The following is a 72089-nucleotide window of genomic DNA, read 5'->3' as shown; positions in this document are numbered from 1 at the left end:
TATGAAATCAAGGATGATTTATAATAATTCACTAAAAAATGGTTGCAGGGCTTGTTAACTTTCTAAGTAATCAGTTTATGCACACATACGTTTGATTACATAAGCTGTTTGCATGTTTATATATAGAGAAAGAAAAAATAATTGGTGTTATGTGGTTTTCAGAGACAAAAGAGAGGACGTGTAAACATTTGCAGTGAACAGACAGAGCCTAAATTCAAGATCTCAGTACAAGGCACCCTGGAATAAATGGGAGAAAATATTTCCTGTGTTTTGAGTTTCCCTTCCTATTGCATGTCACTTGGAAAGCCTAGCAACCAATTTATAAGCCCTCACAAATCAATCACTGCTAGGCAGTAGCCCACATTGTGTTCTAATTCTAAGCATTTCTTCTTGTCTCAGAAATGAACACCAATGTAGATTAACCATGTCTATATAGTGGACATGGTTAATTCTTTCAGGTACCATATGAGAACAATGATGACTAATTGGAAACATTTTTAAGATCACAAGAGAACTGTATATTAACAAGCAAAAAAAATGTAATCATCTCAAAATAACAGGCATTAACAAACCCGCATACTGCAGAGATGCATTGTTCCTGCATGCAAAGAAACTGATGACATGATCCCCACTGCTATGCTCAGAGAAAAATTAAGTGACAAGTCCCTTTTATTTGAGAGTATGCTGGTTTTTTCCCCTGATGATGGACTTAAGATGTTATATAAAGGGTTATACAGTGAAGTCATGCTACATCAAATTACTGCTTACACAGGATGCTTCTAAACCATTTAACCTGATACTACAGAATAAAACATGTGTAATCAACAAGCACTAAAAAGGAATGAATACGTAACAAGAATGACCCTTCACTTACCTGAAGAACGTGCATGAATTCTATTCAATGACAGTTTTAGTCAATTGTATCTTTTTGATTTTGGCATCCAGATCAACTCCCTCCTGATTAATTAGGGGACCCATTATACTTGGAAATGAATGACTTAAATACCCATAAATATGAGAAACATGGCATAATGTCAGAATTGAAACATTGCTCAGACCCATGACCTAGCCAGTGGCTCCAATTAACAATATTAAACCAGTGATTCTCAAACTTTAGGAAGCATCAGAATCACCTGGATGGTTCATTAAAACACACATTGCTGGACGCCAGTCACAAGTTTCCGATTCAGTAGATCTGAGGTACAGTCTGAGAATTTGCATTTCTAACAACTTCCCAGGTATTGCTGATGCTGTTGGCGCAGGGGCCACACTTTGAGAATGAATGCTTTAAATTAATAATCAAACAGCTGATTGAGGAACCACCATATGCCTGGAAATACAGAATAACTGAATTTTCCCATTAAAGGGTTGGAGATGTTACCCAAACCACGCATTTTTATAATGATAGCTATCATATCAACTTTTATTTAAAATCTTAAGCCCCCTCTCCCCCACTGATAGAGCAAAATGAACAAAATAAACGATTCAACCCCCCTTCCCCTTACCTTGCATCAGAGTCTTCTTGGAAGCTCTACCAAAATAACTCTACATCTTCAGAATCTTTTTTCAGCCTCATTACATTTAGGGAAAAGAATGCAGGTTCCTCTTTGGCACTGTGTCCTCAGCTAGTCTGTGGGAAGCTCAGCAACTTGCCACTTGTTCCCAGTTTAAGTAACAGGAATGAGATCATCAACATTTTCTATTGGGTCTCCTCAATCTCCTCCTGATTCTGGTTTAATACCGATATGCAATGGACATGTTGAAGCCCAATGGCTAACAAACTCTAAAACTTTTGGCTATGTGCTGGAAGGACCCCGAGAGAAAGTCTATCCTGGGTTAAATTCAGCCGCAGATCTGTTTCATTTGGCTGGTACTGTGTTTCAGGAAGAACTGCGCTTGAATGCCTTCAGGAGGCACATGCTCTCAGTGGCTTGTACTTCCTCCTGATTTGCCGCTGACTTCACGTATTTAAATTACCTGCCTGACCCTCCAGGTCATGGCAATTGAAGTACCTGAAAAACCCTCTGCTTTAACAAATGAGGAAACTAAGCTTTGAAGAAGTAACTCTCACAGAGTCACGCTGATAGCTAGTGACAGAACAGGACTACAACTAATAGCTCAAGATCTCGCTCTGTCTCTCTTTTTTCTTTTTTTCTTTTTCTTTTTTTTTTTTTTTTTTTTTGCTGCTTTCTTAACCTCTGGTGTCTCTAATGGTGTCAACACAGACTTTAGACAAGAACTTGATCAGCATTGCCTGCCTCACTCTGTATTACCTTAAGAGTATACCTATCACGGTCACCCACCTCAGTCTATCAGATGTGCTCCATATCTTTCTCAACACGGTACCTTCCTGTGGAGTGCTTTGAAACATGTTGAGACACGCCTTCACATTTTTTGGTTTGTAGTGGAGGAAAATATGTGAATAAGTCCGAGGTCAAAGAAATAACTTGAGCTCTGGCCTTGGAGTCACTGACAGAAATAGTATAGATTTTCACAAAGGCATCCTTTAAAAACGAAGCCAACAAAAACCAAACAAAATTAGACTTCAAATAAAAGGCCCATGCCACAATCTGGGTTTGAAACATAGTGAAGTCAAGACAGATCAAGTTTCCCCTTGGTCCTCCTTAATTTGGCTGCCTGTGCTATTCTCCAAATTCCTTTTATCATCATTAGATGGAGAACATTCATTCACCTGTTCCAATTTGACCCTCTTGTTTTAATGGTCAAGCAAAGCACAGGGCGGGAGAACTAAAAGCAGTGGTTCTCAAAATGAAGCATACATAGCCATCACCTAGGAACTTGATGATGCAGCGTCTTTGAACCCAGCTGCAGAGATTTCTGGTAGGCCTGAAATCTATATCGTTAGCTAGCACTCACAAGTGTTTTCCATGCTAGTGATGCCTAGAACACACTTGGAGAAATGCCTTGTGCTTTTCAAACTTCAGGGTATTTACAAATCTCTGTCGAAATGCAGCCTCGTTAAGTAGGTCTGGGGTGGGGTCTGAGGTTGGGCATTTCTCAAAAATTCCTGTAAAGTGCTGGTCCAGAAACTGCTCTTTGAGTAGCAAGGGTTTAGAACTCTGATGTGGCAGGGGGTTATATTTCCTAGGTTTAAAATTCAGCTCTCCACTTTTCTAGTTGTCAGTCTGGAAAAGCAGCTTAACCTCTCTGTGCCTCAATTCTCTCATTCTCAAATGGGACACACTTACATGGCAATAGAAATAGGAGAGAGAGAATACCAAGTTTTGTTTGCTTTTTGAAATGGAACTTTGCTCTTGTTGCCCAGGCTGGAGTGCAATGGTGCAATCTTGGCTCATTACAACCTCCACCTCCGGAGTTCAAGGGATTCTCATGCCTCAGCCTCCCAAGTAGCTGGATTACAGGCATGCACCATTACACCTGGCTAATTTTGTATTTTTAGGTGAGACAGGGCTTCACCATGTTGGCCAGGTTGGTCTCGAACTCCTGGCCTCAGGTGGTCCACCTGCCTCGGTCTCCCAAAGTGCTGGGATTAGAGGCATGAGCCACCGTTGCTGACCAATACCAAGTTCTTGAACTACATCTCATGCTAAGAGATTGTGAATTCCTTAAGGAGGTACCATATCTTCCTTGAAAAATAAAACTTTGGAATTTTCCATTTTAAACACCTGCAAGAACGGACTCCTAATCGACTTCCCCTTTGCCACGACCAAGAAGATTTTCCCTCAGAAATCAATAAAATCGCCTCAGTTCTAGGTTTGGCCAGCCAAGAGAAATCTAACCAGCAGATCATCAGCCACCACAGAGAAAGGTCATAAACTGGTGGGCAGAGGTTAGGATGTCTCCCTTCTTGGCTCTACTTACTATTGTAACATTCAGACAATGCACCTGCCTCCTTCTGCCTCAATCTGTAGGAGAGTGGCTGTGACAGCTAAGTCACTGCCGAGTTACATCTTATCACCTCATTTTAATCAATAATTCCCAAATCTTAGTCTACTGAAGACTCTTTTGCAAAAAATTTTAAACTCATAGACACCCAGAGTACATTTCACAAGATGCAAATTTGGCAGGTCTGCTATGAGCACTCAACATCTCAATTTTTAAAAAACCTGGCCCTCATTCTGAAACAGGTGCTCCATTCTCTGACAAATAAAGCTGTCTAAAAAGTTTGGGCCAGGTGCAGTGGCTCATACCTGTAATTCCAGCACTTTGGGAGGCTGAGATGAGTGGATCACTTAAGGTCAGGAGTTTGAGACCAGCCTGGTCAACATGGCGAATCACCGTCTCTACTGAAAACACAGAAATTAGCCAGGCGTGGTGGTACACGTCTGTAATCCCAGCTACTTGGGAGGTTGAGGCAGGAGTACTGCTTGAACTTGGAAGGTAGAGGACTGTGCCACTGCACTCCAGCCTGGGCGACAGAGTGAGACTCCATCTCAAAAAAAAAAAAAGTTTGAAAGGAAGGATGCTCAGACACCATGCGAGTTCAACAACAGCTTCCCTGGTACATTTTACAGATTTCTATCCTTTGTGTGGAGCAATTAAATCATGTTCTTTTGAATGACCCCAGTGAAGGCTACCATTTGCTGAGTGAGCCTTTACCACTCACTAAGCCCTCATGTTTTTTTTTCCTTACAAAGCCTGCTATTACCATTATGATCCCCACAGAGTAGAACGAAGTGGTGGCTCAGAGAGCACCTTGTCTGGAGTTGTGCCGTGAGTTAGTGTCAAAGGTGGGACCCCAAACCCCTGTCTGTCTGACTCCTAGTCTAACAGACTTCTCCTGTGCTCTAAAGCAGAGCTTCTTGGCCTGCAGCGTCCACCAGAATTCCTGGAGGGCTTGTTAAAACTGCTTCGTCCGTCCCATCTTCAACGTTTCTGGTGAGTAGGTCTGGGGCAAGGCCTGAGAATTTGCATTTCTAACACACTCCCGCGAGTGCTAATGCAGTATGAGCACCACACCATAAGAGTTAGCTGTTGGGTCCATTCCTCTGGGGAGTTGGATGCCTCTCATTAGCAGTCCTCACTACTTACATGGGGCAATTTTGAAAAGCTTTCCTTTTCCTTCAAGTGTTGCTTAGACAATAAATACATGACAAATGGCCAATGAAGCTGCCGTTAAGTCAGCTCTTAAATGTCTTCAGTTGTTACTTCTGTGGGGTTTGAAGTTGTCATATGTCATCCTCCTCAAGCAGAAAGAACAATTCTCCCTTTGTGGTGGCTCTTTCATAGAACTTATTTTGTTTTGTCTTTTCTTTCTCCACTTTAAAAATGTTGAACTGTTTTACTCTGCCTCTATTCCAACTAAGCAATGGTTAGCAAAATATCATCCAATAGGTTCCATCCGACCAGGTGCTACAGAAATATAATAATGTACCCTCTATATCTTCTTCCTCAGTTTAGTGAAAGGACTCCAGCTGGGGTCTGGATTGGTCTTCCCCTTATGTCAATGACCCTGTGGTTGTCTCCTGGGACTTCAAGGGTTTACCTTCAACAGGGGCATCTGCATCTACACTAGGCACAAGCATAGACTACTTGGTAGGAAGGGTCTATTTCAGCTTGCAGCTCTTTTTGTTCTCCTCAAGGAATTGCATGTGTGGTGGGCCAAGCTATTCCCACAGCATGTGGAAAGAACACCAGTCAGAGTTAAGCAGGCAGAATGACCCTGTGAAGTTTTCAAAGGGTAGGATATATTTCCGTTGGGATAGCTAAGTGGGAAACCTCAGAGTCAAAAGTCTCCAGTGACTTTGTTCTCTCCTGGTACATTCTATAGACTTCTATCCCCAGCAGTAAAACTATGTCTCCGAGGCCCCCTTTTTTTTATTTTGCAAAATTCAAACTGCAATTTGATGTGATGGATCTCATAATAACAATTCAAATGACCTCTGGATGAGTCTTCTTCAACTCAGGGTTCACAAACCAGGAGCTTAAAAAAAAAAATCCTTGGCTTCTTGGAAAGCGTTTTACTGTTCCTTTGAGTCAGGGAAATGGAATCAGGGCATACAAAACCTTGACACAAAACCCACTGCACCATTTACCCAAAGCAGTGTGACTTGACCACTCTGAAGTCAGTGTTCCCAATTGTCAAACAAACAGATATATTTACATCGTTGCGCTGGATGAAATGGAATGAGAGAATGGAATGGAATATCACAGATGAAAGTGCTTGAAACGTTTAGAACTTCAGAAAATAGCAGTAGAATCTGATCCCCATTAAACACCTAACTTCATTTCTCTAATCGTTTTCTCTGGGGAAAAGCAACATTTGAACTGGTAACAAAATCAGACTCAGAATTCAGCAAAGTTCAAAGTGCACATCAGTGGGAAACAATGGAGCATGAAGGCTGGTAATTTTGACATGAGTGCTTGTCCTTGCTCTGCCACTCACTAGTGGTGTGACCTTTGTGAGGCTTCTTAAAATCCCCAGGTAGTTCAGAGTAGTTTAAAAAAGTTTTTTTGTGTTTTTTTAAAATAGAGTTGCTGTGAGCATGAAATAATTATGTATGAAGTTCTTCGCATAGTAATACATAGTGAACACTCAGTAAATGTGGTTATTTTCACTGATAACCCTCTGTAAACTTAATGAAGGTTAAGCATCCTTCTCCCACAAATGTGCGTACGTATATGTACACACAGCCATGCATTGCTTAACAATGGAAATACATTCTGAGAAATGTCTTATTAGGCAATTGAATCATCATGTAATCATCACAGAGTGTATTAACACAAACCTAGATGGTGTAGCCCACTGCACACCTAGGCTGTATGGTATAGCCTATTGTTCCTAGGCTACAAATCTGTACAGCATGTTATTATATTGAATACTGTAGGTAATGGTGACACAATGGTAAGTATTTGTGTATCTAAACATAGAAAAGCTACAATAAAGATAGTGTAAAAGATAATGGTACACCAGGATAGGGCAGTTACCATGAATAGAGCTGATAGGACTGGAAGTTGCTCTGGGTGAGTCAGTGAGTGAATGTGAAGGCCTAGGACATTACTGTGCTCTACTGTAGACTTTATGAACACTTAGGCTACACTAAATTAAAAAAATTGTTCTTCAATAATGAATTAACTTTAGCTTACTGTAACTTTTTTACTTGACAAAGTTTTTCCTTTTTAAAACTCTTTGACTCTTTTATAATAACACAGCTTAAAAAAATACCTTGTACAGCTGTACAAAAATATTTCTTTATCCTCCTATAAACATTTTCTATTTTTAAAATTTACTTTTTTTTTTTTTTTTTTGAGATGGAGTCTCGCTCTGTCGCCCAGGCTGGAGTGCAGTGGCCGGATCTCAGCTCACTGCAAGCTCCGCCTCCCGGGTTTATGCCATTCTCCTGCCTCAGCCTCCGGAGTAGCTGGGGCTACAGGCGCCCGCCACCTCGCCCGGCTAGTTTTTTGTATTTTTTAGTAGAGACGGGGTTTCACCAGGTTAGCCAGGATGGTCTCGATCTCCTGACCTCGTGATCTGCCCGTCTCGGCCTCCCAAAGCATTTTTTTACTTTTTAAACTTCTTTTTTGTTGTTGTTAAAAACGAAGACAGAAACACACACAGTAGCCTAGACCTACACAGGGTCAGGATCATCAGTGTTGCTGTCTTCCACCTCTACATCTTGTCCGACTGGAAGGTCTTCAGGGGCAATAACATTCATGGAACTGTCGTCTCCTATGATAATAATGCCTTCTTTTGGAATGCCTCCTGAAGGATCTGCCTGAGGCTGTTTCATAGTTAAGTTTATTTTTAATAAGTAGAAGTAGTACACTCTAAAATAATGATAATAAGTATACTATATCAAATGCACTAACCAGTACCACAGCCATTTATTATCACCAAATATCATGCACTGTACATAATTGTACGTGCTATACTTTTGTATGGATGGCAGTGCAGTAGGTTTGTTTACACCAGCATCACCATGAACATGTGTGTAATGCATTGTGCTCTGATGTTGGTAGGTGAAAGGAATTTTTCAGCTCCATTGTAATCTTATGCGGACTGTTGACCAAACATCATTATGCAGAGCTTCACTGTATATTTTCACAACATTTTGCATATAGTTTTAGGGAATTCATGGATTTCCTTGTTGCCTATCTATGGCCACTTGGGCCCCTGGGCCTCATGGATATTATTGATCCATCATCATCAGGTGAGTTGGGTTTTGTAGTGTATTAATGATTTTTTTCTTTTATCCTCAGCTGTTGAGTTTATGGACTTTCAAATGTGCTGTTACAACTAATTGAATGTGAAAACTCAATGCAGCCTAGAAGCTTCATGACCCTTGTAAGTCTGTCCAAACCCAGCCCGGATCACAGTTACATGGCTTGTGATGTGCAAAGCTTTTTCTAGGAGTCCCTGTGGCCTTGCCCTCATCTTCCTCTGTGGTTCTTCTGTGGTCTCTGTGGGCCCTTTGCCTACAGTTTCTATTGTGCTATGTGACACCCTGTACACAGAACTCAGCTCCTTTACTGGTTTTCATGAGACACCTAATTGAACGTTTGGTGCCTTTGGTGAAGAGTCACATTGTGGAGTGAAGTGTTTCGCCATCTTGATCCCTCCATCCCGCCTTTCTTCTTCCACTCTGGTACATCAAAACAATTTCTCTCTTCATATTGAGTCCTCAGACCTATCTAGGCCCAGCAGGATTTCACTTTCTGTCCCATCCATTCATCAGGAGTATTTTCCCCCCAGTTTTTCCTCTTTCTTTCCTATGAGAAATTAAATGGAAATTTTTTCTCCCTCTTATTCCTTATGAATTAATATTATTTGGGACTATGGATGTCATTCTGTTTTCCTAGTGTCTGGGGCAGTATCTATCATATAACAGATGTTTACCAATTGGATAAAAGAAGAAGAAAGGAAGAGAGAGAGGAAGGTAAGAAAATAAGAAAAGAGAAAGGAAGGAAAGAAATCCTTCGTTTTGTCCTGGATCCAGATTGTGATTGCATTAACAGCTCAGAGATTGTTAAAGTAGCTCTCCTCCTACTTCTTACTGTTGAGGAGGGTTTTTTTTAAAATCCCTTTTTCTTTCATTCCCAGTATATCAGCAATTTCCCCAAGCCAGTTTCTAGCTCTTAAAATAGATTCACACTGTGGTTCTTCCTTGTGTGTGTGTGTGTGTGTGTGTGTGTGTGTGTATGAAGTAAGAGAAATTCACAACTCACTTCATAATCCCCTCCCAGGTAATTAATTAACTCAGGGGGCAGCCTCAAGAAGCCAGAAGCATGTTGGCTTTAATTTCCCTTTCTGAGATTCTCTTCCCTCTATTAACTTTACCTTTCCTCAGTTAGGGCAAAAATTAATTGTGTCCCTCCCATCTTTGGAGGCAAGTGCTTCCTTCGACAGCTTTTTCTTAGAAAGGTCATTTCCTCACTTCCTGTAAACTGTAATCCTCCTTGTGTGGCTTTTCCCTTTTTAGAGAAAACTCACTGGAATTTGGGGATGAACTTGCTTTGTTTTAAGATAGAAATATAAGTGTGGGCCTCTTTATTTCTTTGGGACATCTCTTCATGGCATTCTGAGAGAGATCGGAGTTGATCCTTAAAGACTGGATCTCCCTATGTGGGACTGGGGTGGCTCAGATTGAGGAAGCTTGGTGAATTAAACAGAGAAAAAGGAAGGAGAAGGTTAGAAGCAGCCACGGGCAACTTCCTGTTTTTTAGGCGAATGGAGCCTGATTTTCAGCTTCATACAATTATATTCTCTGCATTAGCTTCAGGGTAGTACAAGAAAACGAAGGAAGGGGTCTGTCCCTTGTAAAATTGAATTAATGTATTCAGACAGGTAAAACTGAATCAAGTGACTAGACTGTTAAGCCTGTAATTTAATCACACGTACAATATTTACATCTGCACACAGTTTGTGTGCTGTGTGAGTAGGAGGGGCGGTACCTTCATTTCTGTATCTCAGTACTTAGCCTGATGCCTATCACATGGTTAGAAGTCAAAACTCTTTGAGTTGGTTGAAACTGGTTAACTGGTTGCTTGAAAATATATAGAGCTGAGGGTACCACAGTGGCAGACTACTTTAAAGAAGTAAAAAGAAAAGGCGTCCTCTCAAAGTTGAAATATTTGAAAGACAATTCTCAAAAACTCTTGGAAGGTGTTGGTGGGAAGATGTCTGGTTTAATTTCTATTTATTTCAAGCTCTACACTAAATGATAAAGGTTAAGTGAAAAGAAGACTCAGTCCTTGACTCTAAGGACACCATAGTCTGGAAGGGCAGAAAGAGAAGTAGTTAGACAATTTAAAATATATGTGGCTGGGCAGTTTAGCCGCAGTTCAGCATTTCAGCTACACAGTTCCATTTTCAGAAAGAATATATTAGGACTTGGGAATAAGCCTGCATTGGTTCACAATAGAAGTGTAAATGTGGCGTTCTTTATCTTTTTGGGAGACTCTCATGGGATTCTGAGAGAGACCAGGATTGATCCTTACAGACTGGATGACTGTGGTGTCCACTAAAAGAGTCACCCAAGTGGCTCTGCATGTGCAACAGTATGAAGACATTAAATCTTGCTGGGACTCCTCTGGGGATCAGCAGTCCACTGTGCATAGTTGGATGGATATTCTAATGAGACACTTGGGGACGGAGAGGGTCAGACTTCCAAAGGGCATGTGCAGTCACATTAGGTGATCACCGAACGGCCTGCTAAAAAACACAGTGCCATTTCTCTGTGGAACCTCATTTTTGCTGTAAGAAAAGGGCAAGTTCATGGGCAGTTAAATCACTTAGAACACTAATGGAGAGGCGGAGGGCTGCCCCCAAGGCCTCTTTTCCCTTCCCAGTTTCCATGCAGTTTCCTGTCTCTCTGTTGAATCAATGTTGAACAAATATTTAGAGAATCTTTATTTAACTGCATCCTGGTTACCAGTTCTGTGGCGTCCACATGTGTCCTGATCCCACGATTAACCTGGATGTGATGTAGAGCCCTCTCTGGGTGCCATCTACGTGCCACGGTTCCACATACATCAACGGAATCACTCTCATTAATTCGTCCCCATGGAGGGAGGTCAATCAGGGAAAAGTCAAGAGTTAGAAAATAGTTTTAAGAAATCAGGCTTAATTACTTTCAAGTTTCTACTGACAGGAACTCATTGTGGGGTTAGAGGGGAAGAGGAGACACTTGTCTTAGAGAACCCTGTGAATGTCTTAATAAATAGATAAGAATCCTGTTTACTTAGCATTTTCAGTGTTAGAAGGCAAGTACGACCAAAGTGAGACTTGAGAACTGTGTGTTCTTCACTGCAGAGATCCTACAAACAGATGTATGCTTAGACTTCATGAATGGTTCAGGAAAGCATTGAGATGTGTTGCAAAGAGTTTCGGAAGAGACTATGAATGATTAAACTGGAAAACATCAAAGGAGAATGGATTTCTCCTTAAATGCCCTCTACAATATTATTTGTCTTCAAAATGTTCGAGTGATTTTAATAGTATCCTAGTGTTTCCCTTATACATTCCTCCTCATCCTTTAGAACACACTTAGGTACCAGTATCACTGATCAAGAAAATGATCCCTAATCTCTCCTGCCTCCTAGAATTCATCTGCCCTTTCCACAAGCTGATGTCACTACACTGACCATACTGAATTGTCAATGGGCTTATTTGCAGGTGTGTCTACCATACTGGACAGAGAGGTCTTTGAATCTAGGTACTGGCTTCATTTATCTTTGGGTCCTTATTTCAACCTAGCATTTGGCACACTGCAATTACTTGGTATGTATCTGCTTAATAAAGAAACGCACTTATCATAAGTACAATATTTATTCTGCAACTTTTGGTGGCCATGAATAAACATGCTGGTTTTCTTTCTGGCTTCAGGTCATAGTTTATTCTAACCTAATTAAACTATCTCATGGATGAGACCACTGAGTTTAAGTCATTCTCCCAAGTCTATAGAACTTGTTACATGGCCCATCCAGGACTAGGACACAGGCATCCAAGGACACTGGATTCCAAGCCTGGTGCTCTTTCTTTCCCCTTTTGATTTCTGACTTCAAAAAATAGCACATGTTCAGAATAGAATGTTAAAGAACAGAGAAAATTCATCCTAAATTCAACTACCTAGAGACAACCAACATCAGCATTTTGGCAAATATTCCTTCTAATGTGTGTGTGTGTGTGTGTGTGTGTGTGTGCATGTATACAATTTTACACATGTAACTAGCTATTAAATGGGGTTCTTCGAGTTGTTTCAGAGTGTTAGCTGAGGCCCCAAATCTCAGGACAATGGAAGACAAGTACCCACACATTCTAGAGAGAGGGGCTGGAGCATTCTTACTGAAAGATGTCCAACTGGCTTTCCACTGTCAACGTCCAGCACCCACTCCAGCCCTTATGTAATGAATGGCTAGAGACACTTCTGGGGAAATATCATTTAACATAAGGAAACACACAGGAGGAGGCAATACTGTAGCGTGTCTCCTCCTCTTAAGGCAGGTGTAGGATCCAGAGATAGGGTGAGGCCCCTGCCAGCAGAGGAAAATGGTACCTTACTGCCACAAGTGAAGCTTGCTGCATTGTAAGACAGACCTGCAATGAAAATTGCAAAAACTGCAATTACTTTTGCACCAACCTAATAGAAGAAAACACAGAGGCTTTTCCTGGTCTGCTCCCTGATTAAAACACAGGAGAGTCTCACGAGAGCTGCACATGGCCCAGAGTCTAAAGACACAGACACATAGATAGTGTGTATCCCTCCCTGGGAGAATCCCAAAGTCTCCTTCAAGGGAGAGAAATAATTGCACCAGGAGTGATCCCCTTCACAGACCAGGGGTGGTGGAATTTCTTTTGAGTCATGTGCATGCCAGGCATCCTGTAAGGAACCCACCCTTGGCTGCCTATGGAGGTAGAGTGGAGCTGCAAGAAAAGCAAAAAAGTAGGTTCATAGATGACTTAGGTTAATAGATTACTGATCTCCCTTGCCTCCAGCTAGGCTCTGAGCCTCACCTGATAGTGTGGGGAAGGGCAAAAACCTAAGATGTGAGATTTAGGTTTAAAATATGTTTTCAACCTGAACACAATGAAAAAACAGTGAGATATAACCAAGATATTGTTGTGGCGGACACATGAAATGCCATGCAAATCCCCCTTCAAGTGGAACTTCTTGTCCCAGCCATTTGGAGTGCTGTCAGGAGAAAACCTGGCCTCAGCCTCCTGTGGGGATGGCCTCAGCTGGAGACAGCCACTTGCTCAAGTCCATCACACCCCTCCCAGGGTAGCCCAGATCCCACGACTAAGGAGGAGGATATAGAGGCTTTGCCACTTCAGTCCATTATGGGACCATTTTGGCTCCAGAGCTCCCTAAAGTTGGCCAAGGTGTCATTGGGCTGGCAGGCACCAGAGCTCACCTTCTCCCTGTCCAATCTGCTCCCTTTCCCTCTTTAACAGGTGTTCCCAAGGGCTGTCTGTGATAAACATCTTACAACTAGACTCTGTCTCAGAGTTAAGTTCCTGGAGAATCTTACCTGAGACAATTGTACAGAGAAGCAAAATCAAATCAAATATGTTTGAAGGGAGAAAAAAAATAGATATTTCCTACTCATGCCCTACTGATTGCAGTATTCCTATGAACACAAAAGTAAAATCAACTAGACATTATCTTTTATAAAATGCTTTTCAAAATTCCTTTTTATTGAGTATTCAGATATGTCATTCCTTTTTAATGGCTGCATTATATTCCTTTCTAAGAAATGTAACATATTTAACCAACCCTCCCTGTTTAGGCTTACAGGCTATTTCCAAATTTTCACTATTATACTATTGCTGCAGGAACCCATGCATACCTTTTTGTATGCTTGTTTAATTATACTTTTATGATATATTCATAGGAGTGGGATTACTGGGCTAAAGGTATTTTCTTTTTAGATAGTGCAATCCACATTTTATTATAGAAGCTTTATATTAGTTTTTACTTCAACCAAGTGTAGATAAATGTGATGCATCTCCATATTCTTGCCAACTCTGGGCATTATTAATCTTGTTCATCTTTTATAATGTAGTAGGTGGCATTGTTTTATTTATTATCTCTTTATTTCCTTATGTTTTCTGAAGAGGTTGAAAATATTTTTATATATTCATTGGCCAGCCTAACCTCTTGGCTTGGGATCTGGCTATCCTCTCTTGACACCCTATTTTTTACTAGAATCTTTGTATTTTTCTTGCTTGCTTAGAGGTGCTCCTTTTTTATGTATTAAGAATGTTTCAGCACTTGACTGGCAAATAATTATCTGGTTTTCTGTGTGTCTCTTGAATTGGAAAACATTGAATATGGAATATTTTGGCTTTAGGCTCCCAAATCTATAGGTCTTTTCTTTATGGATTTCGTAGTTGGTGTTCCTTCCAATAAGATAACAACTGTCTTGCTTATACCACTAATTTTCCTAAAACATTATTTTCTTTGGGAAAAAATTAAATATTTGCCTAGTTATGAATTATAAGAATTCGAATTTATAATTTTTTGAAGTTATATTATCCATACTAGTATTATTCAAACACACACGACCTGACCATACCTATATATCACTGTCTTAAGTGCACATTATTATTAATCCAGCCTTATTCCTTTTTCTTATTCAAATTAATAGAGAGATTATTTTGAATAAAAAGTAGCACATGGGAAAATTGGCTAGCCGTAACTAGAAAGCTGAAACTGCATCTGTTCCTTACTCCTTATGCAAAAATTAATTCAAGATGGATTAGAGACTTAAATGTTAGACCTAAAACCATAAAAACCCTAGAAGAAAACCTAGGCAATACCATTCAGGACGTAGGCAGGGGCAAGGACTTCATATCTAAAACACCAAAAGCAACAACAACAAAAGCCAACATTGACAAATGGGATCTAATTAAACTAAAGAGCTTCTGTACAGTAAAAGAAACTACCATCAGAGTGAACAGGCAACCCACAGAATGGGAGAAAATTTTTGCAATCTATTCATCTGACAAAGGGCTAATATCCATAATAACCTACAAAGAACTCAAATTTACAAGAAAAAAACAACCCCATCAGAACAGACACTTCTCAAAAGAAGACATTTATGCAGCCAACAGACACATGAAAAAATGCTCATCATCACTCGCTATCAGAGAAATGCAAATCAAAACCACAATGAGATACCATCTCACACCAGTTAGAATGGCAATCATTAAAAAGTCAGGAAACAACGGGTGCTGGAGAGGATGTGGAGAAATAGGAACACTTTTATACTGCTGGTGGGACTTAAACTAGTTGTGGAAAACAGTGTGGCGATTCCTCAAGGGTCTAGAACTAGAAATACCATTTGACCCAGCCATCCATTACTGGGTATATACCCAAAGGATTATAAATCATGCTCCTATAAAGACACATGCACATGTATGTTTATTGCGGCACTATTCACAATAGCAAAGACTTGGAATCAACCCAAATGTCCATCAGTAACAGACTGGATTAAGAAAATGTGGCATATATACATCATGGAATACTATGCAGCCATAAAAAAGGATGAGTTCGTGTCCTTTGTAGGGACATGGATGCAGCTGGAAACCATCATTCTCAGCAAACTATCACAAGAACAGGAAACCAAACACTGCATGTTCTCAATCATAGGCGGGAACTGAAAAATGAGATCATGTGGACACAGAAAGGGAACATCACACATTGGGGCCTATTGTGGGGAGGGAGGAGGGGGGAAGGATAGCATGAGGAGATATACCTAATGTAAATGACGAGTTAATGGGTGCAGCACACCAACACGGTAGATGTATACATATGTAACAAACCTGCACATTGTGCACATGTACCCTAGAACTTAAAGTATTAAAAAAAAAAAAAAAAAGTAGCACAAACTTTCTTGGTGACTATCCCAGGTTATACTACTTGTGAGTCAGCATCTCCAAGGCAGCATTTTGAAAGGCTTTCTTATGACCGCCAAAGTTTTAGCTTCTTTTTCCAAAAAGTGAGGATAATCAGACCTACCTTATGGGATTGTAGTAAAGAATGAATAACATAGATGTAGGGCACGAGAAGAAGCTAATCAATGATATTATTATTATTTTAATTATCATTTTACTCTTCTTCCTTCTTCTTTAAAGAGTTTATAGTTGGATAATGTGGATGAATGTCACATACCTCATAGACTTGTATCCACAATTCAAAACCCTCAAACTTTTGTAAGTTTGTGAAAAACTCATTTGGTGATAAAAACTGACCTGCACTGACATGAGGTATTTATAGTTTTTATGATCCCATTTACTGGGAATAGTCATATACTCATATATAGTACTGTAGATCTTAATGGATTTGATTATTGGGTACCTCCCCTTTTATAAATATAAAAATTTCCAGATTCAGTGGTACATCTTGTCCCAAGGACTTTGTAGAAGGAACTGTGGAATTGTACAGTCTGATTTCCACAAAAGTCCCCGTATCCCACAGTAAGTGTCCACTATGAACAATTTAACAATACTGCTGACCATATTAAATTGGAGTTAGTCATTTGAATTGTATTGTTTTTGTTGTTTTGTTTGTATTTAATTAGAAATGTATTTTGGATATAAATTTGTTCAAAATTATGTATATTTAGTATTAATTTCTAATTTTGTGTTTATAATATTGAGGTACTATCATAATAAAAGCAATGTAAGTATATAAAAAATTAAAAAGATAAAGGGAAAAGAAAAACATTTTATAGTTAAAATTAACTTGAAAAACACTTTAAATGAGCCCACAGGAGACAAGATAGTTTCACCTATGATTTTAACAATATATGCGTATATATGTGTGTATATATATATGCATATGTGTGTGTAGCATTATATGCATATATAAGTATGTAACATATGCTCCAATAAAGATTCAAAAGCTTAGCCTTCCTCCCAAAAACTCTGCTTATTTTTCTCTTTTGCTAAGAGCGTACGGAGCCCACCCAAGTTGAATGGGCTAATGAGGCATTCAGTATGTTTATTAGGAAACCCTACCTATACCCATAGTCACAGAAATGACTGATTTCATCACTTGACTAGTCTTTTAACTAATTCCATCCTAACCCCTTTAGTGACCACATGTGCAAGAGGTTGGAAGAAACTAATGAAATGGATCAGTTGGTGCAGAATAATACAGATAGAGCTTCAATCAGAACATTCACATATTCACAGAGAAAAGCAGCAAGAAAAGTTTAAATGTAACACTTGCGGGACAATTTAGGACAGTAGTTGCATGCAGAGCCGGACAGATAAGGTAAATATATCAGATAAACAGGGCATTAGAAAGAAAACAATGCAGGCTGATGAGGGATAGCAATTGAAAGTTTTTCCAGCATCAGAATATAGATAGGCAGTGGTGGGGCCATGGTGATTTGCACTTTAACTGCAACCCAGAGTCACCGTATCTTCTGTTTTCATATTTTGAGGAAAAAAAAAGAGAAAGCTGGGGTTTTATGTGAATTCTTGTGACTTCCTGTATTGGCAATTAATTCAATAAAAAAAATAGTGTGGGTCAAATAAAATACATGTGTGGGCCAGATCTCATCTTCAGACTATCGGTTTGCATACAGAGTCTCAGAATCTGGATGACAGTCATTAGCATCCTGAATAAACTTGGCCCCCTATTTCTAACACTGGTTGAAGTAATAGAGTGAAAGAAGACAGGAACTCTTGTGGTAAATCATATTATTTTCATCTGAGGTGATAGCTTTGGCTGTGGCTCAAGTGTTCACTTCTGGAAGCCAGAAATCTCTCCCTGTCCTTGTTAATATTTTTGGCTAATCTTTGTAGAAATTAAACTGGATTAGAACAAATTGGAATGGATACTCAAGGACCAATTGGAGGGCTTTACAAACCCTTCCTTTCAAAGTGAATCCCAAACTGAAATTTATTCTCTTTCCATTTCCTTTATCTAGACTTCTTAGAGTAGTATAGGGTACTGAATGTTTAACAATGAGTATTTCTTTTGGTCAATCTTTGAGATCGATCTGTTTCATCAACAAATGACAATCATTTAATGATGGACTGTTTTCTCTCATTTCCATGGAAACACGATTATTTGGCAACAGGTTTGCAAAGTTGTTAAAGAAGACAGCTTTTACCTTTCAACCCTGGCTTGTGATACATTTCTTCATGCAGCAAAATGCATTCGGGGCCTGTAATGTACTAGATGCTATTTTAGCTGCTGGGAATAGAGTGGAGACTCAGACAAATTTCCTAGATTCCTGTTAGTAAAAGTTAAATCTACAATAATACATTTGATGCCACTTCTAATATATACATTCAAAGTGGAAATATAAAAATATATATTGCACAAAGCCAAATATAAAACCCTAGACTACCCTATCCTTAGAGGATAGAGGAAAAGACTGTAGTCATCTACAGTCTTCCCTGTAGACAAGGAAAAGAAGCACAGAGAGGGAAAGACAGACAATGAAGTAAGATAGTAGTGAAAATGGTGAAATTAAAACTCCTACCAATGCAGGTGAGCACAGACAACTCTCTACATCAGGTAGTAAGAGACTCCTTCATTTACGCATCTCCAGTTGTCAGCTCTGTATTTCACAAATTAGAAATTGATAAACAGAAATGGCTACTTTAGTGGAAGTTGAGCTTACCATTCACTGTACTTGCATTAGTAACTGGATTTCCCAGGCAAGGTTGGAAGAAAATCCCAACTGGAATGAATAAGCCAGTAAAAACGTGCAAGTAATAATCACAGCTTAGTTTTAAGAGACAAAAAGACTAAAAACAAGACTGTGACAATATAAACAAAGATTAAAGATGATGTCTGCTTATGTAAATGTCTCCAGTAAAAGAAACTACAGACCTGGGTTCTAATGTGGTTAAATAACTGCTGCTCTTCTTGACTTCATCTTTTGTATCATGCTTTTGCTGAATAAAACTCTTGACAAATCAATAGGTTGGTGAGATCATCAAAGCAAAATTATTTTACAAGTCAAGCTTCCCTATCAGCTGGCTCTCCCAAGGCAGATTACAGCATTTGTCTCAATGAACATCAAATTAAACAGTTCCTGTGTATTTCTGGAGGCAAATTCTGAAAGTGCAAAAGCCAACATGCTAAGAAACTTTTTTTTAAGGATTGAGAAACATTTCCCCCAGGTTACAAAGACACAGTTTTGACTGTAGCTTTTTTTTTTTTTTTGCTCCCCTAAAACTCTGTCTGCTAAAGGGAAGAGGGAGACTAGCTTAGCTGAGCCTAAGCCAGGAATTTCAGTGTGTCTCAAGGTATGTGCCTCCCCAGGCACCTATTTCATGGGGGAAAAAAGAGTTTGAGGGAAAGTTTTAGTGCAGGCGATGATATCGATAGATCCTGGGGATGAAGGGCAGGAAATCTGGTACATCTTCTTCAAAAAGGCCTCACAGTGTGAATTTCAGTCCTGGACGGGCTATTTTCTTCACATCTGGGTGGAGCCCAGTTCAGGGTTTGGGAGCATTGGGAACCAAAGGGAAGGTGGCCCATTTGGCAGTGCCTTGAGGGCTGCAGTATTAGGTGCTCCTGAATGTTGCTTTGTAGGAAGAGAAACCACATCACAGAGGAAGAGTTGAGGCATCATTCTGAAGGCAGGTGAACTTTCCAGAAGGCCAGAGTGAAGGATCATGGATGGGCTTGCCTATGCGGCACTCCCCAGGGACGCCCCAGGCCGCCCTGCAGAATTGGGGAAGGGCTGAGAGTGGTGTGGTTTCAGGTCTGAGAAATTTGAATATCTGTGTTACTAGGCTCTTTTTCATCTCCAGAGCCACTGTCCCGTCTCCCTTTTGGCTTTTTATCTCCTCCTTCTTCATAATTCTTCCTTCTAGGAGAAGTAGCCTAACCTTGCCAAAGTACAATTTTTTTTTTTTCTAATAAATACACTTACGGATTTCTTAAAAATCAAGGCTGCCCTGCTGTGCCCTCTTGGCACTAAGGAAATAAATAACCAGAGGGGGCACAGCTAGGGAAAGAGGAAAAAAATCAGATCTCAAGACAGATTCTTTGAACTACCCTTTCTCCATCCCCAACTTCCACCCCGCTATGGCTCTTAGGACATAGCACCTGAGCAGGCACCTCAGTCTGGGTAGAGTATGACCGGCACCAGGGCATGTCTGCCCTACCCAAGAAGGGAGACAGTCCCTGAGGTCACTTGTTTCCAGCCCTTGATGACCCCAAGACCTATTCCCCACACTGTACATAGTTTTTCGCTTTTGGATGTCCTGGTGGGAGATGAACTTGAGATAACCAAAGCCCAAAGAACTCTCATCCAGGAAGCCCCCCCAGGTGCCCGGCTTCTGGAAGTTCTTCCAGTTTGGGCCTGGGTGGAAGGTGTCAGTGACATGCTGTGGTTTAGCCAGCCCAGGGTCGCTCTGATCCAGCAGGCAGAAGGTGACACAGCGGGCAAAGGACCACTCAAGGAGATTGTCAAAGGCACCAGGCAGCAAGTCAACGTATAGTGAGAGGCGTGTGCCCTCACCACTGCCTTTGTCATTGAGGAATGCAGACACCTGCAGCTTGTAACCACACTTATGTGTGTAGAAGGCTGGGCTGAAGCACTCAAGGTTGGGCTTGGCCTTGGCCTCCTGTAGCCACTGACCACAGCTGCCAGTCTTCCAGATAAGCATACCATCACTGCCCGCTGATAGCTCCTCCAGCTCTTGCTGAAGGTCCTGCAGCTCCTGCCATTGCTAGATCAACAGAGCACACATCATGAACAGATGTGGCTTCACACTCTCCTCCACATGCCATGCCATTGCCCACTTAGGGCACCTGTGCTTGCAGCTGGAGTCTTTGAATGAGCATAGCACCAGGGCGGTGCTACAGCTGTCCTTCAGATGGCCTGGCAGGTCCTCCTGAGCCACAGTGCCCACACTACAGTACAAATTTTAATCCGTAAAATTGAGAGAATGATAACATCTACTGTAAGATGATGCATGTATGCGCTTAAGTACGTGGCATACTGTCAGAGTTCAATAATGACTGGATCTATTATTATTCTACTTGGAAACACTCCTAATCGATTTGAAAGCAATTAGCTAAAAGCTGGTTATTGTTGGCTTCTAAAAGATAAGGGGCATTGGTGAGGCACAGGATTAAATTGACAGAGAAGTCTGTTGGTGGGTATATCCAGGATTATTCTGTCCTTGTGCCAATCTGCTTAGATGTCTTTGAGAAAACGAGCAGGAGAGGCAGAGCACATTAGACAGTCAGAAGATATTTAGCGAACGCCTCCTACGTGCTAGCACTGGAAATAGAGCGATGGATGAAACTACCTACATCTTCTCATAGAGCTTACAAGGAAACAGGAAAGGCAAATATTAAAGAAATGTCAACTCAAATACTCATTAATTGCAGGTTGTGCGGGGTATTGCAAAATGCCCACTGCCTACTGACCCATTTGGGCAACATTTTGTATCATCCCAGCAGATCGCCAGCCCAGAAATCAGATTCAGTTTTTCTTAAACAAACCCAATTTTCCCTGGATTCAGATCCAGGTCACTTACTACTAAGATCAAATTTAGTTTCTGAGTCTTGGTTACCTTATTTGTAAATTGGGGGATGTTATAATCATTCCAATCTCAAAGGATTATTGGAGGGTTCATTAATTGAAGCCTAGGTGAAATCTCCCTCAATGCCTGGCTCACAGTGAGTCCCAGTAAATGCTGTTTCATTCCTTTTTCTAGTGTAGAAACACATTAAACTTATGAGTGGGCTGCTCTGAGTATCAAACTTGAAGACAAAGATAAGATGAACACACATACTCCTCACATGTGAGGTTTGAGCTCTTAATTCAGAGAAATGAGTGTATTAACAGAAGAATTTTTTTGGCAACGTTACTGAGTCCTGCCTCTCTGGATTGTTCAGTGTCAATTGTATTTTAAACAAGCTATGAATGGGAACCAAATCAAAACCATTTTGGTTTAGCAGCAGCAGGTTAAAAGTTGTCTTACTACGTTGTCTGAACTACATCATCCAATAAAAGTCTAAGGCCAGGCACAGTGGCTCACGCCTCTAATCCTAGCTACTTGGGAGGTTGAGGCAGGAGAATTGCTTGAACCTGGGAGGCGGAAGTTTCAGTGAGCCGAGATAGCACCACTGCACTCTAGCCTGGGTGACAGAGCAAGACACTATCTCAAAAAAAAAAAAAAAAAAGGCTAACCCCCAGCAAGTAGGGAGGGTTCATGGTGTACCTGTGGGCCTGGGTGTGTGTGACAGGTCGTGAGGGGTTGGAAGGTGGTGAAGGGATACATCCATGTGGGAATTTGATTTAATGTAAGGGCCAGACTAAATCTTTGTGAAAGGGAAACTAGTGATCATCAAATTATGAAATTGGCAAGTTCAATTCAAACTGTTTTCATAACAAGTGGTTCAGGGAGCCAACAACTTATTGGGAATTATTGGGAAATAATAATTTGCTTATCTAACTGTGCCATGTTTCTAGTTGACAATTTCAGAACAAATTGGCAATTTGGTCAATGATGGCACGATATTAAATAATGATGATAGATCAGGCTTAGAAGGCTAGTGAGTGATCATTTCTTCCAGCCCTTGTTAATATTGGCATTCTTCACTTTGTAAACATATATCCTCACATACAATATTTTAATGTACTTTGTTATACTTTAAACAAAGGTCATTTTAATAATGTGAATGATTTCGGGGATCTAACTTTTGATATTTTAAAACGCTATTGTCATTAGTTGCTATGGGCAAGAGCAAAAGAAAAGAAAATCTTTTATTTGCCTTCAGCAATATCATAGCTTTCATCTTTAATTGGTTAAAATTGGCAAAGGATTCTTTCGAAATGTGTATTTGTTTATCAATGAGTGTGCCTGATATTCTAAAGTAGGTATTATAGGGAAGTTTGCAGACAATGCACTGCTGTGATTAAGCAGGGCTTTATAATTTACAATAGGCTGGTGTTTAAGATGGTTGGTAGAAACAGAAGGACTCGCAAACACGATCGTTCTTTTTGTCTGGGAAAACTGTGTAAGATTATTTTAGTAATTGGGCTCATTACTTTAATATAGCTGAATATCAAAACATTCAGTTGTGAAACCAAATAATGTGTGGATGTTATGCTTCTGCAGACTTTAGGGATATGGATCACAGATGTTGTTTAGAACCAGCTGAAACTCAAAGGAGTGTTTTTAAATAGCCAATAAACTCTAAATATTAGCTAAGGTACTTGAAAATTTCTACCATAATATTTAACCAAATTCTCATTTCTTTTTATTACTTAAAAAAAAGTATTATGTAGGCTAACATCAATTTTGCCAGCTGGCTGGATCTCCGATGTCTATACATTTTCATATACAGATTTTCAATTTTTAATATGCAGATTTTCAATATTTAGTTGAAGACCATTACTTCATCACTTGGCATTTGGAGGGATAGTCATCAAAATTGTAATTTAGGCCAGACACCATGGCTCATGCCTATAATCCCAGCACTTTAGGAGGTCAAGGCGGGTGGATCACCTGAGGTCAGGAGTTTGAGACCAGCCTGGCCAGCATGGTGAAACCCTGTCTCTACTAAAAATACAAAAATTAGCCAGGAATGGTGATAGTCCCGCTGCTCAGGAGGCTGAGGCTGGAAAATAGGTTGAACCCAGGAGGTAAATGTTGCAGTGAGCCAAGATTGCACCACTGGACTCCAGCCTGGGCAACAGAGTGAGACTCTGTCTCAAAAAAAAAAAAAAAAAAAAAAAAAAAATTCGTTTTATTATTTTGTGTGTGTCCTGCTTTATATTTATGGAGAAACTAAGGACTAGATAATTGAGAAAGATTAGTTAAGATTTTCAGTTTGCTTGGGTATGGACGAATTTTGGATATTTTATTACAGTCTAAAGTTTTGTAAGTTTATTAAGTCATATATTTCTACAGGGAAAAGTTCTCATTGTAAGGCAAACAGAAAAATTCATACCTTCATGACCATTCAACTCATTTTTTTTAAAGATTCATAGTTTAATGGTCAATAAAACATGATCCATTTGTGATGCAAAACAAAACAAAACAAAAAGTGAATTTCTTGCATTGAAATATGACCAAAAAGTCCATAACAACAGACTTGAGAGATGCTAGCTTTTTTTGCCTAGAAGTTGAATTTGGAAATTCAAACAGCTTGACACCAACTTGAACTTTGAAACATTCTCAGGGTCTCTTAACAAACAGCTGTGAAAAATATGTGAGCAGCTGAGTGCCTGAGCATTTATTAATCCCAAACAAATGGGCACACTAGGAAAGGAAATGTAAAGTAACTTCCCAAGTGTGTAAATTTGAAAGTTTGTGAAATTTTTTGAACTAATTATTTTTCTGTTGCCAATACACATTTTGGTGCACTTGAAACTACAAAAATTTCACTGAATAGCAGGACAAATTAATTGATTCTCTAGGTCATTCTGGTGCTTTGAATATAAAGAGTTTAAATTTTCAACTATATAACTTACCATTGTGGTAATAGTTAAGCCATCCAATTTAGAGAAAAATTGTTATACTTTTCTCAAGAGGAAATGCTGCACCCTAACTAGATGAAGCCTTGGGATAATCTCTAATTGAAAGGGTTTCTGCTAATGTCACTATAGTTTGGATGACTGTCTGCTATTACTTCCCAGGAGCTAGGGTTTATCTTGCCATGAAAGCAATGCCCTTGGGTCCCCTGTATGGCCATATAAAAGTGGACCAACTACTTTTTTTTTTTTTTTGAGACAGAGTCACTCTGTTGCCCAGGCTGGAATGTAATGGCGCGATCTCGGCTCACTGCTGCAAGATCCGCCTCTTGGGTTCACGCCATTCTCCTGCCTCAGCCTCCCGAGTAGCTGGGATTACAGGCACCTGCCACCACGCCCAGCTAATTTTTTATTTTATTTTTTTAGTAGAAACAGGATTTCACCATGTTCTCCAGGCTAATCTCAAACTCCTGACCTCAAGTGATCCGCCTGCTTGGGTCTCCCAAAGTGCTGGATTACAGGCGTGAGCCACCGTGCACAGCCTACTGTTTTAAAGTATGAGGACGTCTTAGGGCAAAATTATATTTGAATTAGGAAATTATATGTCCTCGATTTAGTATCAGTTGGAGTTTTTAGTTCAAACCAGAGGTCTCTTGTACCTTTGTGTTCATAGTGAAGACTTTTTTCTCTGGGATTTAGGTCCACCCTTCTTGGGTTGACACCAGTTTCAGAAAACTTACTTGGATCTTGCATACAGAGTAACTTGCATGAAATTCTCCTTTCCTGGGCACATAATCATACTGTTTAGATGCCAAGGCCTACATCTGTTTTGAAAACCATTTCAATTGGCTGCTCCAAATAGCTCTAGGACTTAACTTCTCTTTCATGAGTCATTCTGTCTTTTCAAATCCTCCAGATTGGTTTCTTCAAGTTTCAAACTTCAACTCAACAAATATTTACTGTGGTCCTTCCATAATAGTGACAACATTAGAAATAAAAGCTAGATAGAACCTTGGTCTCTGCTCTTATTCTGATCTTTCTGTCTGAGGGGAACTGCCATGAAATCGAGTAACTACTACACCATGGTTAAGTGCTATGAGAGCTGGTTGAAAGGAACAAAGAGAAGAACCAGTAACCACATTGAATATTAGGCTCTATCACTTACTTACTAGCCTTCTGCCTTGCATAGGCTGTGGAATTTCCCTGAACCTCAGTTATTTCTTCTGTAAAACTAGAATATGCATGTGACATGCCACATAGGTTATTGTGAGGACTAAATGAGATGGCCAAAGTACACCTCTTATCATGGTGCTTAGAGTATAGGCATTTGCCATTAATGCTCAACTACTGTTATTATAATCATATAATTCTTGTGATTTACCAAAGTGTATTTATGTATTAGAAAATTTTAAAGCTAGAGGGACTACAGAAATAATGTAGTTCAATAATAGACACTTACATCAGTCAGGGTCCAGTGAGACAGAAAACTCTCCAGTTGTTTGAACAACAAATAATTTAATACAAAGAAATGTTAACTAGATCTAAAGTTGTCAATTATGTAACCAAAAAGAAAAAACTTAGAGGTAGCAATTATAGGAAGGAGCTATCACTCTTAGGGCTGAAGGCCCAAAAGTAAGACATTGAAATGACGACAATTTAGAAGCGTGGAGGAGGGGTCTCAGAGCTGTAGCTCAGAAGAAGCACTTTATGGAGCTAGTTTTAGATTTCTGAGGAGGAGGCATTGGCCGGCCAGTGCTTGGGCTGATGTACTTACGGGGGTGCAATGAAGCTGGTGCTACATATGTTGAAAAACTGCATATTGGATTCAGCTGCTGCTATTGGGAGGCCTGTGGCTGCCAAGGCAAAGATCCCAGTGCTGAGCAACCTACACAGGGGCAGGAGAGAAAGAACGCTACCTAGCTTCCTGTGTCCAGTTCTTGCAAGAACTGGCTGTATCTTGACCTAAAGTTCAAGTCAAACCCCTGTCTTTAAAATAAATTCTCCGTTCTTATTTAAGCCAACGAGAATCTCTATTACTTGGGGAAGAAAGTTTTAACTAATACACATTTTGTGAATCAAAGTAACAAACACCTTTCTGGAATGCAATGTACCTTTTACCACAACACCGACCTCAATGTGACCATATCTTTTAAAAGTCCACACTAAGAGTTGCAGGTAGCTCAGAGAACGTGGGTTAAAGTTTTGCTTACATAAATTCATCTACGACTCCAGATATTCCCTGTGCATTTTACTGGGATCCGTTGATACAGCTCCATGCTTTTGGAATTTTTTCACTGCTTCTGAGTGCACTATGTGCGTAAATCTGTGCAGAATGGCCAAAGCAATTTGGAAAGAATGACTGTTGACAACTTTTAGTTCCACCTCATACTCATAGGCCTGGTCAAAGGAAATCTCTAATTTCTTAAAGTGAATTGCAGCTCTCCTGAAGTGAGTGAGCTAACGAAATACGTTCATTTTGCGTGTCAAGTTTGGTGGTGTGGTTCATTTCAACGGACACTTCAGTGCATCTAACAGTTTCAGTATCATGATTATGAGCTCTCTCTGGTGCCAAAAATGCCTGGAAAAGTCTGTTGTATATGAGTAGTGCAAGTCATGAGTGTTCATCTGGAAATTGTTTTGAGTAGAAAAATGATGTTTCCCCATCCCATCTAGAACAATTATTTTGGATAGTGTAAAGGCAGAATTTGCTGTTCGACACAATATGTTTGGCACTGCAGGAGATAATTGGAAGAGAAACTAGCAAACAATGAATGGGGAAAAATAAGCAAAATAGCAGGATAGGGTCATACCTAAGCTTTTATTTTTGGGGGGTGTCTTAATGATTTTCTGATCCAGATTTGTCTAAGTTTCAGGGTAGGCATGGTTGAATGATGAGGAAAACAGAGAAAAGAGGGCTTAAGCTCAATTAAAATCAAACACTTGGCACAGCACCAGCATACACTTGAATGAACGTTTTCCCCTTATTTATTGTCATGTGTGTGTGTGTGTGTAATTTTGTGGCTACAGCCACACACACCAACTGTCAGTTCAGAATATTTTATAGGCACTTTTGGTTCATGTGTTAGGAGGTGCACAGTTTACCATCATGTTATTTGTGTGGTGCTGACTCATATCACATGGGTAGGCTATTCTGAGTTTTAATCTTGCCTGGATATATCCTTTAAAAATACATCTTCATTCATTTGTATGAGCCAAAGTATTTGCAACTAATTTCTTTTCCTTCTGTGCCCTATTACATTTGACTGCATGACAAGCATTTTTTAAGCATTTAGAGGAAAATGCAATGATGACATAAAAAAGCCTTTAATTGGATCTGGATGGAAGTCTCTTGCTATATTAGAAGACTTAGTTGTATAATACTAAAAATTGTACAAATTGTACAAGTCTGGAGGCAAAGAATTTGTGGTGTTAGTGTAGGTTTGTTCCTGAGCTAGTGTGATGCAAGAGTTTTGTAAGGACTTCCTAGGTGTCCTTCTGCTTCTAACACCCTAAAACCCCTCAATCCCAGGTGTCAACTTTGTGTGTCACCCAAAGTCATGTTCCAAGACGGTGACTTCTTACAGCTTTGGGTTAATGAAACAGGACTCCCAATTATATCATACAGAGATGGAGCTAGGACTTAAGAGTGATGGGTTAGGTACATTGACTTAGAATCCAAAAATGGACCAGGCAGAGAAACTCAAAATGGAGTAGCTAATTTCTACTGAGCACAATCAATATGCCAGGCACTATTCTAGATGCCTCACATGTATGAGTTCATTTAGTCCATCCAAAAAGGATTATTATGGCCACTTTCAGATGAGAAAACTGAGTCAGAGGTAAGAAAGTTGCCAGAAGTCATGCAATTACTAAGAGCCAGAGATGATTCAAATCCAAGCAGTTGAATCTAGAGCTCACCTTTCTAACCACTGGATTCTACCACTGCCCGAAGGGCTCTTCAAAGCCCTGGACCATCACATGGGGACTCCTAGAAGTCTTAGTGCTTAGAAGTCTTCTCAACTCTGCCAAAGCAGATTAGTTAATGTTATCATGGCTCAATTGTCTCCTACTTTATAGATCTTATCATAATGGTAATGAGATAATTATGTAAGTAATTACTCATTTAATGTGTGTTTCCCTGCCAGACTGTAATTAGCCTAAGAGCAGACACCAGATTTGTAAGCTTAGTCCTGCATTCCCAGGCCCTAAGTTCTAATCCAACACATCAAATGCATTCAATAAATTCTTGTTGAAATAATAAAAATGACTGATTATTATATTAATGATCTATTACTGAATAACAAATTATCCCAAAATACAATGGCTTTAAACAACAAACACTTATTATGTCACAGTGCCTGTGGGCTGGGAGTTCAGGAGTGGCTTAGCTAGATGCTTCTGGCTTGGGGTCCCTCATAAAGTTGCAGCCAAAGTGTCATCTGGGGATGCTGTCATCTGAGCCCTTGGTGGGGCTGTAAGATGGCTCACTCACATGGCAGGATGCCTCAGTTCCTTGCCACATGGTCCTGTCCATAGAATTTCTTCATACAGTATTCTCATGACATGGCAGATAGCTTCCTGGGGAAAGCAGGAAGGCAGCCACAATGCTTTTTATGACCTTAAAGTTACACAGTGTCACTTCTACCATATTCTATTTATTCAAATCAAGTCTTAGTCTAACCTACACTCAAGAGGAAGGGAATTACACTCCCCTCCCTCTTTTGAAGAGAAACACATTAAATAATGGGTGGCCATATTTTAATATCACCATACCTTCTTACTTTATTTTACATAGGTGATATTTCAGCATGCCGGAGTGAGGCTCCTACAAGGAGAATTTTCTACTTAAAGAACAAATATAGATTAAGGACATGGAGGTAGGGAAGCAAGATTTGTTGGAGAACAACAAGGATCCTAGATTAGAAGGTAGAGGAAGGGTATAGGAATAGGGAAGAGAAGGAAAATAAAATGGGAAAAGCGAGGGGAATGTGAATAATTTTTAGTTGCCATGGTGAACAAAGGAAAGCAGTGAAATGACATGATTAGAAGGGACATTCCTTTAGGAATATTTATCTGAGAATGTGGAAACAAGCATTGGAGACTGAAATCCGAAATCATTAGGAGGCCACTGTCTTTGCAGCAGATCTCCAGGACCTTAGCTTGAACAGTGGGAGTAGAAAGCAGACAACAGATCCTACAATACTTGGTTGGCTAATTAAATAAGGAATGAGCCCAGAAGGAGCTGCCAAAGGTGACATAACATTTTGGATCTGGGTGGTGGTATGCAATCAAAAAGGAAATAAGGAGGACCAGGGGACAGTGGTATGACTTTTGCAAGCAGACCCCGTATGATGAGAAAGAATCCCAGGATATTGACTGTATGCTTTCCTAGATAGATAACCGTGACATTGGATTTCATCTGTTAACCCTGGGTTGTGGTAGGATGTCCAAGGACATCCAAGGGTTAGAAGCCTAGAAATGTGGCAATAAGAAATGTGGGCTTGGAGGTCATGAGAGAGGTCAGACTTAAAGACCAGCCCTACTGTCCATAAAAGTGAACACATAGGCAAAACCTCCTGGAGTCAAACATGTTACTGGGCAGTGTCAGGATTTCTGCTACTTACTTGTAATATGAGTTCTGCAGCTACAAGCACATCTTGTTAATGCTATGACTTGCCTTTTAAAACTCATTTTTCTTTAAAGAATTATTCGGTAGAAAAAGTGCTCAGGCAGCTATTTCAGTTCTGGTTAGTGTCACTGTATTAGATTTTTATTGCTGCTATAACAAATTACCACAAATTTAGTGGCTTAAAATGAAACCAGTTTATCTCTAACTTCCCAAGTTCTGGAGGTTAGAAGTCCAAAATCAGTTTCACCATGCTAAAGTCAAGGTGTCTGCTGGCTGGCTTCTTCAGGAGTCTTTGAGGGGAGAATCTTCCTTACCTTTTTCACCTTCTAGTTGCCACCTATATTCTTTGGTCTGTAATCCCCCCTTCCTCTACCTTCAGTGAGCATTGTTCCAATCTCTGCTTCCATTAGTACATGGCCTTCTCCTCTGACACTGATGCCTCCTGCATCCCTCTTTGAAGAACTGCTGTGTTTGCATGCATCCACTTGGATAATCCAGGATAATCTTCCCATCTCAAGGTCCTTCACTTAATCACACATGCTAAGTTCCTCTTTCTGTATTAGGTAACATTCACTGATTCTGGCAATTAGGATATGGACCTATCTGAGAGGCCACTATTCAGCCAAAATTCAGTTGGGTCCGAATATACTCTATGTGCTTCCAAATTCCCAATAACCACTTGAACACACACAACTTATGTGAAGTTTCTAAATATCCCTTCTTCCACCCTCGCAGCTTCAAGAGGTTTTATGGATTTCATCATCATCATCATCATCATCATCATCATCATGACGATTCTAGAAAGGCCTTCAGTATCATCAAAGAGCTACATGGTCTAAAGAGATCTCAAATTTCAGCCAGTCCAGCACCAGTTGAGTATTTATATCTGTTGGTCTTCAGATCTGAAGATGGAAAATGAAGCCCTTGAATTTACTTCTAAATTTCTCCATCAATTTGTCTTCCTTATGTGCCATTGATTCCTTGGCAACCCACTCTACTCTCCATGATTTCTCTTTCTTTAGCAAAGAGTATGCCTAGCAAATTTCTAACATAATGTATTAGAAGAGTTCAACATCCTGATCAGAACAACAGACATAAATTTCCTACAATGATTAGCCAAAGTTTGAAGTCTCTTTAGACCCTCAGCTTCTATGATTCTGTTAAAGGTTTTCTTAAAATGATATTGATGTGAATGCCAATATGATATAAATGTATCATATTTCACTAGAAATGATTTCATCTTTAAAATGAAATGTATTTTATTTTAAAATAAAACCTGCTGAAGTGTAAATCACTGTATTATTGCTCACTGTTGAACCGAGGTTGCAATCCTTGATCATATAGTTTGTGAATAATTTTCAGTGATCAATATTTTCAGGTGTCAGGAGTATGAAAGAAAGATCTGGGATTTACAGTTGAACAAATCTGGTTTCAAATTTTAGCAATGCAGCCAAGTTATAGGCAAGTAAGTTAAATTCTCTGAGTCTTTGCTTCTTTATTGGAGAATTGGGAATAGTAATACCCACAACTACAAGAACTAGGGGATTAGAAGCGATAATGATGTAAAGTACCTAGTACTGCTTGGCACATAGTAGACACTCAATAAATGCTAATCCCAGTCACTCAACTAGCGCTTATCTTCTATGTGTCAGGAACTGGACTTGGTGACTTGGCGCTAATTCTTTACTCCTTCCTCTTCATACTTATCACCACGTATACAACAGAAGAAAAATGTCCTTAACTTGACATTCCAGATCCCTGACAAACTGTGTTTATGTCCGTAATAAAAAAATAATAATTAGAAAATATGTTAATGATGAGCAGAATTATAATTATAATGTGAAGGATGATTATTCATTAGCTTAGTAAGTCTCCATGTTTACTGATAGCTGTTATTATATAAAATTATAAACTGTAAGGAAGAAGAGGCTAAAATGGTTATGTATGACTGGTTCATTCAGGTAGGCAATGAGAATTATTATAATCCATGAATTCATAGGTCAAAGATGTGCTCATTGTTGAAACAGAAAAACATGATTAAAATCCAGTCTTCATTGTATAGTTATTGTAAATAAATTTGTTACAATTTTCAGCTACACTATTACCAAGTGTGCCTTATTTTGTTATTTGTGACTGAAACAAATTAACCAAGAATAAATTTAAAACATTTGTTTTCTTCACTTATTTAAACTTTCTGAAATATTTTATGCTCCATACAGGGTGTATTAGTCCATTCTCCCATTGCTAAAAGGACATAACCAAGACTGGGTAATTTATAAAGGAAAGAGCTTTAATTGACTTGTGTTTCCACAGTACTGGGGAGATCTCAGGAAACTTACAATCATGGCAGAAGGGGAAGCAAACACATCATTCTTCACATGGCGGCAGGAAGAAGAATGAGTGCTGAGCAAAGGTGAAACCCCTTATAAAACCATCAGATCTCCTGAGAACTCACTCACTATCACAAGAAAGGTATGGGGGAAACCACTCCCATGATTCAATTATCCCCACCCAGTCCTGCCCTTGACACATGGGGATTACTACAATTCACGTGGGGATTATTACAATTCACCTGGGGATTATTACAATTAAAGGTGAGATCTGGGTGGGGACAGAGAGCCAAACCATATCACAGGGATGGAAAGTAGATTGTTGGTCTCAACATTGTGTTCCTCCATCTTGGGTCTGGACAGCAAATGCACAACATCATCATGTCCCTCAATACAAGAAATGTACAGGGAGTATACGGTTTTGAAATTTCTTAAGTTTAACTGTGTGTCCAAACTGCCAATGTAAGTTATAAACTCAGTAGTGATACAAAAGTTACCTCTCCATCTGTCTTTTCCTTTGGATTTTAAAAATATTCTCTCTAAAATTGCTTTCCCCTTATACCAAAGATACAGCTATTTTAGAAACATAAGGTATTTTGGATTCTGAATAATCAATTTTTATTTCACCTTGCTTAGTTGGAAGACAGTCTGAAGTTCAGTCACTGATTAGAAAAAAATGAAAGAAGAGAACAAGGGCACAGCCAGACCCCTTTTGTGTAGCAAAATACATGTAGTTTTGTGGACATGAAGCCAAGGATGTGGAGATTGAATCTTTCATTATGCTAGGGTGTGTTAGTTAAAGCATTTAACTAGAGTGTTTATTTTTTACCCCTCTGGAATTATATGACCCTTAAAGCTTTAATGAAATTTTAGCCCATGACACTAATGGGATAGTTTTATTAATAAAGAAATTCTGGATAAATAGAATTCAAAATCAAGAGTGTGATAGGTTAATGGCAGATGGAATATAAATTCATTGAACTATTAGTGCAAGCCAAGTAAATCTGTATGCCTTAAATCTCAATTCAGAAATGAATACCAGGGATATTTTGCTACCTACATTGTGTTTACTTGTCAATATCAAAAGATTTTTCTTAATGCAAGTGATAGCTTGTTAGTACTTCCTGTGGATTGTATCTAGCATGGCTGTATTAATTTGTTGCATATCTTCTCATGGAGATGTTAAACCACTATTAAGTGTGACAATGCTCTCAGTAATGAGGCTTGGGATTAAGCAGTGATAAGGGTGGAGAGGAAGCATCATTTATCTTGACATTTTTCCTTCCAGTAACTTGAATCACATATATATTGATTTAAATTTTCCGAGTTGTTGTTCTTAAGTTTAAAAAGTGTAGTTATTAACATTATGAATGAAACTTGATGTATTATGTTCCCTCATAAAAATGCGGAAATTCACTCATTTGTCTACACCCCCCTAATATCCTTCGTCTTTTATTCTCTGTGTATTCTTGGAGTTGTGACAGAGTACAAAATAGTAATAATTATTTACTAATTTACTACTGTAAAATATTTTTTAGTATCACATATTTTCATTTTCAAGAATTATTACATTTTCATCCTGTTTTGTAATAATATTCAAAAATAATTATATAATGAAAATGGAAAAATATATGAGCAATTCTATATTGAAATGACATTAATCTTCCATATTAACCTTTTATTAAATAAATTACTCATTCTTGGGCTTTTTATTTTGATTTATCTTTTTTGGTCCTGAAGACCTTTGTCTTCAGAAACCTGAGGGTTTTGTTTTATTATTTTAATTTATCATTTTATCTTTGAACATTTTTGTCTTATTATTTGACTTTTAGTGTTGTATAGAAGACCTTTAAGGCCAAGCCGAAATTTTTTCCTTTATAAAGCAATCCTCCTCCTGTAAAACCCAACTCTCTCTGCTTGACTCTTGTGGAAAATCATCTTTACTTTTTGTAATTCTGTTTGAACAGGATATGTCTAAGTGCTGATCTCATTTTAACAAATTATCTTGCTACATGATGAATATATTTGATCTGCAAATTCAGATCTTCATCTCAGAAAATATTTTTATTTTGTGTCTAACTTTTCTTTTGATTTCATGTGCTTCTCTCTCATTTTCACCAGTCTTCTAAATCGAGGAGAGTGTTTCAATCTTTTTATTTACATAACTAATTCTGTTTTTACCGTACTCTACAGTTTATTGATTATAATACAGTTTAAAGTTTAGTTTTAGTAATATTAGTTTCTTCATTTTTTCACTATCTACCAAGTTTCCTTTATTTTTCAGTATAAGACTATCATATAATCTTTCTTCTTTATCTCAGAGCCTGTTTTATTGGATTTTATTATGAGCACAAAACAGGTGCTATCTGAACTTTATTTCTGTTTTAATGTAGTGTTTTCATTTCAGGTGGATGCTGTTTATTTCTAGTTTACAATGTTATATATCTTTATTTTGTTTTTATAGATTCTGTATTGTTTATCCACCCTTGAACATGAACATGAGAATGATTTAGGTCTGGCATTGAGTCTAAAACTGTTGGGCAGATGCTGCGTGGATCTCCTGATATGTGTACACCATATGAAGATATTTTCTAAATGTTGAAGTTGGAGTCTGAGCTGGTAGAAGTTTCCGTGGTTAGTTCAGTGATACCCTCCGCTAGTTGTGAAAGGAGAAAGATTTAGGACTGCCAACAGGTTTAGAAGAACCACTTTATCTCTGGGTCATTTCTTCCCTGCTTTTGGAGAGGAAGTGGGACCAGGAGGCCCCTTTCCATGTCTGTATTAAGGTTTTGCTTAGCTTTCACTCTCTGTACTCCATGGGTCTGCGTCTGCTCTCTCTGCTGCTGCGCATGTTCTTGGAAGAACTTCACCACATTAAGGTGATGCCAGTCAATCTGGGTATTTCCCTTAATGGGGTCACACTTATTTTTAACTCCTCACCCAAGACAGCTGCTTGGAAAGCTTGTCATGCATGATGGCAAAGTGGTTTCTAACGGCAAATTCTCTATTTCTTCTCTTTCCGACCGTTGGGAAGAAGAAATCGAATCCAAACCCCTCTTCCTCTATTTAGAGCAAGCTTGTCCAATCCACAGCCCGTGAGCTGCATGCAGCCCAGGATGGCTTTGCATGAGGCCCAACACAATTTTGTGAACTTTCTTAAAACATCATGAGTTTTTTGTTTTTTCGTTTGTTTGTTTTTGCTCATTGGTTATTGTGTTAGTATATTTGTGGCCTAAGACAATTCTTCTTCTTCTTCCTGTGTGGCCCAGGGATGCCAAAAGATTGGACACCCCTGATTTAGAGGATGTGGATGGATTCTGCCTCTTTACTTAATACATATACATTACATTTAATTGTTGTTGAATTGCCTCTCTTAAAATTAGAGTGACATCCTCCCCTCAAGAAAAAAAGACCATAGAAAGTTCTAGAAATACAGCTTTTGCAAAATGACACTTCTGATCATCAGTTTAACGACGTCCAGGATGACATTGCTTAGGGAAATGCAGTGTTCTCATTCGGCAGCAGACAATTTCAGGTGGAATATCATTTACTATTGCCATTGTTGCTGATCAGTGAGTTGTCTCCCTTCCCTTAAAGGAAAAGCTACCCATGTAAACATTAAAAATAAATGATTGGCACCCAGTTACAAAGCTTGAGGGATTCTCAGAACATGGCTTAGAACTGCTTGGAAAGGTGACAGAGTTAAAATCCTAATCATTTTTTGAGAAAACCTATTCTAATTATGTCAAAATTATGTATTCCTGAGATCATGACAGAATGATATACCTAAAGCTTTACATGAAATCTCTAGGTTCTAGCCTTTTCTCCATAATCTATTGGTCCTCCTGAGCACTGTCACTCTCAAATCAAGGAATTTCTTAATATCATTCTGAAGATTAAATTTTGATGCTCTAAAAGGGCCTGAGTATGTGGATCTGCAACATTTGACTAATTTCCAAGGCATAGTGGAGCTTCTTGATGCAACATAGTTTTGAAAAAATAAAAAAGGAGAAAAACATTGGTTAGCAGCCTATCTAAAGAACTTACAAATCAGTAAGTTAAAGATAATCATACAGAGTAATAGGAAGAAGATACAAGCAGAAATTTTACAGAAGAAATTCAAGTAGCAATAAACACACAAAGAGATGCTCAACCTTACTAGTGTTCAAGGAAATATAAATTAAAACAGCTAGATGACATTTTACAATAGAAGAATTCGCAGAATTTAAGCAGTTTGCTAATAGAAAATGTTGGTGGAGAAAAGAGAATGCATAATCACTAATGGTAGGAGTGCCGACTGGTATTACTTTGGAAAGTGATTTGGTGATATTAAGCAGAGTTGAAAATGCCCATACCCCGTGACTCTTGATTTCACTTGTGGGTTTCTATCCTAGTGAAAATTTTGTGCATGTGCAACACAGAGATATGCCAAAGAATGTTCTTTGCAGCATTGTTTTTAATAACAAAATCTTGGAATTGATTCCAATGTTTGTCAGTAAGAGAGTGGAGATTAATGAATTGTGATGCATCGATGAAGATGAAATCTTGTACAATAGCTAAAATAAGTTAGGAATATTTTCATACCTCAACTTGGAAAGAGCTTAAAAACAATGTTGAATGAGAAATGCAAGTTACATTTTGATACAATTTCTTTACAAAATGGTGATATAATAATGTTATATGGCATTTGTGGATATATATGTATATCTATATAACTACTCACATTACATGTTTAAAAGCAGGATTTTAAACATATGTACAGATTAGACATACTGTGTGGTGATGTAAGTTGCTTCCAGGATTGGAGAGAGAAAAATGTGTCTGAGCATGGGAAGAGAGGAGATGTCGTCTTCTTGGAAATGTGTGTGCTTATTTCTTTAAATAAAAGATATTTTGAAGTAAATAATGCAAAATATTGTTCATTTTTAGTGGTGGGTACATCAGTATTTATTGTATTTCCTCTGCAAATGTTAGGTTTTCTTCTTTCATTAAAAACATCTCAGACATTTACCCTTTAGGTCACCGGTCCCCTTAACTAAACCCTCTGAGGCCTTGTGAGCGGCAGAGCATTGGAAAGATGAGCAGGGGCTTCTCTTTCTTTTCTGTGCCTGGAAAGCTGTCTTGCCAGCTCTTGATTTGGTCTAGACCTAGCTTTTCTGGCAGCGTGCTGCTCAGCTGAGCATATGTGAAATACTCTTAAAAGGCAATACCAATCCAATTTTGGGGGAGGATCTATTTTAAAACTGCAATAATGTATCTGCAATGATTTTTAATTTTTTTAATATTTTAGGATAAATGTTAGAATACAATCTAAATAGAAAACAACAAAATGAGACCTTTTTGTACTCAGACATTATTCCTATTTGTTTCATTGCCAACTTTAGCTGGCATTCTCAGGGGAATATAATTCTTGAAAAAGTAGATTGTGGTCTTTTTGTTTTACAACACAACGTTAGAGAGGCACATATATTTCTCCGACTTTCTCTACCTAATAATCCTCCTTTTAACAGCTAACCCTAGAGCCTGAGTGTTGTTAAAGTAAAATGAATATGTAGAGGCAAATCTCTAAATGCAAGGATTTACCTGGAATATAACAATCGCAATTTGGGGAATACACACAGAGCTGGTGGTCTTCAATATGTCTGAAGAACAAAGAGAAATTTGCAGGTTTTATGAAAAGGAGAAATGTTACATATTGCTCTTTTTTGTTCATTGGCACAAGTACAGTTTTGGGGGACTGGCAAGTTCTGATTGGTGAGTGATGGCAGTGGGTAAAATTAGAGTTGCAGCAGTTTATTTCGGAAGCCATTAGATCAAACTGGCTTCGGGTTACAGCAGGCAGTTTCAGCAACCAGGCTGCAGAAAATTAACATTTTTGGAGCAACATTATGTGTCCTGAGTGCTTTTCTCCCCCGGCTTCTGACTTTGTTTGAGTTGGGTATGATGAGAATGACCCAATTCATATGACTGACTTTCATGGTGTTATGAAAAGTAAAATCTAGGGGAAGAATTGCATTTTTAAAGATCTCACCAAAATTATTTGGAGGGCTTTGAAGTGTTCTAAAGGAAATCCTGCCTTGCCTTGGGCTGGTGAGGGCTGGGAGTAAAGAGGATAGATCAATATAGAAGCTCTGCCTGAAGTGCTGTGGTGATGAGAGGAAATGGCTTATCAGTTGCTTTTACAATCTGGAAAAGAAACCATTTATGGAATCAATGGGTGGGTGGCAGAGCCCAACAACTGGAGCTCAAAGATACACTACATCTTCATTACTATCAGTTCCCTGCATCAGTGGGGTGGTAACAAGGGACCTAAATTCTACAGCCCAGTGCATTGTTGCAGTCAAATGCATCACCGGTGGTTTTAGACATGATTATTATACGCAAGGAAAAGCCTGGCGTTAATTTGTCTTAAAGAGAAACAAATGCTGGTTTTACTTTTATTATTTACACAGCATAATATGTTCCTTTTGAGAACATTTCAGCTCTATCTTGACCCACTTGCAAGGACCAGCAAAAATAATGGAAGGACATAAAATATAACTACTCTGGCAATGATGTGTGCAATCACCTCAGCTGCTGGAAAACTCTGGGTTGTTCAAACAGCTAATGCGAAGTCAAGAAGGAGGGAATATTTTTCTGATTAGTGCTGTGTAAGGAGTGCTGAAAAAGAGTACATAGAAAATGTTTGTACCGGAGTGAAACAGCCCAAGCAGAGCTGAAATAAGACCCCCTTTCATCCTGCAAGTTATTTCTGGGCTAGAATGTTTAAATAAGAACAAGACGGATAGTTCCTCAGGATTTCAGAGCTGGAACAGAGAACCTTTTAGCTGAGGCAGGGTGGAACTGTGGAGACAGTCACATTCCGAGGAAAAAGTCCTCAACCAAGAAGGTTTGGCTCAGAAAGCAGCAGCAGGGCAGCTGGAGTCCAAAGACTTGCATCTTTCAACCAGGAAAATCTGTTTATAGGTCCTTGGAAATTTTGGATCCTTGTGGTCTGGCCTGGCTAGGGAATTGCGTTGCAGTGTAAACAAACCATACTGGGCTTGAGCATTTTTCTTCTAAGCAATTCAAGTCGACCCTAAGATATTTCTTGAGACTTCGGGGGCCACATAAATAACTGCTCGTTTTCCCCTCTGTGTTTAGATCTCACTGAGAAATTTATCACTGGAAATGAGATGATTAAAGACCAAAATTTTAATGATGAAAATTGAGCCGGAACATAGCTTAGATCTGCAACCAGCAACACTTTTCTCTGTGAATTAAACCTGCCTACTCAGCCAGGGCAGAAGGGGACAGCCATTGGTCTCTTGCAGGGCAGGCTACTCCGCTGGTGTTCTGGGGCGAGGCTGATCCTGCAGAGAATGCTGAGCTGCCCAGTCCTTCTCCCCAACTCACTCAGCTGCTCCGGAAGGAGGAGGAATGGAGCAGGAGGAAGGGAGCAGGAAGAGAGAGGTCTCTGTTTCTCCCACACTTTTCCTGGTTAATGTAATATTTCCCTCTACAGAAATTCCAAAAATGTTACATTGTCTGCAATTCACTTTAAATTACTCCATCCTAGACAATGTGATAGATCTGTTCATTTTAACCCACATCCTTGGGCTGAGGTTTGTTAACCTAGATAGAAATATACATTTCATAATTGCCAGGAGCACTCAAATCTCACTGCTGGGAGGTTATAAATTAGTAGTTTTTGAGAATCAACAATGCCAGTCTAACCTCCTCATTTATAGATTTGAAATCAGGGGCCTTGTAAGACCAACCTGCTCAGGGTCCAAGTTAGCTCACTGCAGAACTGGGACCAGCAGCCAGGGCTCTTTCTCAGTGGGTAAAATCTCCTTGTAAGGAACTGTATTTACTTCAGTGCTGGGATATTACTAGTTAACATTTTTGGTGGAGAGGCATGTGCTTACCACACAACAAGTACTGTTCCAAGCATATGTGTTATCCTATTTAATCCTTACAATCACAATGAGATTGGTAATACTATTATTCTCGTTAAACAGGTGAGAAAATTGATGCTTAAAGAGGGACTTGTCCAAAGTCATTCAGTGAGCAAGTGACAGAGCAAGGACTCAAACTCAAACACTGGAGTCCAGAGTTCAACCTTCTTCACAAAGTCAGGCTAGAAAAGGCCATTGGAGAAGATTCTGCCTACCCCTCCCCTTCCACAGCGAGGGAACAAGTCCAGAAAACAGAGGAAGTGTGACTTCATTCATTTATAAAATGTAGCTGATCTTGCTCAAAGATTCTTCCTGATGGTGGGGCTGTTGAGTACTCTCCAGAAGAAATGACCAGTGTGTCTTTTACTCTTATTATTACATAGAGTTGTACATGGTAAGTGCTCAATAAATTGCACAACAGAGCCTATGGTTTCTCACATTATTAGTGATGAATATCAGATATCTGGTTGGTGTAGTAGTCCATTCTAGTAATGCTATAAAGAAATACCTGAGACTGGGTCATTTATAAAGAAAACGGTTGAATTGGCTCATGGTTCTGCAGGCTGTACAGAAAACATGATTCTGGTATCTGCCTGGCTTCTGGGGAGGCCTCAGGAAACTTATTAATACAATCATGGTGGAAGGTGAACAGGGAAGCAGGCACATCTTGTATGGCTGGCTGGAGGAGGAGCAAGAGAGAAAGGCAGGGAGGTGCCACACACTTTTAAAACAATCATATCTCATGATAACTCACTCACTATTGCCATGACAACACCAAGGAGAATGGTGTTAAACTGTAAGAAACTGCCCTCATGATCCAATCTCCTCCCAGCAGGCCTCATCTCCAACATTTGACATGAGATTTGGGCACGTCCATATCAGCTGGTTCAGTTAACACATTGTGATTTCACTCGCTGAAATGATTTTCAATTAAAAACTTACAGAGATAATAGGACAGACCAAATGCCAAATCGTGGCATTCTCTAATTACATGAAGAAGTCTTTAGAACCAAAGCCTATGTAAAGTATTTTGATATATAATGAACAATTAGTCCTATTGAATTCTAATTACTTATGGGAAAGCTGTGGTCTCTGAAATATTAGAAGTGGTGAATAAATAGAATGTTTTCATTAAATAAGATCATGCATCTCCAATAGTGAACTAGAGTAGGGTCTTCCAAAAATTTTTTCATAGTCAATGAAGGGGACAATAGAGTTAACTAGATGCATATAGACCATCAGATGTGTTGTTCTTCATCTTCTGCTCACTCTCCACATCCACAGGTAGACAAAGGAAGCTTTGTGGGAGTTAGGGGTGTAACAAGGCTACCTGCAGACAATTAAATGAAAGAAAGAAGGACAGGACAGGGGATCTTGAACCTCTGTTTCTTGCCATATCACTTTCCCAAAGGACCATGGGAGAAAGTCATCAATGCAGAACAAGAAAATTAGTCTGGAAAACAGATATTCCATGATGCTGAGATTTTGGCCCTGACTTCTAATGTTGAACTTGATCAAGCTAGGCTGAGTCACAGGAAGACTCTTTTTGCTGGGCCTGGACAGTTCAAGTGGTCTAGAATGAAAGTAAGCTGAAGCTTTGCTTTTTCCTCCAAATCTCAAGGTCTCTTCCCAAATTATAACATTTTCATGTGGGTCTGGCTAGTCTGAAGCTCACCTGGCAGTGAGAGAGGCTTGGAGAAGTCAAAGCACCAGCCATGAGCAGCCCATGGGCTGTAACTGGCCCAAAGACACATTTTATTGGACTTGGACAGTGTTTAAAATTTTAACTGATTCTAGAGTCAAAAGACTTTTATATGAAGTAATTGGATTTCCACCTCTTTTTAAGTTAGAGATCTGGCTGGCTGGGCTCATGTTCCTCCAGGAGGCCAGAGTCACATCCTGGCTGCCCCTTTGGATGATGCATGGATTCCCAGTTTATACAGAGCCTCCTGCCCCACAGCTCTTTCCACCTCCCCATGCATATTGCTTGTCTTGCTCTGTCATGTTTGACTTTGGAACCTCTGCCTGATCTAGATTGCTTGAGACTCCTGGGAAATAAAACACAGCAAAGGAGCAGATACCTTCCCACCCCAACTCTGATAGTCTGGCCTGGTCAAGTCTGTGGTTTGGAGCAACACTATCCCTCCTTAGAGAAGGGAGTGAAATAAAATATGGCAACTCTTTTCAGAGGAGTAGAAGGAGGGGAGATGGAAGGGGAGAGCTGAGCCTGCTACTTGCTTCCAACATGGTGTCCAGGATGGGTGGGTAATGCACTCTCTTTGCCGTTAACTACCCAACACGAGGCCATCATCCAATCTTGTTGATTCTGCTAAAAATGTAGCCAATTCTATGAAGGAAAAAATCAGTTAGAAGCAGATCAGCCAATTCTGCTTTTTTGACCTACATGACCATTAACTTTTGTGCTCACATCTACCTTGACAAAAAAGGCATCTTTATATCTGGAATAATTAAGGGAAAGATCTTGCTGGTCTGGTGATTGATTGTAAGTTGTAGTTTTCTTGCTTCATTTATAAAATTGCATCAGGAAAAGTGAGTTGGGGATGTGAAAATCTGTGTGACACAAGAGAAAGCAAACCAGGGATAGTATGATCCCTCATTAGTATTCATATAAAGTACATACAAATGAATTCCTGATTTATACTGGGTTCCTACAGTTAATTCATTCCCATTTCCTTGACTTCTGAATAACAAGCTTCATATTGTTTGACTGGATACTATTCCTTAAATGGCCTTAGAATTTATTTCACATTGTTTCATTATAAGAATTTGTTTGTTCTATTAAACCTATGTCTGCACAGGGATAAATAAATGGATAAAAACCTTTGAACCAAATTGCTGTGCTCAGGACAAGCTCATACATTAAGGAGACCCAGGTCATAGTCACAGCTCTGTCATGAACCACTGTATGACTCAGCATAATCACTTCGCCTTTCTGGGCCTCAATTTTCAATTTGTGAAAAGAAGATGTGACCTAGATGACCCTTCAGATTCTTCCCAACTCTTATATTTTGAGAGGCAAAGAATTGGGGTGTGCCCTTAAATTCAATATGGGTCCATGCCACTGAGTACTAACACATGAGTAGATCTAAGCATAGTAGCGTCCTTCTGAATTTCTTTATACAAAGACCTCCTGTTCAATTTGATCACTCAGTTAATTTGAGAAAAAAAATACATAAACCAAGAAATTATAATAAATGATATATACCTTAAGTATTTTTACATTATTTAATGAACATTAAATAAATGTTCATTTATCTTCCAATTTTTCATAGGGCCAAAGCCTTGCCCTTGATTTTTTGTGTCTGCTGATTGGAATCACCCATTGGGAATGCTCTGTCATGTCTAATTTTGATTTGTTTAAAGGAGAGTAAGAACACTTGAGAAATGATTTCGTTTAAAAATTTCTTCTAGAGGACTAGCTGTGATGGCTCATGCCTGTAATCCCAGCACTTTGGGAGGCCTATGTGAAAGGACTGCTTAAGGCCAGGAGTTCAAGACCAACCTGAGTTATATAGTGAGACACTGTGTCTACAAAAAATAAAATAAAATAAAAACTAACCTGGCATGGTGGTGCTTGTTGGTACTAGCAACTCAGGAGGCTGAGGCAGGAGGATCACTCGAGCCCAGCAGGTAGAGGCTGCAGTGAGCCATGATTGTACCAATGCACTCTAGCTTGAGAGACAGAGTGAGACTCTGTCTTTAAAAATGAAAACAAGAAAAGACTAGAGTTTTATTATTTTGTACCATTATCTGATAATCCTCTCTCTCACACACACACCTAATTTATGACAGCATTTTTACTTGCCTACCTTTATCAAGACTCCCACATAGTTTTCACAAGAATAGGCACTGGTTTTGCCTTCACATTTCATTGGTTTACTTAACATTTAATTATGTTACATAATTGCTATACTATATACAATTGGCATAAGCGGATTTGAAAACAAATACTGCAATGGTTGGTAAGTATAGAATCAAATGGAATGCACGGGTGTAATGGAGTCAAGCTTACAAGATGTTGGGAATCAGCATGCTGAGGTACTAGTTAGTACTTGATTAATAACATCAGTTAAGTGGAAGCTGATCAATCAGACTGCTAACTGAATGTTTTATCAGTTCATATTATTGCAGGTAAACAAAATCAACCCTGTAAACTTAGGCAAAAGGCCAGGCTCAGCGGCTCATGCCTGTAATCCCAGCACTTTGGGAGGCTGAGGTGGGTGGATCATGAGGTCAGGAGTTTGAGACCAGCCTGGCCAACATAGTGAAACCCCATCTCTACTAAAAATACAAAAATTAGCTGGGCGTGGTGGCGGGCGCCTGTAGTCCCAGCTACTCGGGAGGCTGAGGCAGGAGAATCGCTTGAACCCGAGAGGCGGAGGTTGCAGTGAGCCAAGATTGCACCACTGCACTCCAGCCCAGGCGACAGAGTGAAAACAAAACAAAACAAAACAAAACAAAACAAAACAAAAAAACACTTAGGCAAAGAAAGGAGTTTATTGAAAGAATAGGAACTAGGGAAATTCTGGTTATCCTGGAAGCAGGCACTAATGGACAGTCTCAGGGTGTCATCACTGGATAAATTGGTTCCAACTGTTTTTTCATCTTTGTGTCAGTCTGATCAAGACTACAGTCTCCAGGAGAGGGACTCTGATTAGTCTGCAGATCACTTGTCTTCCTCAACCAAGGGAAAACCAGATGCTACAAAAGACTCTACCAGAAGACTACATGCCCTGGGGATGAGTCATTCCCAAAGACAACCTGAGATGCTGTTAACAGAAAAGGGGACTATGCATGGAAGATCTATGTCTATAAGTGCATTAGTCAGGGTTCTCCAGAAAAGCATAACCAACAGGTTGTAGATAAATATGTAAAAGGATTTTTTATTGATACGTAATAAAAGTACACATTTATGGGGTACATGTGATATTTTGATATAGACACATAATGTGTAATGATAAAATCAGGGTAATTAGGATATCCAAAACATCTCTCATTTTTGTGTGTGTGTTAGGAATATTCTAGATCTAGGAAGAGATGTGCTATAAGGCAGCAGTTCTCAACCTTTTTGGCACCAGGGACCTGTTTTCATGGAAGACAATTTTTCCACGTATGGTGGGATGAGGGGACACAGCGATGGTCTCAGGATAAAACTGTTCTACCTCAGATCCTTAGGCATTGTTAGACTCTCATAAGTAGTACCTGGATCCCTCGCATGCATAGTTCACAATAGGGTTCCCGCTCCTATGAGAATCTAATGTCACCTCTGATCTGACACGAAGAAGCAGAGCCCAGGTGGTAACACTGGCTCACCCACCGCTCACCTCCTACAGTGCCGCCTGGTTGTGCAGCCAATCTTCTTTACTAATCTATGGATTCAAATGCTAAACTCTTACAGAAACACCCTCTCAGACACACCCAGAAATTATTTTTACCAGCTATCTGGGCAGTCCTTAGCCAAGGCAAGTTGACCCATAAAGTTAACCATCACAGTAAGTATGTATAGGAAACAGCATTAGCCACGGGGAGATTCAGAGCCCAAGAAGTAAGTACTGATTCTGGTTAGAAGGGGGCAGATGGGGTTCAGAATACAAGGAAAACTTCAGCTGCTGACTGTTGCTTTATGCTTTGACAACTATTTTCCTGGCAACTCTCAAGGCTGCTACCTTCTGAAACTCTGAGTAAAAAATCATCCACATTGTTCCAGCTCAGATAGGCATGGAGATCTGGACCCAGGCCCCAGTTTGTTGCTTATTAGTTGTGTGATCTTGGGTTAACCATTACGTCTATAGACCCCAGATTCCCCATACATAAAATGAAATCTCTTTTCAGATGTAATATTTTATTATTTCTATATCTGGACACATCCCTGTCCTTCATAAATTTGACTATATAATTCAGTAAAGCAGAAATATCTCCATATTGTTTGCTGGAATTATTTTGCACGCTAGTAAAAATTAAAGTGCAAGTTGTATTTTGTTTGATAAATATATAAACATGGTGCTTAACTATAAATTAGAATTTTCAAATATACTGCAATTAAAACATGCGGCCACTTGTTTTCGCATTATATACTAGCTAGCAGGCTACTACAATAATCTACTATCTTAGATTGCTCTTCTATTTTTTTCATGAAGATATGTATCAGAGATTTTAGTGTCTACCATTAACTAATTTTTTTTTCTTTGAGATAGAGTCTCACTCTGTCACGCTGGCTGGAGTGCAATGGCGCAAACTCAGCTCACTGCAACCTCCACCCCCACAGGTTCAAGCAATTCTTCAGCTTCAGCCTCCGAAGTAGCTGGGACTACAGGCATGTGCCACCACGCCCGGCTACTTTTTTTGTATTTTTAGTAGAAACAGGATTTCACCACATTGGCCAGGCTGGTCTCGAACTCCTAACCTCGTGATCCACCTGCCTCAGCTTCCCAAAGTGCTGGGATTAGAGGCGTGAGCCACCCCTGTGTCCAGCCTACCATGAACTTTTTAAAGGTTCCCCCACCCTTGTACCCACATCAACATCTTATTTTCTTGCTTTTAAAAAAAAAATTTTTTTTCAGTGCTGCTGGACTTGGCTTTCCTCCTTTCACTAACTGAATGAGACTCTCTCAAGATATGGTTTCCTTATAAACCATTCTACCATAAGAACATATGCACACATATGTTCCTCACAGCACTATTGACAATAGCAAAGACATGGAATCAACCTAAATACTCATCAATGGTAGACTGGACAAAGAACATGTGGTACATATACACCATGGAATACTACACAGCCATGAAAAAGAACAATATCATGTCCTTTGCAGGAACATGAGTGGAGCTAGATGCCATCATCCTTAGCAAACTCATGCAGGAACAGAAAAGCAAATAGTATGTGTTCTCACTCGTTAAGTGGGAGCTAAAGATGAGAACACATGGACACTTAGAGGGGAACAACACACACTGGGGCCTATTGGAGGGTGGAGGGTGGGAGGAGGGAGAGGATCAGGAAAAATAACTAATGGGTACTAGGGTTAATAGGTGGATGACAAAAAAATCTGTACAACAAACCCCCATGACATGAGTTTACCTGTGGAACAAACCTGCACATGGACCCCTGAACTTAAAATAAAAGCTAGGAAAAAAAAAAGATATGATTTCCTGGAATGTTATAAGGGCAAGAGTTACCTTGGTTTCTTCCAGAAAATCCCTCTATGGTGACTACTGGGAACCCTGTGCCTACTCAAGGCTTTGGCTTTGTGTGATACCCCCAAAACTTAGACCTTACTCCAGATAAAGGAGGGGGAATCCTCTGAATTAAGGTTATGGTTCTACTACCTGGCAATTTAGATCAAAATTGAAATTAAATTTAGTCATAGACAGAAATATTATTGTACACTTGAGTTTGTAGACTGAGAGTTTTATTTTTGAGGGATCTGAACTATATTCAGCAGGGGATAGGCAGCTAAGTAAGGCCAGTGACATGGCAAATATTGTTTTAGAAAAGTCACTTTGGCAGCAAGGTGAAAGGTGGATTGAGTGGTGAGAGACTTGAGAAGGAGAGACCAGTCAGGAAGTGACTGTTGAGACAATGGGGTTGTGTTGGAGGGGATGCAGGGAGATGAGCTAACTCACCAATGGCCTGCTCACCCAACCCGGCTCCCTTTCCCTCAGGACACATGGCTAACATGTTTTCCCAGCTTTCCTTGCTGGGTGTGGCAGTGTTACTGAAATCAGACCAGAGGAACATGGCCAGAAGTGGGGCACGCCATGTGCTGCCTCCCAGAGAAGCCTCCCTGTGCCCTCTCTCCCTCAGTCTACATGTGTTGCTGGCAGAGCCTCCATGAGGCTGCGTCCCTGATGACTGCATGGAGTACATACAAACAAACACACATGCCTCTAAACAAATGAGCAAGAAACAAATTTCATCACATTATGATACTGACATTTCCAAGTTCATTTTTTAATGCAGCTAGTGTCATCTTCACTTATATATAATTTCTGAATCTCTCTGGTTAGAGTGGGGCTCAATCCTTTGCATGCACTGTTGGCCCTGCTGTGTACCCATACTTCCTCTATCCAGCCCCCATTATAGGAAACACGGAAAAGTAGAAAGAAGAAAATAAATGTTAAGTATCACCTCACCTGCCAGTGACAGGCACCCCTCTTTGCTTATTTTCTCTCACTCTATTTTTTTTCTACAGCCAAAAAGGCTGTGGGTTCTTTGTTTGTTTGTTTGTTTTAGTTGGAGTTTCGCTCTCATTGCCCAGACTGGAGTGCAGTGGTGTGATCTCGGCTCACTGCAACCTCTGCCTTCTAGTTTCAAGTGATTCTCTTGCCTCAGCCTCCCGAGTAGCTGGGATTACAGGCGCCTGCCACCGTGTCTGGCTAATTTTTGTATTTTTAGTAGAGACGGGGTTTCACTATGTTGGCCAAGCTGGTCTCGAACTCCTCACCTTGTGATCCGCCCGCCTTGGCCTCCCAAAGTGCTGGGATTACAGGCGTGAGCCACCATACGCGGCCAGTCTTTTCCTATAACCATTACTAGATACATCCCTGAGTCCAGTTGTAGCATATCTTATATTTCTCATTTAGTGACTTACTTATTCAACATTTATTGAATGCCTAGGTGTCAGTCACTGACTCAATGGTAGGAATGAAAAGAGGAACATGGCATAGTTCCTGCCCTCAAGGAAACTCCAACCTCATGGAGGAGAGAGACACTTAAGCAAATAATGGCAAAATATATCAGCAGAGTGACAGAGAAAGGAGTTAATAAAGCTAAAAGGAAGGGTTTCTAACACTTTTTTTAAAAAAAAAAACGAACATTTATTCTTTACTATTTGCCAGGAATTCTTCTAATAGCCTTGCAGATATAAATTCATTTAATCCTCCTGGCAATCCCAGGAGAGACATCTCACAGCATCTCAACGTTGGAGGTGAGAAAACAGTATCACAGAGAGGTTAAGTAACTTGCCCCTTGTTCAATATCTCACAGCTACTTAGTATGGAAGGAGATTCAGCAGTGTGTGTGTGTGTGTGTGTGGAAGGTGTGTGTGTGTGTCTCCCCAGAGTTGCCTTCCTAGAAGCCTCTCAAGGAAGGGAAGAGTAAGTGTGAAAAAGAATGAGTGACTAGTGAGAAACTATGAGTGGGATAATGGTTACCTAGTAAAGCCAAGATAGAACATGTGGCCCAGGTCTTTTGATCTTATCAGGTTATACTGGGCTCCAGGCATTGAATCTTAATGTGAGGATATGTTAGGCTCATTTGAGGAAGTCAGATGAGTAAACAAGATAATAAAGCTTTAAAGGAGCCTGGCTGAGCTTACAAATTGTGCATAGAAGGAAAACTGTTCATCAGGTGTGTGATGTTTGAAATCACAGTGATCCCACTGGCTAGTAAATGCGAATCAAGTGGTATTCTAGAATATGAGAGCTTTGTAACCCTTTCTCCCTGTGGCTGGTCAAAATTAAACAAGCAATTAGAAGACAGAGAAAGACTACTTTTCGCCACAATGATGACAGCTCAAAGTGCTGTCACATCCAGAGAGGGAGGACATGCATTTTCACTGACCCAAAGACTAAGTGTTAAGAAAGAAATAAGGTACCTGTGATGATGGGTTAGGGGAAGTGGTGCTACTGGAGAGAGCGTGAATTTTCAACACAGACCTGTGAACAAGGCTGGCTGGAATCCACCCTTAAATCAGCTGTAAGGCAGCCTTTCAACCTTGCTGTCTTCATCTAAAGGGTATAGAAACAACCATCTGAGTCCTCCCTGTCAAGGGTGCTCTCTCACATGCCTGACGTACTTTTGCCCCTTCTATAGGACACCATGAACGGGCCTGCTCTTCTTTCTGCCCCAATAATTCTTTTATAGCATCCCAGGATTGTTCTTTTCCCCACAGAGACAATGGTTTTACATCAATGATTCAATGACTGTGGCAGACAGAATAATGACCCTCCAAAGATGCTCACTTCCTAATCCCAGGAACCTGTGAACATGTCCTCTTATATGGCAAAAGGGACTTGCCTAACAGATTAAGTGAAGGATCTTGAGATCAGGATGCCATCTAGATTATTTGTGTAAGCTCAGTGTAACTACAAAGGTACTTAAGAGTTGCAGAGGCAGAAGAGAGAGGCAAAGGGAGATTTGATGACAGAAGAGAAAGAAGGTGATGCAATTTGGGGAGGGCTCAACTTGCTAGTGCTGGCTCTGAAGGTGGAGGAAGAGGACCGCAAGCCCCAGAATGCAAGGGTTTCAGATGCTGGAAAAGACAGATTCTTCCCTAGAGCATCCAGAAAGGATTGCAGCCCTGCTGACACCAAGGTTTTAGCCCGGGGAGACCCATGCCAGACTTCTGATCTCCAGAACTGTAAGATAATAAATTTGTTTTGTTTTAAGCAATGAAATTTGTGGTCAGTTTTTACAGTAGTCATAGAAAATAAATACAATGACCTTTGCCATTTTCTGTCTTTATGAGGGCAAGCGATTCAGAAATCCATAGCTCAAATAAATCTGCTTGTCCTGTCTTGTATCTTCTTAGTCCCATCAAATTTCCTCATTTATCTTGACCTGTGTCAGCCCACATGCGTTGTGACTCTGGCTTTCAAGTCGGCTTTTGAAAAGTGCTTGCTTTCTGTGCCTGGGGAGACATTCTTCCTATACCTGGAATGAAGCCCCCAAGCCTATGTCATGGTTTGATTTTGCGTCAGTGGGTACATTACATATTTTGAAAGGAGAAGTGGACTTGGGAACGATTTGGCCTTTATGATTTTGTTAGAGGACTAACAAAATCTCACTCACTCTTCACTTCTTTTGGAAACTCTTATTTTTAAACATTTTACTGTTTACTATAGATCCTACCTTGAAACTGGCATTGTATCTGCCCTAGTTTGGGGAGAGTGGCCAGAAGATTGAACGGACTGTTAAAATCTGCAGAATTTTAGAGTACAAAGAAACTGTAAGAAGCCATAGTCACCCAGTTAGGATGGCTCAGCAGGAATCTGGAAGGCAATCTTGGGTTCCTCATTTAAGCAATGTTGGTGTAAAGTTATTGTTACTCCAAAATTAATCAAGGTTACAGACTGAAGGTTTATTAAGCAAAGTCACCTGTTAATGCAATCTACACTCTTACAAGTTTTCCTTTAGTTCAGTGTTTCCCATAGAGTGGGATGCATACATGTCTCGCTTGCTGGTATTTGATGTGATTTAAAGTGGTTCATGGACAGAGCATTTGATAACATTGAATTATGGAGGGTGAGTGTTATTCCTCTATGATTTCTCATTCAATCCCTCTTTGTGCAATCAAGGTTAAATTCTTTGGTATGCTATTAACACTTTCTAACCTGAGCCAATCTGCCTTTTACAATAGGGAGAGCAGGCCATCATCAGAATATTTTTAACAGCTTCATTGAGGTATAATTGACATAAACCAAGCTGCATATGTTGAAAGTATACAATTTGAAAAGTTTGACCTATGCAGATACCCATAAAACCACTTCCATAATCAAGATAATAACTACTTTTCTCACCCCAAAAGCATTCCTGTGACTCATTGTGATCTCTTCTTCCCACTCTTCTGCTCAATCCTATCCCCAGGCAACTACTGTCCTTCTTTCTGTCACTATAGTATGGTGAACTCTTTTTTGGGAGGGTCTGGCTACTTTCACCTAACATATTTATTTTGAGATTCATCCAAATTTGTGTGTATATACAGGCAGTTTTTCATTATATAAATAGATCACAATTTGCTTTTCCATTCACCTGTTGATGGACATTTGGGTTGTTTCCAGCTTTTGCCAATTGCAAATAAAGCTACTGTGAATGCTCATGATCATGTTTTTGTAAGGACGTATGCTTTCATTGTTCTTGGGCCCATATCCAGGAGTGGAATGGCTGAATCATATGGTAGTGTATGTTTATCTTTAAAGAAATTGCCAAACCATTTTTCAAAGTGGTTGTACCATTTTACATTCATACCAGAAGAGTATGAGGGTGCCAGTTCTTTCATATCCTCCTCAGCACCTATAGACAGTCTTCTTAATTTTAGCCGTTCTAATAGGTTTATAGTCACTTATTGTGGTTTTAAATTGCATTTCCCAATGACTAATGATACTAAGCATCTTTTTTTTTTTTTTTTTGTATTTTTAGTAGAGACGGGGTTTCACCATGTTAGCCAGGATGGTCTCCATCTCCTGACCTTGCGATCCGCCCGCCTCAGCCTCCCAAAGTGCTGGGATTACAGGTGTGAGCCACTGCGCCTGGCCTACTAAGCATCTTTTAACGCTCAATTTGACATCTGTTTCTCTTTGGTGAAGTATTTGTTAAAATCTTTTGCTAATTTTTAAAATTAGGTTTGTCTTACTGAGTTTTGAGAGTTCTTTACCTATATTTGATGTAAGTACTTTATTATATATCCAATTTTCAAACGTTTTCTCCAAGTCCGTGGTTTGTCTTTTCATGCTCTTAACAATGTTTTTTGAGAGCAACATTTTAATATTTTGATAAAGTACAATTTTTCATTTGTGTTTATGTATTGTGATTTTGTGTCTTATCTAAGAAATCATTGCCTAACTCAAGGCCACAAAGATTTTCCTCTATGTTTTTGTTCTAGAAGTTGTATAATGTTAGGCTTTAAATTTAGGCCTATGATCTACTTTCAGTTAAATTTCGTTTATGGTGTGGTGTACGGATTGACGTTAACTCTCTCTCTCTCTTTTTTGCATACATCAAATTGACCCAGAACATTTATTGAAAAGATTACTTTTTCCACTGAATCATCTTTACACCTTTGTCAAAAACACATTGTCCATATATATGTGGGTCTACTTTTGGACTCTATTCTATTCTAATGATGCATGTGTCTATCTTTATGCCAATATCACATTGTCTTTGTTACTATAACATTATAATAAATGTTGACATCAGGTAGTATTATTCTCCAACTTTGTTCTTTTTAAAAGTTATTTTCGCTATGTTAGAGTTCCTTTTCACTTCTCTATAAATTTTAGAATCAGCCTGTCAGTTTCAATAAAAAGACATGCTAAGATTTTGTTTGAATTGCATTGATTTCGTAAATCATTTGATGGATAATTGACTTCTTAATATTTAGTCTTCTGACCCATGAGTACCCTATCTCTCTAAATTTGTTTACATCATCTTCAATTCCTCTCAACAATGTTTTGTAGTTTTTATTGTAAATACCTTTCACGTTTAGCCATATTTACTCCTAAGTATATAACATTTTAGAAGCTATTGTAAATGCTTTTGTTTTTAAATTTCAATTGTGATTATTTGTTACTAATATTTATAAATACAAATGATTTTAGATGTTGATCTTGTATCCTGTAACCCTTTAAACTCAATCATTGGTTCTAGAAGGTTTTTTGTAGATTCTATTACGTTTCCTACATACATGATCATGTTGTCTGCAAATAAAGGCAGCTTTATTTCTTCCTTTTCATCCTGGATGCCTTTTGTTTTCTTTCTCACTTATTTTACAAGCTATCACCTGTTGTGGGAAGTCAGGGACCCAGAACAGAGGGACCAGCTGAAGCCATGGCAGAAGAACATAAATTGTGAAGATTTCATGGACATTTACTAGTTCCCCAAATTAAGACTTTTATAATTTCTTATGCCTGTCTTTACTGTAATCTCTGAACATAAATTGTGAAGATTTCATGGACACTTATCACTTCCCCAATCAATACCCTTGTGATTTCCTATGCCTGTCTTTACTTTAATCTCTTAATCCCATCATCTTTGTAAGCTGAGGAGGATGTATGTCACCTCAGGACCCTGTGATGATTGTGTTAACTGCACCAATTGTTTATAGAGTATGTGTGCTTAAACAAAATGAAATCTGGGCACCTTGAAAAAAGAACAGGATAACAGCAATGTTCAGGGAACAAGGGAGATAACCTTAAACTCTGACTGCCGGTGAGCCGGGTGGAACACAGCCATATTTCTCTTCTTTCAAAAACAGATAGGAGAAATATTGCTGAATTCTTTTTCTCAGCAAGGAACATCCCTGAGAAAGAGAATGGCCCCTGAGGATAGGCCCCTGAAATGGCCGCTTTGGGGGAGACTGTCTTTTATGGTCAAAGGTGAAGGGATGAAATAAGCCCTGGTCTCCTGTAGCCGCTCCCAGGCTTATTAGGACGAGGACATTCCTACCTAATAAATTTTGGTCAGACGGGTTATCTGCTCTCAAACCCTGTCTCCTGATAAGATGTTATCAATGACAATGTGTGCCCAAAACTTCATTTGCAATTTTAATCTCGCCCCACCCTGTGGTCCTGTGATCTCACCCTGCCTCCATTTGCCTTGTGATATTTTATTACCTTGTGAAGCATGTGATCTCTGTGACCCACACCCTATTCGTACACTCCCTCCCCTTTTGAAAATCGCTAATAAAAATTTGCTGGTTTTATGGCTCAGGGAGCATCATGGAACTTGCCGACATGTGATGTCTCCCCCAGACACCCAACTTTAAAATCTCTCTCTTTTGTACTCTTTCCTTTTATTTCTCAGACCAGTTCACGCTTAGGAAAATAGAAAAGAACTCACATTGAATACTGGGGGTGGGGTTTCTCCCGATAATCACCGCCAGCACTGTGCTGAATAGAAGTAGTAAGAGCAGATATCCTTTACTTTGTACATGATTTAAGTGGAAAGCATTAGGCCTTGACCATTGTTTGCTGTTATCTTTACAGTTTAGACATCTTTAATCACATTGAGGAAGTTCCCTCATATCCTTAGTTTGCTGAGATTATTATTTTGTTAGGAAGGAATGTGGGTCTTAGCAAATGCTTTATTTGCATCTATTGAGATGTTCATATGGTTTTTCATTTTTAGTTTGTTAATATGGTGAATTAGACTGATTTTCAAATGTTAAACAAAATTTTTAATCTTGGGATATATCCCACTTGGTAACGATGTATTATTGTTTCTACATCTTGTTGGATTTGATTTGCTAAAATTTTATTTAAACATTTTGCCTCTATGTTCTTGAGGATTCGTGGTCTATAGTTTTCTTTTCTTGTAATGTGTTTGGTTTTGGTATCACTGTAATGTTGCTCTCAGATAAAGAGTTGTTAAGTGTCCTTTCCTATTTAATTTCTGAAAGAGTGTTTGCAGAATTGGTATTATTTCCTCCCTAACTATTTGGTAGTGAAGTGGCATTGTTCGTTTGGGGTAATACCCAAGGTTTGTTGCCCCATGCGAAGGAAATCAAGGGCATGGACACACATGGAGTGAGGTTAAGAGTGGAGGTTTAAAGAAAGAGAAAGGAGAACAGCTCTCTTTCCTGCAAGAGAGAAGGGCGCCTGAGTGAGACTTCTCATCCTTTGATGAAATGCACCAGGGTCTTATAGACTGGCTTGAGGAGGTGGTGTCTGATTTACATAGTGCCCAAAGATTGGTTGGACCAGGTGTGATATTTACACTGCACAGCAAAGAAATTGGCCACCCCACCCTAATCTTTTATTATGGAAACTGTTTTTTACCTGGCCATTGGCCATGTTTTCTACTCCTTACTGTACACGTGGTTGATAAAGAGAAGGGAAGATGGAGCCGCAGTGTTGGATACACCTAACCCCAGGTAGCCTTTTCCTATTGTTACAGCTGCTGGCATTCACCCATGCAAACTTCCAGCTTGCTTATCTATGTTTGCAGCTGGATTTTACAGGCTGCTTTTTGTTAGAAAAGAAATTATTTGGGAGGTGCTTTTTATTTAAAAGGAAACCTTACCAAGGACTTCCTTACCCTCACTACCAACCTAAATAATTTCTTAGTAACTCCTACATTATTAGCATTCACCAATAAAACCATTGGAGCCTCGGGTTTTGTTTGTGAGAAGATTTATGATCATAAATTCAATTTCTTTAATAGGTATTAAAGTATGCAGGTTATCTACTTCTTCTTGAGTGAACTTTAATAGTTTGTATCTTTCAACGAGTTAGTCTATTTCATCTAAGTTATCAAATATATTGGCATAAAGTTTATAATGTTCACTCATTTAAAAAAATCTATAGAATAGGTGGTGATGTCACCTCTCTCATTCTGGATGTTGGTAGTTTGTGTCTTTTCTGCTTTTATTTCTGATCATTTTGGCTAGAGGGCTAAAAATTACTATATTGATCTTCTCCAAGAACCATCTTTTAGTTTCATAGATTTTTCTCAATTTTTCTTCTGCTTTCTATTTCAGTAATTTCTGCTCTAACCTTTATTTTGTCAGCTTATTTTAGGTTTTATTTGCTCTTTTTTCCCCTAGTACCTTGAGATGGAATCAATGTCATTGATACTAGACCTTATTTCTTTCCTAACATAGACATTTAGTGCTCAAAATTTCCTGTAAGTACTGCTTATGTGCTATTCCACATATTTGTATTTGTGTACATGATATGTTGTATTTTCAGTTTCATGCAGCTTAAGATACTTTCTAATTTCCATTTTGATTTTTCTTTGCACTCACGGGCTATTTAGAAATGTGTTATTTAGTTTCCAAATATTTGGGTGATTTTTCAGAGATTTCTGTTACTGATTTGTATTTTAATTTCATTGTGTTCAGAGAGTTATTTTGTATGACTTGCATCCTTTCAAATTTGTTGATACTTATATATTTAGAATATGGTCTACTTTGGTAAGTGTACCATGTACACTTAATAAAAACTTGTATTATGCTGATTTTGGATAAAGTGCTCCATAATTGTCAATTAGATAAAGTTGGTTGATAATGTTCAAATGAGTCCTTAGTGATTTTCTGTCTACTCATTCTAACAATTAATGAGGAAGAGGTTTTGAAACCTCTGAATATAGACATATGTGGATATGTGTATTTCTTGTTTGCTTCATTTGAACTTTGTTACTAGATGTATAAACACTTATAAGTGTTACATCCTTTTGATGAATTGACCTCTTTAAATTATTAATAGAATTATATGCAATACTTTTGTTTATTCTGAAATCTATTTTGATATTACTATAGCTACCAGCTTTCTTTTGACTATGGTTAACATAGTACATTTTAATATCCTTTTACTTTTAACTTATTTGTGTCTTTATAATTAAAGTCCTTTTCTGTAGGCAGCATATATTTAGACCATTTACATTTAATGTAATTATTGATGTGGTTAAGTTTACATCTGTTGTCTTGCTGTTCATTTTCTATTTGTGTTATCTGTTCTTTCTTTCCATTTTTCTCTTTCTCTTCCTTCTTTTGGATTTTTAAAATAATTTAATTGATCTTTGTTGGTTTATTAGTCATATTCTTGACTTCATTATTTTAGTGTTTACTTTATGATTTATAATATACATCTTTATCACACTCTAACTTCAAATAACATTATACTATTCACCAATAATAGCACACTTCCATTTCTTTCCTCCCTACTGTTGCCTTACATAGATATACATTATAAACCCAATACCACATTGTTATTTTTGTTTAATCAGTCAGTTATATTTTAAAGAAAGTTAAATAGTAAAAAAACAAAAAAAATTCAGATATTTACCAAATCCAATGCTCCTCATTCCTTTCAGTAAAGCCACATTTCTACATTTCCAGAAGTTTTTCTTCTTCCTGAAGACCTTCCAGTAATATTTCTTTTAGGGCAAGTGATGAATACTTTTAGCTTTTGTATGTCTGAAAAAGTCTTTATGTCACCTTCATTTTTGAGGGTTATTTTTCCTTGATACAGGTTTCTAGGTTGTAGTCCCTTTAATACTTTAAAGAGGATGCTCCATTGTCTTCTTTCTTGCATTGCTTGCAATGAGAAATATGTTGACATCCTTATCCTTGTTGCTTTCTACTTATCATGTCTTTCTTTTTCCTTTGGCTTCTTTTAAGATTTTCTTTTTAACACTGGTTTTCAGAAATTTTATTATGGTATGCCCTAGCATAGTTTCATTGAGCTTGTGAGATCTATGATTTTACAATTTATATTAAATTTGGAAAATTTAAGGCCATTATTTCTTCAAATATTCTTTTCTGTCCTCTCTCCATCTTATCTCCTTTATGGCCTCCAAATACACATTTTATTATGCTGCTTAAAATTGTCCTATCGCTATTATATTTTTTTAATTAAAAATTATCGGTACTGTTTTATTTTGTATTATTTCTATTGCTATGTCTTAATGTCTATGAATCTTTTCTTATGCAATGTCTAATTTGTTATTAATCTGGTTAGTATGTTTTTTACTTTAAATAGTGTATTTTTCAGTTCTAGAAGTTTGAATTTGCTATTTTTAAAACTATCTGGCCAGCTCTGGTGGCTCATGCCTGTAATCCCAGCACTCAGGAAGGCTGAGGAGGGTGAATCACCTGAGGTCATGAGTTCAAGACCAGCCTGGCCAACACGGTGAAACCCCGTCTCTACTAAAAATGCAACAATTAGCTGGGTGTGGTGGTGCATGCCTGTAATCCCAGCTACTTGGGAGGCTGAGGCAGGAGAGGCAGGAGAATCACTTGAACCTGGGAGGTGAAGGTTGCAGTGAGCCGAAATTGTGCCACCTAACTCCAGCCTGGGCAACAGAACAAGACTCTGTCTCTCTTTCTCTTTTTCTTGCTCTCTCTCTCTCTCTCTCTATATATATATATATACACACACATATATATACACATATGTATATACACATTTATTTTTTACTTTACCTGACATCTTTAAAAATGGGATATAGTTGTCAAAACAGTTAGTGTTCTTGTCTGCTAATTCTAATACCTATGCTACTAACCTTCCATTTATGATTGATACTCATTTTCAATTTTTAATATGTAATATCATTTTCTTTTTAAAATAAGTCAATTGAAGTCTAAAAAGTTGAGTCAATTTTAAGAAAAATATTTAGTAAATAATAGTAAAGATGGTAAACAGCTATGACAAATAATATGGCAGTGGTAAGCAAATGATGGAAATTTGAGGAAATAATGCTTAAGCTTATTTGTAGGGTGTAGGTAATGCTGGGTATTATAATCTATTCATCGGGACTTGGCTAAGGCATCTTTGCCCCTGAAATTTATCAAGCTCAAGTCCATTAGTCCTTGTGGATGGTGTTGAGGATCACAAGATTTCTTGAGTTACAAGACACTCAGATTTCATGGAGCCTCCTAGGATAAAAGAACAGATTTTGCAGTGGCTAGCTAATATAGCCTGTCTCTAAAAATATGATGTTTACTCCATTGACCTCTCACAGTGTATGGGAGGTAATATGTTTTGTTGAGGGCAGGGGAGGTTGGTGTGGGACTTGGGAGATGTATAATGCTGAACTAAAAAGAGATTTGTTTGTTTTTCCTCTGTAGTCTCGCTAAAAAGTGAAAGGTGGGAGACATCACCTAATCCGTCTCTTCTGTGGCTATTTGTCTATAAAAGGTGAATGAAATCTCTCAAGTTATTGCCAGCCTGCCTAGTATTTCCTATAGATATCTTGGCACTAGTAACATTCTTCATTTTCCTCAAGGGGTGGGACTAGAAGACCTATACTCTATGAGGATGATAAATACTTCCATGTTAAGTTTAGTTGTGAGGCTTGACTGTAAATTATATAACACAAGCTAACAATATCTATTTCCTTTTCTCTGCCCCACCAAAAAAATAAGATACTACAAATTAAACCATAGACTGCTGAACTGTCTTGCTCATCCGTGCATCCCTGGCAGCTAATTAAGTGCCTGGGGCAGAGCAGGTGTTCCTTAAATATATGGTAGAAGAGAAGCAAGGAAAGGAGAAAGAAAGGAACAGGGAAGAAAGAAAAGAAGAATGGGGAAGGAATATAGTCCAAGCGGCAACTGAGCCTCCCAAGTGGAACGTGAGCTCCATAAGAACAGTGACTTATGTGTTCCCCATCACTGAGCTCATGACTGGCATACTGTGAGCACTTTATTCATATTTGTCAGACACATGCGTGAATGAGAACAGACATAGTCCATGCTTTCTCTGTCTCAGGAGAACAATAAAGGTATTCATATATGGTTATAGTTACTGTGGTGATAAGTGTTTTCAAGGCAAAACTATAACAACAGAAAAAAAGAGAATACGGTGCAACTAACCTAGCCCTTGGTTGTAAGGTAGAATTTCTCCAAGAAATGACTACTGATTGGGCTGAGACCTGAAGGATGATAAAAGTTGGCCAGGAAAAGAGTTGGGGGAATCAGAGTAAATACTTACCTCTATCCCAGGGTTCTTTGGATTTTGACCAATTTATTCAATTATAGATATTCCATAAAACCCAATATTGCCAAATCCAATGTAATTTATTTTTAAATTATCTCATTTTGGGAGAGCAATCACCACTGTATCATCTAGCCAAATAATACGTATTTATAGCTGTGTCATTTCTGTGCTTATCAGTCATATTACTCAAAAGGAAGGGTCACATCTCCATCAAACTTGATAGGGGAAAAAACATTTCTGTAGGCATTTTTCCCATTACAGAAAATGGTAGAGTCAGGTTTTCTTCCAACCTTCAGCACTGCCTGGTGTCCTAAAGTCCTTCCACACCAGAAGTGTTTGACCCACAAAACACTGGTCATTTCCAAGGAGAAGAACCAAGGAGTCATGGAGGATACAACAGTGCCTCCATAGTGTTAGAGGGAAGTAGAGGAAGTAGACAAAGACACAGATAACTGAATGAGCTCAGTAGGGTGGAAGGATGTCACAGGATGAATGTCATCATTGTCACCCAAAATTTTTACTGACAACTCATGCAAGGCCTGACACGATTTGGTCACTGTCTACCTTTCTAAATTCACCATCTCCATTTTTTCTCACCCCTACTCCATACCATCCTTATATCCTGGCTAACCACCTTACAGCTATTTTAGTTTCCTTTCTGTGCCTCAAACAGGCTGAGTAGCTCTTGCCTTGGAGCTTTTGTTTTGGCATGCTCTTCCCCTGATTATCACATAACCAGCTTCTTTTTAACCTTCAGTGCAGGATCAACTATTGCCTCTTCAGAAAGGCCCTCCCTGAATATTCAAGGAAATGATTTATTTTGCTAATTTACTTCTCTGTCTCTAGAATGTAAGCCCCATGAGGGCAGGAGCTATCACCTATGCTATTCTTAACTATAACCTCAGAGCTAGCACAATACTTTACATATAGTAGGTGCTCAATAAATAGTTTTAAATGAGTGAACTAAAATCAGACATAACATTTGCTTGTAGTCAATTTATAAGCTAAATAATTCTGATTAAAAAAAGTGGTGGAGCTATTTGGTTTGATATGACATATAAAAAGAAACAGTTGATTGATTTTTAACTTTTTAGTTTGATGACAGGTCTCACCAAATAACACCAAGATCGTATGCTTTCATTTAAATGACGTATATCAGCTTTTGTTGGCACTATTGCTGTCACAGACATGGCAAATAAACCAGCTGTGACCCCTAAGAGACTGCTCTAGTTGATGAAAACAAAAATTGCTGTTTTGGCTCGATCTGGAGGCTAGGTATATAGAGAAAACCTAAATTTATTTGTAGCCTTGATATAAACTCATCTGTTTGCCATTTGCCTGGTACAATTGAAAGTACCATTCTCACAGCCAGCCTGCCTGTAATGATTTCTAATACTTGCTGCTCCCGATGTTGTCAGAACTATGTCCCTAACATAATATGCAAACACTAACTTTTGCAGATGTCAATAATTATGCAGGTTTATCAGTCTAGAAGGTCAGCATATATTATAGAGGAGACAGTTTAGGCTGGTTAGAAAGCTCGAACACTGATAACAACTTGAACATCTCTTATTGTTTAAAACAAACAAAAAGCCCAGCAGCTCTTTCCTATGATTTATTCCTTGAGGATGCTGTGAGAAAGATGATTGCATCAGATTGTCCAGATCACAGGCTGATGGCATCAAGCTTTTGCTACTCACACTTGTATCCTTCATCAGGAAGCACAAAGAAGCACAAAGGCTGTGTGGCAAGGAAGGAAAGGCCGAGAAAAGAAAGAGGCTGCTTCTGAGGTCCAAGAATTATTAGTAAGGCCAAGGCGGGGAGGGCTGTGGAGGCAGAGAATCTGGGTTTGAATCCAGGGCCTGTCACTCACTGGCTGTAGGATCCAAGATAGATTATCTAATCCCTCCCAGGCTTAATTTTCTGTCTGTAAAATAAGAAAAATGACGTTTTCCTTCTAGGTTGTCGTGAGGATTAAATAGCATAATAAATACATAGTCCTTTTAAATTAAAAATTACTATGGAAATACTAGGTATTAATTATATTCATAGATGCTCCTCCCTCCCCATTTTTAATAGATTTTGGAAAAATAGTAGAAATGTCTGGGCACCAAAAGCCCTGTGGTCTTTTGAAGCACCCTGAATGTTGGAAAGACAATGAATATGTAGTGGGAAAAATTCAGGCATGAACAACCTGGGTCTGAATTCTGCCTCCATCACTTCCTGTGTGACACTGGGCATGTTCCTAGACTTCTCTTTACCTTTTTCCTCATCAATAAAATAGGAATCCTAAGAGTAGTTCCCTTAAGGGCCATTGCAAAATTAAATGAGATAAATGAGTTATGCTTCATAATTAGCAGGATTATCTACGGAATGAAATTGCTGACTAGCCTTTAAGGTGATGTGTTCTAATTCCATAGATCAGGAACAGTGCACGGACACCTTCATTTTCAGAAGTTCTAAGTAACTCTGATACATACATATCTGTGGTTGAGACCTGTTGTTGCCATGAAGCAAAATGTCACCATGCTTTCTTGTTGTTTATAGAACAGGTCCATAAAGACCCTACTCATGGCTAAGAAATTTTTCTTCTTGACCTTCTCAGGTCTCAGTTTTCGTGTCATTACATGGGCATAATAAGGTCAAACCTTGCAGAGTGCCTATAAAGAACAGTGTTTATGAGTATAGACTCTGCAGGAAGACTACATGACATGAAAGGAACTCTCATCATACCATGGAAAGGGTAGATATCAATAAAGTTCGTTTCCTTTTCTTCCCCTGATGTGTATTCATATGTCTGGTCTAGTGGGTGAAGGAGCCTAGCCTCCTGCCCACCTTCTATATCCCCATCTCCGCATGGCTTCATTGTTCCTTCCTCACCATATGTGCCACGACTCTTAAGAAATAATAAAAAATGATTCGATTTCTTTGTGGAAAACTGCTTCTGAAAAAAGTCAATGTTAGTGCCAGTGAAGAAAAGGAAGAGAAAGTAAAAGGGGTATGAAAAAGCATTCTTAGCCAGAGAAAACTAGTTTAGTACAGAATCACTAACGATCTGAAATCATCTGAATTTTATGGAGGAAATTGTGTGTTCACAAGTACAGATATTCCCATAAGATTTGGGATAATTTCTAGTAAAATCTAAGAGCTGTCTATATTATGGAAATCGATGGTTGGGCCCCTCACTCCCCACGGCCATATCAAGCCTACAACCAACTGGGCCTGCCAGCCACAATCACCCAATCTGTGTTACCACCAGACAGAAACTCACTTTTTGCCTTTGTGAAGTGGGTTATTCTGTGTTGTCTGCCATCTGTGTGGTCTTTGCAGTCTCCCATATGTTGAACACAAGAATGAAAGCCTGGCTCACTGCCCTTTTTCAGCAGGGATAACACAACCATGTGCTTATTGAGTGTGTAATTGAACAATCAGCTCAGACCCCCTTTTCTTTAGAACCTCAGGCAGAGATTAAATTTTCATTCTGCGATCAGCTTCATGTCTCTTCCCTTGAGGACTGGGGTGGCAGATTTTCCTCCCCTCCCTGTGAATTGTGCTGGGTCCATTATTAAATTTTTTTTTGCTGCTGAATGAGGAAATCCAGGAGACATGAGGTGATTTCAAAAGTACATATTTCTTTCTTTTTTTTTTTTTTTTGGTAAGGCCTATGGGGAAAGGACACAACTAGATTATTTTAGGACTTTATTTTATGAAAAGAAAATTAGTGGTCTCTGGGAAATTATACATATTTGAAAAAATTCAAGTTACAGTAATTCAAGTAATTAGGAAGTTAGTTTTGACAACAGTGAAAATATCAGCTGACCCTTAAGGATCCAGGGTTCATCATAGGGGGTGAGAAGAAGAGGAATAGCAATTTAGGCACAAGATACATGGAGCAACTTGTCCCTGTAAGATATGGCTGCTGTGTGTCCCATCCTGCAGAAGCAGAAGCAGATTTTCTGCAAGGTTATTGTGATTCACTTGCAATTCCTCCTGCCCCTTACAACACAGCAGTATGAACCGTGTTGCTCCTTTGAGGATTTTAAGATTGAGCTTGGGGTGGCAGTTTCTTATGACTATGCTCAAGGCACTGAGGGCATCACTTTACCTCCAAAATTCAATTAAGCCTCCTAATATCTTCATGGGAGGGCATTATTGTTACCCAATTCTAAAGCAGGAAAAATGGAACTTAGGGATGTGAAATAACATGTTCTCTGTGGATAGCTTGGGAGCAGTGGAGCTGGAATTCAAATCAGGCCTGATAGGTGTCAGAGTCTGCGCTCTTTAGCGTTATGCTGTGAGTCCTCGGCTAAAGACCGTCCTCCTTTTGCTTACCAGGAAGCTTCAGCGTGAGCACTCCCTCTCACCGAAAGTAAATATCTGTGAAAATTTCAGATAACTCTCCTTCTTCTCTTCTGTACCACCCTACATTTGTCTTTATTTCCACAAGATCCATGCTTATTTAGATTTCTAATATTCTTTTCGGGGCTTTATCTTACCTAGTTTAACACTTCACCAGATATACTCATCCATCTGTCCATCCATCCATCCATCTATCTATCCATCCATCCATCCACCCATCCACCCACCCACCCATCTATCCATTTATCTATCCATCCATCTACTTTTTATTCCTTCAACATCCCTTGATGAATATATATTGACTAACCAGGCATGGTGGCTCACACCTGTAATCCGAGTGACTTGGGAGGCTAAAGCAGGAAGTTTGCTTGAGGCCAGGAGTTTGAAACCAATCTGGGCAACACAGTGAGACCCCAACTCTCTCTCTCTCTCTCTCTATATATATATATACACACACACACAGTAGACTATAGGCTCCAAGTTAAGTGCTCAGAATATGATAAATGGTGAACAAAATAGTCATGATTCCTGACCTCGCTGAGTTTATAGCCTAGCAGGGGAGACAGAAATCAATCAAATAGTCACACATAACTACAAATTGTGACAAGTACCTTAAAGAAGTGGAAGAAGTTGTGAGTGTACCTAATAGGTTGTCCAGGCTTGGCCTGCAGGAGTTGGAATGGCCTCCCAAGGGAAGTGCTATTTCAGCTGAAAGCTGAAAGTTGAGTAAGCTCCTGAAACAGCTATCACTGAGTGTAGACTAGGTATCAGGGTTGACTCTAAGCACTTTTCATGTAGTAACTCAATACAGCCCTGCCTATTGTTTTCCAGAACCCATTCTCTTAACCACACTCCACTGCTTCCCATATAGGTGGAGAAGAGGGGAGAAAGACTCCTTACCAAGTGCACAGGAGTTTGAGGCTGGAGCACAGAAGCCAGAGGGGAGTGGTGTATGATGAAACCAGCCAGGTCAGAGGGCACGACGCTGAGGCCATTGGCCTTACTTTGAAGAGTCTTGAGAAATCACTGTCTTTTCTTTCTTAAGCTAGGGAAGTGACAAGATCAGTTCTGTGTTTTCAAAGATTACTTTGGCTGCCATGTGAACACTGGAGTATAGGAGGGTAGGGTTGGTGTCGGGAGAACAACTAAGATATTATTATTGCTATTCTCCAAGAAAGTATTTGAACAAGGGTGGTAGCTCTGGAGATGGGGGATAAATAGATGGGTTCAGGGGTACAGGTGGGTAGTCATGTATTCAACTCCAGTTACGTGTGCAAAACCTCATGTTGATTTATACAATAAGATAGCCTTAAAATGTATCTCCACTCTTAGTTGCTTTGGTACACCTCCCCTAGTCCCTAAGAGATATCATTTTCACTCTTCAGTTAGAAGTCTTCCAGGTGGGAAAGTTTTTTGGGGGGTGGGTGGTTGTTTCTTACAATCACATATTTCCCTGAGTCTTGAAGACTTTGGGACTCATGCAGTTAACCTGCAGGCAACAGAACTAAACATCTTGGCACACTTGTAGAAGTTACTTGACATTGACAAGAGGAGTTGAGACAAATCTAAACTCAACAAGCCCGTGACTGTTGTCGGTTCAGTGCTTCAGTTTGAAGACAAAACAAAACAAAAAACTGTCATAGACTCCATAAGCTGAGTGGCAGTTCAAAGGGTAATTTAAAAATATTTTATAACTAGGAAATAAAGGTCTTATTGTGATAACATGCCCATAAATGTATGAGAACCGCGTCAACTCTATATTTATTAAGATACTTATGAGATTTTTTAAGCTAAATGGAAAAGTGAGGGGCCAAACGTTCTTGTTTGCAAATAGGACAGAATTTCAGCAGGTACTGACTTTTAAAAATTCAGATATAGCAGAAACATCTTTATAGTTTATAAATATAACCATATTATGGATGCTCACACATATAAGCAAAATGAATTAGGCAGCTGAAACATTTACTCACCTAATTATTACCCCCAAAATTGTCAAACGAGAAATTTGAGGCAAAACATGTTTTTGTTTTTGGCAAATGTGTCTTGTCTTGTTTTGTTCATGGAGGTGATGTTTGAATTTGAATAATGGAGCAAGGATATGTTAAATTCATTCAGAACAATGGAATTGTTTTGGAGCTGACAGATTATTATTAATAGACCATGGAACTGGGAATGGTGTTTCTGGCTTTTCACATTTGCACATACAAGGCATGGAGAATTTAGATAGGATCAAGAGTTTCTTACTTAGTATTATCCCTAAAGTGATGGCTGGCTGTCACTATAGTTCTAGAGAGTCCTGCAAAGCTGCAGCTCCCTAGGAGGGCAGAGCACCCAATTAAATCACCAGGAAGAATTCCATCTGAAGCAACATGTATATGGGTATAATACTTCTGCAAACATACACTCATTAGATTGTCACAGCCATGTGAGGAGGTTAGGGCCAATTCTGTGAGCTCCATTTTAGGGCTGAGGGTAACAGAAACACAGTGAACCATCTATAGTAGGGGAAGTGACCAAAGGTGATGAGGCTTATTAGCAATCATTAGGTGCAGACCTCCATTCTCAGGAATACACGTCCAGCGAGTTTGCTAACAAAGAGGCATCCTTCTCCCTCCCTCCTGCCCTCCTTCTCTCCCCTTCTCTCTTTCTCCCTTACTTCCTCTCTCCATGTATATTTATGAAATGGTTCTGAGAACAATACTGTGGTAGTCACTGATGAGGGAACCGAGGCAATAAGCCAGATTACCCAAGCCAAAAACAAAACAAAACTGTTCCTAGAAAAAAGAAGAGTATAATTTCTGAGCCAAACTTTAAGAATGGTGAGCCAAAATTCAGATAATTGAGGTAAATGGTTTGTTTTGTCTATTTGACTTAATTAGCTAAATAACATCCTTATCTCTAATTATATCTTGGTGGTAGAACCCCAAATCATAAGAGATCCCTGCCCTTGGGCAATTTGGGGCAAGTTGCTTCAGTTATAAATTAAGTTTCCTCAGTCATAAAATGATTAAAGTGTAGTGAAGATTGAATGAAATGATACATGAAACTGCTTGGCACATAGGGAACCCACAGTAATAACTGGTTATTGTTTATATTAAGGTGGGATGTGAGGAAGAACTTACAAGGATGAGAGGGAAGGTGGGAGGGGCTTCCAGGGAACCAATATTTGTGAAATATCTACGTAACAGGGTACTCACCAAAAAGGTGTGTGTTCTCTCTCTCTCTCTGCATATTGGCCGTGACCCAAATGTACCCGTCTTGGGCCCCACTGAGGTTGCAGATCCCTATAACCAGAGAAATGGGGTTGCCCTTAGCACCCCCCTATAACAGGCACTTCCTCATTACTGACAGTCCTTAGATAAAGCATTACAACTTCTTGACCCACAGGATGAGGAAGTGATTCCCTTTTCAATTCCTTCTCAGTGCTGATTTCATCAAGCAGAAAGTCTAAGTTCAGAGCTACAAATCTTTAGCACATATCTTTTACACTTCATAAACTCCATCTTTAAAAAAAGCAGGTCAGAAGCTCAGAATCTTAGACAGCCTTCTAGTTAGAAGTTACACTTAAAAAAGTTTTCTTTTTATGGTGATTTTTTTAACAATGAAAATAATAATATAAACTTTCATTTTAAATAATTTTGGGTAAAAAGAAGAGGTGTTTTAAAACAATATTAAAGAAGCATTAAGCAACTATGATCAAAACATAAAGATGAGTTGGTGTGCCGACGTGACAAAAATCATGGCCATCACATTAAAATGACTAAAGTTCGGGAATTGCTGCTCTTGCCAAAAGAAAACCGCGACTATTCTTCATGGTCTTATGATTGATCTCTCGGCCTTATTTTAAAGCCATCCAAGACTGTCTGCTCCAAGAAAATGATGAGTTGATAGACATGGCGGTCTGAACCCACCTATCAGCGTGGCAATGTTTGCGTTCTGGAAATGAACAATAAAAGCTTCTGTACAGGGACTGCACATAGTGAGCCTGAGATAAATTTCTAGAGGGGAAAGAAGTGACCTAACCAAAAAAGATCAAACCTTTATTAGGTCCCTTCATGTATCTATGTTCCAGAAGACTGTTTAATGTGGGCGTGAGGTGGATTTGGAGATGAAATGTCCAAAGAAAACAAGAGCAGTAATCGGATAAGAAGAAACCTTTTCTTGGCATCAGTGTACTTATTATATTCTTACTGCATGCTCCTCTGATCAACCTAATAAATTCTCCTTTATCCTCAAAAATGGCATGAGCACATTACTTTATAGTCAGCAGCAAACATACTGTACATACTCCAAGAAGAAAAAGGAATCTAAATAGAAAATTCTTATCAAGTGAAAAGAACCCACAAGGCCTTTACATTCATGAGTTTACTTAGTATATGTACTAGGTTAATTCACTTCCAAATAAGTATGGGTATCACATTTCAAAGATGAGGAAAAAGGCTCACCGGCATTAAGTAACATTCCTGAAGCAAACAGAAGAGATGGAGCAAGAATCCAAACTTAGGCCTGACGTCCTTTTGTTTTTCAGTGTATGTTCTAATTGGATGAAGCAATGTTTTTGTTTTGCTTTCTTATTTTTTTTTTTTTAATTAATAGAAATGGAGGTTCACTACGTTGCCCAGACTGGTCTCAAACTCCTGGGCTCATGTGATGCTCCCACTTTAGCCTCTCAAAGTGTTGGGATTACAGGCATGAGCTACTGTGCTCAGTCTGTTTTCTTATTTTTTAATCAGGACCTGCATATATAAGATGTAAAACTTCTGTCTCCTTTTTTTTTTTTTTAAATTTGAGATACCTTTATCTGCCAGCAATTTTTTCAGATGTACAAAGCAAGTTTGGATTCATTTTACTGTTTCATTTGTTGATGCAATAAATTGTTGATGAAATAAATTGTTGATGATGTGATAAATCTATGACCAAGCAGAGAGGTTAGATGACTCTTTCTATGGTGTTTTCTTTACATATGTATGGTTCAACTTGTTTTGTGTTCATTCATTGGTTGATTCATTTGACCGTATTTATCAAATGTTTACTCTGCACTTTTGCATTGGACTTAGTCTTCTGTGTCTATCCACAAGCAAATTGGAACCAGCCTTCAATTTGTCAGCATCACATATCCTCATGGATAAATGCTCAAATGTGTTGTGCACACCATTGTTATGTTAAACGCATTCCTAACATGCGTTATCATCATATCAACTTGGGCAGAAGTCCTCCCCAGAGAAGGTGAGTGAAGATGAAGTCAGAAACATGTGTTTTGTTGAGAGAAAGGATTTTTAGAAATCATTTCTTTCTGGTTTTTCTTCCTGTTTTAAAAGAACCAAATAAGAGAAAACCTCCACAAGCAAAATAAATGGTGGCTTCAGCACATGGATGGTCTCCAACAGATCTTCATAAATATCAAGGTGCACAAACACTTTTTTTCTCCCTTAACTCACCCTCCCGGCATGGTGCTCAGAGTCCTGGTAATGTGCAAACTTCAGTGAAGGTGAAGCCTTAGGGTCTGAAAGAGAAGTTAGTGAAATAAGCTTCCTTCTTCCTATCTTGCTCCAGGGTTCCTCACTATCACATTTCCTTGTAGTTTCTACCTAGAAAGTCAACACAGTGTACTGTCTTCTTTAATCTAAGTGTACTTTTCGACACCTCTATATTCTTGCCTTTTCACATCTTTATCATTCTTTCTTTGAATGTAAACCTTCCCCTATGCCTGTTTTCTATGCCCTTTCAAGAATGATTTGGGAAGCTCTCTCTTTTGATATGTTTTCTATCCTCACTCTTTCAGAAGCAAAGATTGCTTTCAGATTGTTCTTTCAGAAGCAAAGATTGCTTTTTTTAAACAAAGTTTTTCTTTCTTCTTTTGGCCTGAAGCAACAAACAGGTTTCTGAGTCTACAACGTGGGCTTTTATTTTAGACGAGATTCAAGAGAAGAACATGGGAGATATTACAAATCATATGTGTACTTTTACTTACTCCCTGAATGAATTTAATATACTTTTCATTGATTAATACATTAGCATAGCTGCTAAATGCCCAGTATGTGTAAGACAGTATGCTAAGGTTTGGTGAGAAATTGACAGACAAGGTATAGAGTGCTTTAGATTCTCTGTTTTGTATTAAAATGGTAGTTCTCCAATCAAATATCAATTACCTTCAGATATATGAAATCAAATATTGTCTTTCTTAGCTACAAAATTGAGATGTGGCTATGTACAGTACGTAACTCTGGATATAATAAGGCAATACTTAGTAAATCTTTGGATAAATAAATACAGAGCTGGAGAAGAAAAGTCTCTGGGAAAGATCGGTTAAAATTAGAATTAGGGATTTTAGTAAATATACAAATGGGAAAATAAGCACTCAAGTGAGAAAATACAAAGACTGAGAAGACATAGAATTGATGTTTTTAAAACAATTGAGGGGATACAGAGGTGAAAAACAAATGTATTTACATACTTGTGGACCTCATGGATCAGGTAAATGAAGTTGTTCAGTGGAAAGTTAATTTTTAGAGCAGAAGGAACAGGAAATAATGCTTTACACACAGGTTTGTTTATTTATAGCACTTATTACTAAAGAAGTGATGTCAGTCAGAAAGAAAGAAATTGGACTCTGTTGAGAATGGATCTAAGCCAATTTGGTCATTCTCAATTATTAGGTTCTTTTTTTAAGAACTTGTAACCTTCAAAAATTTAGAGGTAATTTAGTTTAGGATCTCCTCCCCTGCAGCTTTCCTACCAGGTTATAATGAAAGTAACTCTTAGCTGGGCACGGTGACTGACGTCTGTAATCCCAGCACTTTGAGATGCCGAAGGAGGGTGGATCACCTGAGTCAGGAGTTCAAGACCAGCCTCGCCAACATGGTGAAATCCCAGATCTACTAAAAATACAAAAAAATTAGCCAGGCACGCGGCATGCACCTGTAATCCCAGCTACTTGGGAGGCTGAGACAGGAGAATTGCTTGAACCTGGGAGGCAGAGGTTGCAATGAGTTGAGATTGTGCCACTGCCCTCTAGCCTGGGCGACAGAGCAAAAGTCTGTCTCAAAAAAACAAAAAGAAAATTCTCAAACCCAGATCTTTCACACTTTTTTTTTTTTTTTTTAAGAAAGCAGACACCAAACAGTCTAGAACCTGTTTGGCAATCTTCTTGAATCCCAGTTCTATCCTTTTAGTTTCATACTTTGTGTGAAAGTCTCATTGGACACAAATGGATACTATTCTGGGGGCAAGATGGATTCAACACTATGGCTGGCATCATGCAGAGTC

At 39.0% G+C, this 72089-nt stretch overlaps 1 pseudogene; it reads right to left on the bottom strand.

The window, feature by feature from the left end:
- Positions 1-19951: 19951 nt before the first annotated feature.
- LOC105549558 lies at positions 19952-64917 on the bottom strand (annotated as a pseudogene).
- Positions 64918-72089: the final 7172 nt, after the last annotated feature.

This window comes from Mandrillus leucophaeus, unplaced genomic scaffold, assembly GCF_000951045.1.
Source record: "Mandrillus leucophaeus isolate KB7577 unplaced genomic scaffold, Mleu.le_1.0 Scaffold443, whole genome shotgun sequence".
NCBI lineage: Eukaryota > Metazoa > Chordata > Mammalia > Primates > Cercopithecidae > Mandrillus > Mandrillus leucophaeus.
This window is presented reverse-complemented; position numbering and strand designations above follow the sequence as displayed.